Genomic DNA, 60,948 nt, shown 5'->3' with positions numbered 1-60,948 from the left:
GAGTGTTGATTGATCCCCGTTTTTCTTGTGTCCCGTAGGTCAAAAATTCAAATTTGCCGAAAGAAGAACTTTCATAACGTCGGGTTCTTCGACCCCGATATTATACACGAGAAATCGCTAGCGCTAAATCCTGGAGACATAGTCAATGTTATATACAGGGGGTTGCGTAAAAATAGCATGTGTCCCTTCATTCTCTTGCCATACAACCATCAGTGAGTCGTTCTTTGTTAGACTTTTTTTTCAATCCCTTCGTATTAATAATACCATTTAATAACTATTATAATCAACATTAATTGGTTATGCGTATGTATATGCACAGCTTTCATTGGATATTGCTTTGTATTCGGATTGAGGAGCACAAGGTCTTGGTGTACGACTCGTTAAGGCAAGATAAATCAAAGTACCAAGATATCATCGAGGTGGTAAATACTGCATGGAGTCGCCACCTCCACAAACACATAGGCTTGCCCATAGGTGAAATCGAGCCTCTTCATTGGGTGACTGATTTTCCGGTATGAATATACTCTCGCTACTAATGTCATTCGCAATAAACATCAAAAAAATTCTATATCGTAACCCACATTTGTCCATAGTGTTGGAGACAGGGCCAAGGAAACAACTTATGTGGATACTACGTATGCGAGTGGATCAACTCTTTTGCAAGTGAAAAAGGGCAAATGACAGTGGATGCATTCAATGTACGTGAGCACAATCACATCTACTCATTATTTTATTTCATTATTTTTTATTCTCATGTTTTTATCGAAAAATGTGACAGCGTTGGCGGATGAAAGAAGAACTCATTGAAATCGCTCGGATCAGGGCAATTCAAGAAGCTATATGCGGATTTCTACTCGATGAAGTCATAAATCCTAAGGGCGAATTTCATGGCGATCTCCGTCTAAGCGTCGCCCAAGAAGATCCGACGACGAGGAAGCTGATACGTTATTATAGTTGATGTAATATCTCATGTACTTTTGAACTCCTAAGTGTTCCATACATGACATATAATATATATATATAAATATATAATGTTAGTGTAATATGCTGTTCTAATAATACTGTGCAATGCAAAGAGTACGACTATGTAGTCACATACGCTAGAAATACGCATAGCCATACGTATAAAAACGAAAAGAAAAGAAACATAAAGAAGAAAAAACATTTAGTGCCGGCTAGTTATATCAGCCGGCACTAACCTTGCTGTCAGAACTCGGGCGGGGGCGGGCACGTTAGTGCCGGCTGGTATTACGGACCGGCACTAACATACGCACGTTAGTGCCGGTCAGAGTAGCCGGCACTAACGTCTGTCACGTTAGTGCCGGCCATTTAGTGCCGGCCACAGGGACCGGCACTAAGCCGTCCTGTGACCGGCACTAATGTGCCTTTCTCCAACAGTGATTGAAGGGACCAAATTTTGCTACTAGAAATCAAATATAATTAATAGAGAGTCCTGTGAATGAAAATGGGACCCCGCTCACCGTCTAAACGTGATTATTGGCGGTGGAAATTGATTAATTAATTAGTATCGAGAAATAAAGTATCCTCATGAACCTTTTTTTAAGAATATAAGCACGTGACTAATACAGAGACACAGAGTAGTACAAACCAACCAGCCAGCCTGCCTGCCTGTCACTTCCCTTGAAAAAATAGGGCCAGCCAGCCGCTCAGCCCCTGACACGTGGGAAGCTGCTTTAATTTGTGCTAAACCCAGCATACAGAGCAACACGCCACAACACTCTAGTCGTCTCCACTGGAAAAGGTGGCAAAAACACATGCTTATGCATGCCGACAGCGAAGAACAAAGTGAGAGGGATCCAAGAGAGACGAGCACGTTTTAGTTTGATCATATTAGTAGGTATGGTCAAGTCTTTGATTTTGATTAGTGTGTGTGGTTTAGACCAATGGTGCGAGGCTGCAAGCAAAACCAGCAGTTGGAAGCACGTTGAAACGGGCAAAGCACGTTGAAATGGAAGGACCAAAAGGCGCCGCACCCCACAACGTCCTAGTCGGCCAGCCAGATCGAGCAGCCACCGCCTCCGATCCGCCGCTAGCTTCTCTCTTCTTTCTCCACCACCGCGCGCGCCCTCCCACGACTCGCGCCGCGCGCATTCTCCACGTGCGCGGCCGGTGAGAGAGACCAGCCTGACCACGCCGCCGCGCGCACACATTTTTGCTGGAGGCGAGGTCGACGGGGAGGGGGGGTACATATAGAAACGCAGGCCAGGCCGCCACGGCCAGAGGAGGAGGAAGAAGACGAGTTGAGGAGAAGCGGCGGCGGATCGAGTCGAGAGCGACGGTCTGCTAGGTAGGCAGCTAGTAATTAATGGAGGGGAGGAGGGACGCCGGAGTGATGGCGGCGCGGTGGCGTCGTACTAGCGGCGGGGGAGGAGATGGCGCTGAGGAGAGCGACGGGAGCAGCGGCGACGGCGGCGGCGTCGAGCTCAGCCTACGCCTGAGGACGGGGGACAGTAGCGGCGCTCCGCCGGCGACGGAGGAACATCAGGCGGCGGCGGCGGCGAGGAGGAGGAGGAACATGACCATCTTCTACGACGGCCGGGTGTGCGCCGTCGACGTCACCGAGGTCCAGGTAATTCATCACCATGGTCCATGGCATGATTTGTTCCTGCTATGTGTTTCAATCCCCACACATACAGGCATCACGCATTGCATCCATCTAAAAAACTTGCACATGCTTGGAAGTTGAAACAACACAAGCTGATATCCATTCACCACTTATAGTTAGAGAGCCTCCCTGCCTCTATCTTCTCTCCCATGTTGTTCATCCATCCTTTTGCCCCGGCGCACCTCGCCGGCGATGCACATAGGTAATGGGCTATAGCAATAATGCTCTCTTCACAATCGCCGGCGATGCACATAGGTAATGGGCTTAAGCCCTAATGCTCTCTTCACAATTTTGCTTGGTTCTTAATTTTTTAGCTCAAAATTATACAAGATTAGAGCTCAATCTTTTTAGGACCCGACCTTTAGATTATCTAGGCAAAAAATTAAGGCTCTTTACCACCCCTACGTAAGGGAGCTCTATTGACAGTAAGGAGAGGCAAATTCAGCAACTAAAATGTAGGAGGCTTGCAAATTCAAAGACCATGTGCTAGTTCGTGAAAATAAAAGACGGTACGACACTTTGACGTGGAATTGAGCTAGCCAACTAGCAGGAATCAAATTATTGGTACACCTGGTCATATGGTACATGAATGATGTACAGTGTGCTGACAGGAAATTAGAGTTTAATTACACCCTTTCAATTTCTTTTTCGTCTATATACTGTACATATAAGTAGATTATTATTCCAAGTCCTATTTGGTTTCGTTAGGTTTTGCTAGAAGCCGATATTTGCTCAGCACTTAGTCTAATCAGCTGCTTTGGTTTGATTTTGTATCCACCAGTACTCTTATACCCATCTAAAAACTATAAGTGCATAAAGGAATTTGCTTTCAAGCACGCACTTGATTACTGCTTGGAATGCAGACGTACATTAAAAAAAAACTCTACTTGTTCAAAGGTGATCGACTTAAAGATCTCGCAAAACCAGTGTTTGAAGGACACGTGTGAGTTCGATTAAAACGAAATAGTACAAAGGTGACTCCGAGGCGGTCTGCGTCATGGCTGGGCCCGAATCTTCCTTACGGTTGAAATTCGCACGTGCTAGCTGCGCCAGATCGAGGGGACAGCGAAGAAGCATCGTCAGCTGGTAGATGCGGAGTTGACCTACTCACCTACACGCACGTCAATTCAGCACGTTGTGCTGTGATGAACAACTCATGTAAATGCCTAGACCTGGCCTCCCAAAATTTGGCTTCGTCTTCGTCGCCGTCTCCATCTTCACACACGCAACCAACACGCCAACGACGGCGAACTCGCACAGAACCAACGCGGGGAAAAAAGCAGAGTCTTTTTGACTCTGACGATCGCGAGCAGGGTTTGAAATTTCGGCGAAATTTCGCCGAAATTCGGCGAAAAATTTCGTTTTCGCTACTTACCGGGAAAAAAAATTTCGGTATTTTTCGAAAAATTTCGTTTGAAAATTCAAATTTCAAAAAATTTCGGCCAAAAGTCACCGAAATTCGCCGAAATTTACCGAAATTTCGGAACGAAATTTCGTTTCCGCTAATCACCGGGATTTGCAACGAAAACGAAATGGTTAACCCTGATCGCGAGTCAGCTATCGCGTAGCACGTTCTGCAGCATGCAGCACGCACGCACGTCTCGATCAACTCCAGTTTGTTACATGCATGTATAAAGTGATCTCAGATCTCTATTTTCTAATGCGCAGTTAATCACGTGTTATTACCAGTTACCACTGCTAATTACTGATATTTTTCCTGTTTAATTTGGCGCAGGCGAGGGCGATCATCTCCATGGCGAAAGAGGAGACGATCATGGCGGCGGCGGCGGACTCCCACCGGCAGCAGTGCCACCAACGCGACCGCCAGCTGCAGGACAGCAGCGGCAGCAGCAGCAGCGGCGCCGTGGCGCGATGCCCGCGCGATGGTCATGTGAGACCCTCGGCCGTGGCGTCGTCGCCGGCCGCGGGTCCTTCCAGGCAGGGCTTCGCCGCCGCCGTGGCCGCCGCGCCGGTGATCGACCACGCGGCCTCGGAGCTGTCCATGAAGCGCTCGCTTCAGCGGTTCCTGCAGAAGCGCAAGGCGAGGACGGCCGCCGCCGTCGCGCCGCCATACGCCGGCGGCTGGCATGCTCAGGCGATGAGACACTGACCAATATGCCGGTAGTCAGCTAGCTAGCTAGATAAATGGCTCTCTTTTTTTATTTACCTTTTCTCTTGACATGGGAGGCGGCATGCATCAATCACAGATCATTCACAGTACATGGTATATACTACTAGTTGGTTTATTTTCGACGGGATTGGAATGAATTTGATTTGGTTTTGTTGTTTTGTTCGTGTTGTTTCGTTTTCGATTGGAAATTGTTGTTTGTTCTTCACGTTCACAAAGCTAGAGGCACTCGCACACATGAATACATGATGATATGGCACAGAACATATATTTTGTGATCAAATACAGTGATCATCCATGTAATCTGTAAGATTTTACGGTACAGCTAGCGATCGATCACTTGGAACACAAACATATATGCGGTCCGAAATTATAGTGTATCATCGAGCGAGCGACCATGCATGCATGATCCCGGTTGCGGCCGGCGCGGCGCCGGCGGCGAGGACGAACGACGGCGATCCTCGCGAGGGCGGCGGCTATTTACAAGCGCGACGGCATGACGCGGAGCCTGTCGGACTCGGTGATGATGTGGTTGCGGGTGATGTCGGCGAGGCAGGTGCAGCCGCTGAGCGCCATGGTGAGCTCGAACTCGTCCCGGAGCATCTTCATCACGTTGGACACCCCGGCCTCGCCCGCCGCCGCCAGCGCGAACACCACCGGCCTGCCGACCTGCAGCGATGGAGTCCGCCGATCAGCGGCGAAACTCCGAGCAATGGAGAACAGACTACATGCGGATCGGATCGGGGTACGGTGCTTACGAAGACGCCGGCGGCGCCCAGGGCGAGCGCCTTGAAGACGTCGGTGCCGCGGCGGACGCCGCCGTCGAGGAACACGGGGAGCTGCCCGCGGGCCGCCTTGACGACCTCCTCCAGCGCGCTGATGGTCGCCGGGACGTAGTCCAGCTGGCGCGCGCCGTGGTTGGACACGATGATCCCCGCCGCGCCGTTCTCCACCGCCAGCCTCGCTGCAACACCAATCCACAACGCAAGCTCAGCTAGCTTCGATCAGTTTCTGTCTGAAATGTGCAGAGATGACTGATGAGAGAGAGCCTACTGTCTTCTGCAGTGATCACTCCCTTGACGAGGATCGGCAGCGTGGTGATGGTCTGCAGCCACTTGACGTCCTTCCAGCTCAGGGTGCGGTCGATTTGGCTGGCGACATACGAAGCCAGCCCTGAATCAGCAGCCTGCTCAGAACACACAAACTCCATGAGAGACTAGTCATACGGAAACTATTTGCAAGGTGTACACTGAAATATGAGCTCAGTTCACCTGGTCCATCTTGCCGAGGTCCAGGCCCTCGAAGTTCTTGAGCGTCAGATTGGGTGGCAGAACAAATCTGCAGCAACAGTAGCCACAATAAGCCTACTTGTCTGAAAAGAACTCTGACAAATGAATATTTTCATTCTGATCCTGCATCAGCGTATCTTTCTGATGTTTAGGAACATCAGCCCTGTGCAGCTGTTTCAAGGTGAATACTTATGTAGATCCAGCTCACCTGTTCTTGATGTCAGCTTCCCTGCGGCCAAGGCGCGGAGTGTCGACAGTGAGCGCGATGGCCTTGAACCCAGCCCTTTCAGCTCTCCTCACCAGCTGCTCCACCACCTTCCTGTCCTTGTAGACCTGCAAAGATTCATGGCCATTCATAAGTTCAGTGGTTACTCTGGTGAAGGAAGATCCTTATGCTAGTATCAGTGTACTCACATATAGCTGGAAGAAGCGGATCCCTGGTCCAGTTGAAGCAACCTCCTCGACGCTTGAAGTAGCCCAGGATGACAGTGTCTGAAAAAGGACAGGCCACGATGGCACGTTTCTTCAGTATCATGAGTTACATGACTTTGTTTGTTCAGTTTATAGTGAAAGTTCTATTGTCAGCCACAGGACATCTCACAGACCATTATAGTGTTTGCTGCAGATGCGGCGCGTGCAGTCGCGTACTCACCTGAAAGCAGGATGTCAACTTTATCTCAAAAAATGCAGGATGAGAGGCAATTATGTACAGGTTGATTGGAAAGTGAAGCTTTTCTGGTACTAAACGTGCTATGCTGTTGTGTGAAGCATTTAGCAGGATCAACCAAAACAAAATGAAGTGGTACGGTCAGGCAATCATTTACATGTTGTTTAGAAAGTAAAGCTTATCATTTACAAAACATGTTTTGCTGTTGTGTGGACTGTGGAATATATATATAGTTGAATCAACCAAAACAAATTGAAGTATTACTGTGACATACCATCTGGGTGAGCCATCTTCTGCATGGCAGTGGGAGCGATCATGATGGGCATCGAGATCTTGAATCCCAGCACAGTTGTGGTCATGTCAATCTTGGACACATCGATCAGTATGCGTGGGCGGAATCTGGCCAAAAAAAAAAACAGAGTTTGTAACAGATTCGTAATGGTGCTGCTCTGCAGCGAAATATTTGAATGCAGGAAGAACGACAGACCAGTACAATTCCCATGGGAATTTGGAACAATCCATGTTTGAAACAGCACATGAGCACTTGTTGAACAACCAGGTCCAAAAACCAACAGGAGGGCTAAAACTCCTTGGCTACTAAGTTTTGTAGCTTTAGGATGAACTAGATGCAGTTCATGAGTGAAACAGTGAAGTGGTGAATCACTGAAACACAAGCTGGTGTTGTTGTACAAAGATAACAATATGCATGAGAAGGAGCATGTTCACTAAACAAACCTGTACAGATTCACCCCAAAAATACATAGGTTAGATTTTACAGAAATTGAAGGACTAGTGGATCATGATGGCCACGAACATAACTTGTAACCTTTCCTCTTCATGTTTTTCCTAGCTAGAACTGGCCTAGACGTACTGAAGGTGAAGCACAGGATCGCGATTCGCAAGCTGAAACTGGGGCCCAAAGTCAGTGAAGGAGATGGAGCTCTTACAGGATCCTGGAGAAGGCCTCCCTATTCTCCTGGAGCGTCCACTCGTCCTCGGCGCCCGACGCGTAGTAGTCGTATGCCATCTTGGGGAGCTTCTGCTTGGCGATGGCCTGGTACTCCATGACATTGGTGATCTCCCCCATCTTCGCTGAGATCTCGCCAGGCCCAACCCTTCTTCCTCTGCGCGACACGGAATCGAGCTGGAACTGAGCCGAGAATTCACGGAGACGTATCAAGACGGTGATGGAGCAGCTCTCTTACCTTGCAGCACGCTGTGGCGAGACCAGTCACCAGTGGGAGCAACCGAGCAAGAGATGGAGGATGTGGTGAGGAAGAGAGTAATATAAGGGAAGATGAGGTACTCACTCTTGGAGCTTCTGCACGTACTGACATAGCAACCGGAATAGTTTCATTGGGGTGGAGAGAGAGAGAGAGAGAGAGAGAGAGAGAGAGAGAGAGAGAGAGAGAGAGAGAGAGAGAGAGAGAGAGAGACGTTCTCACTCTTGGAGCTTCTGCTCGTACTGACATAGCAATCAGAATACTTTCTGTGTAATTGTAGAGAGAGAGAGAGGGTGTTTATGGATGAGACACTGGGAGGTAGGACGAGAGAGTGGCTCTCCTACACTGCTTCCTCATCCGCTACAGCACCGCCTCTGCAGACCTTATTGTGAAACTAAAATTTTCGGCAGGTTTATCTCTTCTCTTTATCACAAAAGTTGCTCCCGGTTTTCAGGATTTCTTTCTGTTTTCAGAATGCCTTTTGTGTCTAATTGAAGATGGGACAACAGCAGGAGTTTGTTTCAGGGTTTATCAGAGGCGGTGCCTGCTTCCTACGTGGAAGTCTGTCCGCTTTTAGGTGCAGCATAGGCAAGGACGGCCAAGATGAGGCACAGCTTCGGCAGATGCATCTCCAGCTGGTGAAAAAGAGTACAGCATAGTGACATGACAGTTCATATATAATATAAAATATATATATACAAGAATTCTTCGTGTGTAACCTGACCGTTGCAAGTCGCAACAACCTTCCTTGTCTGGTGTTAGTTTTGTGCCGGGCAATGCAAATGATTTAGCAAAGAGTAGCCTGGAGGCAGGGCCGTGGGCAAATATCTACCAAATTCACGGAGAAGAATTGCATTTTTTTCATGCTATACTGTCACTGTTCAGTGACCAAGCGGACTCACAAAAGGTACCAACACAGCTGAAGGGTTTCTCGCCATGCCCATATTCAAATCCAAATTAGATAAGATGGTAAACCGTGCACATACATTGCTGTACTCTTTTCACGGAAACTATACCCAGAGATACAACCAATGCCCACATACATACCACAACAGCAGCTACATATCAGCGCACTGGCAAACGATCTTCATCGGTCTTACAGTTGCGATGAAACCCTGCCTGTGTGATGGACCACAGCAAGGCAAATTTGTGAAGGGTAGAAGAGACAGAAATTTCTTCACAGCTTTCCCTAGTTTCACCCTAACAGATATCTGAACTGGAACTCCATTTTCTGATCCAAAAGACAGGCAAGTCCTGTGCTTTGCTCCTTAAACTGTATGTGTTTCTATACCATAAATCTTACTGTGCACACAGGCATCTTAGTTTCCCCAGACATTATCCCAGTTCCCTGCTTTCGGTGCCTCCATAAACTGCTGGCTAGGTCCCTCGAACGCCGGGGCCTCCGGTCCCTGAAGGCTGCCCTTCTTTGGCTTTCTTTTGACTCCTAGCAGACGCAGCACAAAACGTGCAAGCTCGCCATATAGCATACCAGACCGATCAAAGAGCTGACACCATGATGATTGCGGCAATTTCAGTATAAAGATAGCCACTTATTTGAAACAAATGTGACGAGAAAAATTGTACAACAGACCTGCAACATGGCTGTCATGAAAAAATAGGATGCTTGAGTGTTCTGTTCAACAAGGAACGAGATTCGCCCAAAGAAATTGACGACACCATGCATCTGCAGTCATTGCAACCAGTTAAAAGCTGTCTTAACAGATTAAGTGTGATTTAGAGCATGAAAAAAAAGTGGTGGTTCTTCAACAAACACTTTGTAAGAAAGATATGTAACTCAATTACAATTGCATATTGCAGAGATGGAAAAATTACCCCTAAAAAATACTACTGAATATGGCCAAATATAATGTTTCGTAAGGCACATATATTACAACAGTGAACTACATGGGTGAACAGAGATGACAAATAGTGGTGTAGATAACTTAGGGACCCTTATGCAACTACAATTACAGAAGTAGGTTCAGCCCAGTCAAAAAAGTCTGGATGTCAGGGTACATGGAAGGGAGTGTTTTGGATTCACAAAGCGAACTGGAAATAATTAGTGGGCTGAATGTGACTCATTGGACATTTTGGGACCCTGGAAGCACTGCAATTGTTTATGATCAACACCTCAGATAACTTTACATTATTAATGGCTGTAAGACTTTAATATTCACTGGATCAATTCTAAGAATTCAGAATAACAATTAATGGCATGTATTAGTAAAAAGTATCTATTCTTACCACTCGTAGGAAGGACACCCAGAAACCTGGCGGTGATGCAGGAGGGCCCATTGAATTTGGATCCTGATTACCATAAGGACCCATGCCACCCATTCCCCCCATGCCGTAACCACCATAGCCTCCCATTCCGCCGTACATGCCTCCACCATACATCCCACCACCGTACATGCCTCCACCATAACCTCCGTAACTCGAGTACATGCTATTTCCATAGAGCCCACCACTACCGTAAGTGTTGCCTAATCCACCATATGAACTATACATGTTGGATCCACCATATCCTGCACCACAAAAAGGAAATGTCAGGGTCTCAGGACCGAAATTGCATTCCTAAGAGGACTACAAGACAACTGACTTTCAAAACGTGGATTACCTCCATAGGTATTTCCGTAGCCTGTTTGCTGCCAAGGCCGTTGTGGCATCGGCCTTGAGACGGTGCTGTTTACATTGTTGGCAGAGACATTCCTCTCCGTTGCAGTGACGTTTTCTCCAGGTTTAGCAGTGCCAGAGGCTTCAACGACGTCGCTGGTGCTGCCGCCAGATGGAGGCTTGAAAGGCGCCGGACCGGACGTGCCCTCACCACCAGAACGCTCCCACGGCTTTGGTGGTGATCCTGTAGAGTGCAAATAATTTACATGTGAACATCAGAATTCATCTCAACCGTTAAGATCCAAGGGTTATGTCAGGCAGAATTCCGATGAATATGTTAAGAGCATTGGCATTGCGGCGGCACTATGGAAACAACAGAGTGACAAGCAAGCTTACAGCTGTTGATCTAGCAGCAAGGTAAAGCGGGAATGGCAACTAAAATGTTCCCAACTGCTGTGCATGATGCAGCTGACAAGAGCATCACAGTGGCGCTCACTAGTAACGGAGTGGGGAGCAAGATTACATCCAGTCGCAGATTTTATGAGAAAAGTTAAAGCGCGTGCAGTGGCTAAAACGTTCCCCGACTGCCGTGCATGACACAAGAGCACAAGGCCTCTCAGAAGAGATGATGGCCATGCTCAGCTGGGAGCCTCATCCAATTGTCGTAAAGCACAGCATCACCACCACCATCATTGTTATTATCACATTGCGGAACAAACAGCGGTTCGGTTGACTACTGAACTGGAAAGTAGAAACCCAAAGGCCCAAGCCCCAGATCATGAGCCGTGGAAGACCGCAGGCTCGGGGCTGCCGAAATTTCCTACGAGCAGAACCTACTCCGCAGGTACCCAAACTGCGCGACCGCCTGGAGGCTAAATCCAACGCGGCTACCCAGCAGCTCTCAGGATGTTGGCAGCGGCGGCAGGACCCAGCCTCATCATGAACCAAGGAGAAAACCCGGGACTGCCCCCAAATCCATCCTCCTCTCCACGCGGTAAGCAAGTCAGGGGGGAAATATCCAGCGTCCCCCGGCAGATCGGGGGGCAGAAATCCGGCACCGAATCGAGCGACCGGCGGTACGATTCGGTCGGGCGCTCGAGGAGCGGCCGAATCAAGCAGTCGAATCGAGGGATCTAGGGTTGGAGGGTGGAGAGGGGGAAGCGAGGAACCCACCTGACATGGCGTGCCCGCGAGTTCCTCTCTCTCCTCCGCTATCCGCCTGACCGCCTATCCCTCCGCCAGGGCCGGGTCCGGGGCTTTGTGGTCTGGTCGACGCGCTCGCTCGGCTCGACTCGAGTCAATCGCGGATAAAAAAACCGGCCGGGGCGGAGGCGCACCGCGTCCGTGCACTCCTCGTGATAATAAGGCTGGGGGTATGGGCCGCCACGTAACATGAGGCCCGTGAAGCCTTCGGCCCACATGTTAAGGTGTCATGGCACAGGCAGGCAGGCAGGCGCCCGCCGCCCGGTCGCCGCCATGGATCCGGAGCTCCGGGATGAGTCGCCGCCGGGCTCTCCGTCTGCCACCCTTACGGAACCGAGCACCAGCGCGTCCACCTCCCAGGTACGTACTGCGCGCGCACCTTCTTCGTTCTCTGGATCCATCCACCCCGTGCTGTAGTGCATGCGATTCATCCACCGACTCGATCAATGGCCTCTGGCCAGCCTAGTTCTTGATTTCTCTACTACTCTGTCATCCGTTCAAATTATTAGTCTTTTTTTGTTACTAGCCAGATGAAGTACCTTATTAATTACATCGGCTATCACAAAACTAACTACTGATCTTGTAGGATTTAACTAGGTTGGTTAAACCGATTCTACATATAGGTTGATCCACAAGATGAAACTGATGCTAATTAGTTACTAAGAATCATTATTAAAATGATTTTATATTTTATTACAATTCTTCCTTTTTAACATTTCAGTGGCAATTGAGAAATTTGATAGGATCGATCGTCGTCCCGCCAGTAGTGCTTCAACACGATCGAGAGTCGTTTGATCATCGATAGCGTCTGTTGCAATTGCTACTTAGGAGTAGTTTTGGCCTCTCTGCTGCTACTCATGCATGCATGATGCATTGGAGTATTTCCCTATCTTAATTGTTACTCCCAGCAGGATATACAAGGCATTGACGCCCAGCTAGTCGAAGGTACTGGGAAGATGGACAAGGAGGTTGATCAATTGCTTGCGACTTTAAAGAGTGCAGGGAAGGAGATAGACGACGAGACGGTCAGAATCATAGAGGACCAGATAGCCAGAATTAAAGCCGAAGCAGCGAGGTAACTTATTATCAAGGCTTCATTTATCAGAATGATTCTGAAAATATTTGCTCATCGGTCCGCCGTGCCTTTTAACCTGACTAGTCTAATGCCCGTGCGTTGCTACGGACGAAACAAATTCTCTAAATAAGCATCAATCTTCATCATAGAACAAAATATAGAAACGAGAAATTTGTACCATAATAAACATCAACCTTCAAGTGTATATAACTAAGATACTGGGAAATGCGATGAAGAAAAGAACTGGGAAATATATATAACTAAGATACTGGGAAATCAACTGGTATGGCTACGGAGGTTGTATGTGTGACTGGTGGGAGGCCGTGGACTGGCTCCCGGCGGCGACGCCATCCTGGAAGCCGGCGTCGGCGAGAGCAGAGGCAAGCAACACAGGAAGACAAGTGAACTGCCACACACGACGCCCTGAGATCCAAATGATCTCAAAGCTTTGCTTTCCTTCACTTCTCAGTACGATGGATATACACAAGTCTTACAACTGATTACACATACACATGCTAATTGACACACACATGCTAATTTAAACGTAATGGCAACTACCCACGACGTGGGCGCGGCTTGCTGGTCGTGCTTAGGCTTCAGTCTTCCTTCTCCTTTCATATACTCTTCCGGTCATAACATCAACCCATACCATTAATTTCATATAACAAGCAGAAAAGAAAGAACTATCATTAGATACTGAAAAAAGAATTGAGAAGGATAGAAAAAGATAAAAGCTTCGCTTCAGAACCAATGAAGTGCTTACTTGATGGCATACATCAGGCATCATCAAGGCCAAAGACGATCAGGCATTCAGGCTTATTTGCTGTAGCCATGACTCATTACAATAATCTTTCAACTTCTTCCCCAGCTGCAAGCGTTGATGTCATTATCCCTTCAAAACAAGCAGCAATATTAGTAGCTTTTAATCTTAGGAGGTACTCTTCATTTCTCACACCAGCACTCCTAGTTTCAGTTAAGCATAGCCAAATCAAAGTGCAATACCTCGCATTATAACTTTCTTACCATCCAACTCGTAAGCAAGCTCTACTCAACTACTACACAAACCTTTTCAAACAGCACATGGATCAATTCTCTTAAGAGGGAACAAAAAAGAAGAGTTCTTTCTTCATTTATGTTCACAGCGAGTTCATTGAGATGTCCATGACAACAAATTAATACAGGACATGTTCGACCAAACATGTAGTGTGGGTCAGTTAATTTAGTCAAAGACTAAAAAACAACATGTGGGCTATTTTGATATATCTTTGGGTAAATATTTATCTCCCAAGCCCTATGTCTAAGTTTAGAAAAGGGAATCACTATTCTTCTAGTTTGATTCAGCTGCTGCACCCAAATATTGCATCCATGCAAGTGTATAGAAGAGCACTACCTAATGGTGAGTTCTGAGTTTTGACTTCAGCATGCAGGCTATTTTTCCACATTGAAAACCCCTTCTAACTTGCTACGGTTACACTTAATATACAATGCTCCGCATATAAAAAGTATTTACTCTTTCATCTTTAAAACTATTATTAGCTTCAATGCATAAGAAAGGTACCTCTGGTTAATGCTACAAAATCTCAGATTTATCTATGCAATCAAGTTAATTTTGTGGGATTTGACATTTTTCATGAGTTTGATATTTTTAAGCAAATGTATATTGACCAACTTAGTTACCCAGTTAGATTATATCAATTTCAGGCTGGTTAATTCATAATATGTATGGATGGTGTTAATCTATAGCATAAATTTCACTTCTAAAGCTTGTAGAAAATGGAAAAACTCTTAATTGGTTTGATCCCCTGCTCTAAACTAACAATCTCTACACCAAAAATTGTGATCATCGACCACTACTCAATGTATCTATGCTAAGCTCAAGGCACTTACACAGCAGGCAGGGGCGGATCCAGCGTGGGGGCAGGTGGGGCTGGAGCCCCCCTACCCCATACAGTCCATTGGAGCCCCCCTGAGCCCCCTACAATTTCTAGCCATGAATGAAGAGGAAGAAGAAGAAAAGGTGAAGAAAGAAGGAAAACAGAGGAAGAAGGAAGAAGATGGTAAACTCAGCCCCCCCCCCCCCCTTTACTTCAATTCTAGATCCGCCCCTGACAGCAGGACATATTTACCAACAGCATGAATGCAGATAACAGACAAGAACAATGTGTCATTAATTAATTGCGCTGAACAATCGCAGTTCCACTGAACTCATGTCAATCTATTAAAATCTGAACCTAAATGTCCAAGCACAACTGTAATAGATGGGGGCTACAAAATTAGCAAGCGAAACTACAAAGGAAAAAAAGGAAAAAAAATATACCTTGTGCCCATTTCATCCAACACATTGAGGGCATTTTCCATGAAAGAGCATGGAGATCGATGGTGACCGGCAGCAGGGAGCACATGGCAGCAGTCAGCAGGCGAGAGCGAGGAAACGGGAGCTGTCTTTAATAAACCCGGATAACATGCACCTAGCACTCCATTAATATCTAGCTAGACAAAGAAAAACAATCAGCAAGCCAAGAATTCTCGTCTCTCAAAGAGATTTTGTCAAGTCATAAGCAGTTACCAATTTATAGTTAAATGATAAAAAATGCAGTACTAAATCAAGGTGCAATTCTAGTACAAGTTGTTTATGATTCTACATTTAAACAATTAAACTTAAAATTCCTAATATCTGTAACATGAAACTCACTTCAACTTGCAATTCTGGCTGAAATCTGAAGCCCATTTCTAATATCTATCCAAAAATACAGTATAAGGCCATCAAAGAAACACAACCCGTCACGTCAGCAATCCAGGTCTTTCATACGAAGCATTTCTATTGGCTAAATTCCTTCCCCCGGATCCATCCCCACCAAGCACCTCTGTCCTCCTCTATCTCGCGCGGAAAAGGCCAGACGGCTCTCCTTCTTCTTCCCTCTCTCTCGCGCCTCTCTCCTCCTCTCTCTTCAGGGCAGCGCGCGCGGTCTGGAGCCGGCGGCCTATGATACGTGGATACTTTGCAAAACTCACGTACCGGTATCGGATACCGTATCGGATACCCGTACTCCACGGATACTCCCGGATATGTATCCCGTAAGTATCGGACTATTTAGGTATTTTCAAATAATAAAAATAAATCGGATACTCGTGGGATACCTGTGGATACTTGTCCGATACCTTCAAACCCTAACAACACCACTCAATCGCTTCGTATAAAGGTCCTCCGTTCAGCTGTGCCACCCTCTCATCCCCACTTGTGCAGCCGCCCCCACTCGCGCAGCCGCAGGCCCGCAGCAGCCTCGCACGGCTCCCTTGCTGTCACCGCCGCAGTGCCACCCGCCCACGCCTCCTCCTGCTCCTTTCCCGTTGCTCATCGCTCCCTTGCCGTCACCGCCGCCCGGCCACCCGCCCGTACCTCCTCCTGCTCCTTCCCCATCGCTCGTCGCTCCCTTGCCGTCACCTCCGCCCGCCCACCCGTCCGTGCCTCCTACTGCTCCAGTGGCTGCGCGGCCTGTCCAAACATAGGCCCGCACATCTGTTAAAGTACTATTTAGGGTGGTGCTGCGCTGCTGGAGCTCGCCGCTGGCGGGCTGCCACGGCCGCCGGAGCGCGCCTCTGGACGGCCCGCGCAGCCGCTAGAGAGGGAGAGGATGAGTCGCGGCCTTCGGAGAAGGAGAGGAGGAGCCGCGGCCGCCGGAGCTGGCCGCTACACAGAGAAAGAGAGAGAGAGAGAGAGTCGGAGGTTGGGGAAGAAGACGACCGACATCCATTCGTGGAACAGACGAACATGTAAGATAAGGTTGGTTCTTTTTTCATTTGCCCCTTCCCTTTTCTAATAATTATAGAACATATGAATATATGAGTTTATGACGCATTATAGTCCCTGGAACTTCTATTTTCTCACATTCTAGTTCCTGAAACTTTTATTTATTTTTATTTTTTATATATATTGGCGTATCCCCGTATCCTTGTTTTTGCAAAAATGGCATATCGGAGTATCCCCGTATCGCGTACCGGTATCCGTATCCGCGTATTCGGACAACATAGCCGGCGGCGGGCGACGTCGGGCGCGGCTGGCCGGCGGGAAGGTGGCGACCGAGGCGCAGGACGGCGGGCTCGGCTCCGGCCGGCGAGGGCCCGCCCTACAGCGGTGGCTGGTGCGCCCCCGGCATGCGCGCGCAAGCTCAACGGGCAGCGGCAGTGGCGGGCCGAACGGGGAGACGACGACGGGTGCGAGCTCGGCTCTGGCGACGACCGGCGCGCCACCGGCCGGCGCGCCCCAGGCATGTGCGCGCGTGTGGCAGTCGGCGCCGGCCGCCGGCCACCTCGGGCCCACTCCCCCAGCGGCGGCGGTGGCCACACCTCCGGCCGGCGCGCAAAGGCCGATGCTGGGTCTGCAGCCCGCGCATGGTGGGCCCAGGCTTGCGTGGTGGGGTCTGGCGTGGGGGCCCCAGCGGCGGGGCATGCTTTTTTTATGTTTTTCAAAAAAATTTGCCGAGTGTCAGACTTAACACACGGCGAAGACTTTGTCATGTGCCCGATAAAAGACACACGGTAAAGTCTCTTTGCCGATGTTTGGTTGTCGTGGGGCTTTTTGCCGTGTGTTACACACGGCAAAGGCCAGAAAGCTCATGGGAAAGTCTTTGTCGTGTGCCTCTGGCACACAGTAAACTGCCTGGATCCCGTAGTGTTTGGTGTAAGTTTTCGCTTGTGTATGCATTTTTTCAATGTTTCTCTATTTTTAATCTTTTGTACTCTTGTGTTGATCAAATTCTGTTCGGCCGCATCAAATTTGTGTCTCTAACTGATTTCCCCTTAATGAAAAACATAATAAAGCACGGTCACGAAATAAAAAAGTAGTTGGCCAAACCAAGGTTTGCAACCCAGCTCCTCCCGCTCTATCTTGAGCATCTTTGCTTCCTCGATGGACGACGCTTCGCGTCTGATCCTGATCGACTCCCGGAGCCTGCCCAGCCTCTCTCCAGATCTTCGTATATAATCACCCTTCTCCTAGCTTCCTGCAAACAAAAATTATTCAGGTGACAGATGCGGCTCTGGGTTGGTTATAACTAAATGTGTATAGTATGTGTTAGAATATTTAATAGATGAAACATAATGTGAGATAGATAATTTTTATTTTTATTATATTAATTTTAATTAGCCTGTGCAGTAGCACGGATAGCCTAGTTTAATTTAATTTAATATCACACAAATTTTTGTTTTCCTAAAACACCCGCGATCAAGCTCTCGAACGCCCATCGTACATGCATGTCAAAGCCACGCACGCGTCTCCTACCATCACGTACGTGTCTACAAGAGATTGGAACTGTACATTTCACATGTGCCTCGATGTCGACGCATTATTAATGTTCAGAGTATTAATAACTTGCTTAAAAGTACCCGAGCTAGTTGTCACACTATACATTTTTTTTATGAAACATGAGAGGTTTCCCCTACTGATTATAAATTAAAAAAGAGGAAAAAGTACAAACACAGCTGTCTCAAATCAGGAAACAAAAAAAGTTACAAAGAAGATCAGTAAAATTACACAATAGCATCTAGCCATTCTAACATGCGTTGTTTGTAGTGACTTTTTGCCCTGAGCGTAGCCAGGGTGAACTCTGTCTTGAAACTTTGAAGGCATCGATCATGTAGGTTGGATCCCTCTGAATATCAAATCATTTCGCTGCATCCATATTGTCACACTATACATTATTGTCATGTCCGTTCACTCACTCAATATTGTAAAACTCCATGTGTATCTCGTACATGTCGTGGCCCGAGGGGAGCACGCCGCGCACGCTCTCCCTCTCGGCGCACCTCGCCACCCACCGCACCAGCGCGGGGCACTCCGCCGCCATGTCCACCCCGCCGTGCCGCTCGTACCCGTGGAACATGGCCGAGAACGGCACCAGGGCGACGTCCAGGAACCCGAACCCGTCGCCGCCGAAGAAGGCCCGGTCCCCGAGCACCGCCTCCAGCCGCCGGAGGTGCCCCAGAAGATCCGCCATCGCCGCCGCCTTCGCCTCGCCGCGGCTCGTGAAGAACCTCGTCTGCGCGCCGTACACCTCCCGGTCCACGAAGTCGGCCCAGAACCTGGCGCGCGCGCGCTCGAGCGGGTCGGCGGGGAGCAGGCGGCGGGTGCCCTCTTGCTCTTGGCCGCCGCTCCAGACCTCGCCGACGTACTCGACGATGTTCAGGGAGCCGCAGACCGGGCGGCCGCCGTGGATGAGGATGGGGACGGAGCGGTGGACCGGGTTCATGCGGCGCACGAGGTCGCTCCGCCGCCGGACGCGGAGGTCCTCCTCGACGAAGGCGAAGGGGACCCCCTTCTCCCGCAGCGCGATCCGCGCCCGCATCCCGAATTCGTTGCACCAGAAGTCCACGCACGTCACCGCCTCCTCGTGCTCCTGGCTCCTCGCCGCCGCCGCCGCCGCCATGGCAGACGGCAGGTCAGCGATGACTGGCTACTCGCTAGCTTTGGTAAATGGGATTGTGGGTGATGGCGCTGCTGTTACTGAAGAGCATGCAAGGATAGGCTATATATATAGGCGAGTAAAGTTGGGTAGACCGGGGATCGAGTTGGCTGTGATGCGATCACTGCTTGCGTAGGGCTGCTACATCTCTCTGAAAAGTTGATGGTGGAATGACAATCGATCACGCGGTAGATCTTCATGTACTTTTAGTTGTTGACTTTTTGTTGATGTCAAAGACCATCTTTCAAAGTTTGGACACGCGATGTTGCTGTCAGAGTAGCAAAGTCATCAGTAACGACGACTGCTTCAATCAAACTGACTAGTAATAAGCTTCTTGTCAAAAGAAAAGAAAAGAAACTGACTAGTAAGTCACCACGGGCATTGGAAAGGGATGCTCTGTTGGAGGATCGATCATCGTATACAGAGGATGCTCTGACTCCCGAGATATTCCAAACTGAAAGCACAGCAGCTACGCGAATACAGGGGAGGAGGAGATGGTAGCTAGGTTGGTAGCAATGTTGAATCATTGGGTGCCTATCACCTCCTCTGTCTCTTGTTCGCTGTGCCATCATCAAGCATCACCTGCAGGAAAACAGAGGAAAGGTAAGAGCAGAGTAAGATGGCATGATGAGGCCTCGAGACTTGTTGAATGCCAAGTAGTGTACAACAGAGCATGCATCAAGTTGTGTTGGCGTACCATGCTCATGCATTGGGACACTCCACCGACCGACCCACCGTGATGCACAGCACAGCACGCAGCGCCCCTGCAGTGTTAGCCTTCAGTTTTATCATCCTCCTCTCGGGAGCAACAAGTAGCTTGGTGAGCTGTGCTGACCTTAAACAGCCAAGAATCGATCGAGAAACTCAAAACTGTATGGACAGCATAGAAAGGACTCTGTACTCCTCTTGAGACTTGGAGGATACAAGTTCAAACATTTCTCAATTTGAAGGCATTTTACAAACTTCCGAATTCGCTTGTCAGGGTATGAGTATCTGTCAAACACAGGCTGAATTACCTTACTAGAACATTTGGCGCGTCTTGCGCACCCTATCATGACCTCAACTATAAAAATGAGCTCTCAGCAATCTATAGTGGCATAAAATTTCTAGAATACAAAAGAGCACAAATTGATGCATAGGAAACATATAGATATAACCTTTACAAGCATACGCGTTCCAGCTAATACTTTGAAAAATTGATCCGACTGAACATGTTGATGCATGTTACTTAGTCGGTTCGTTGTGCTAGCACGAAGAACTCAGCAATAACTGGTTCAAAAGTATTCAGAACCCATAGAATATACATTTAATTTACATATGCTCCCATGTCCTTTCTTGAGAAAGTACCAATCAGAGGTCCTCCGTAGATTTGTACCAAAGTTGAAGCCTGGTATGCAAGGAAACCCATCATCCTTGGAAGAAGCTCCGTAAAGTAAGCCAATTATCCAGGGATTCAGGATGACAACTCTTACTATATAATTAGAATAGCATGGGTTAAAGATAAGTCTAACATGGTTTGCCAATAAAAAAATCTAGTACAATAGCATAGTAGTGTTCACCTAAAAACTAAAAGTGTTGTTTTGGAAATGAGCTGAGAAAGCCGATAATCCAAAAATCACAATAGGAATCACAAACCTTGGGGATGAAAGGACCACTCCAGCACCAACCAATGCCTTCTCTATTGAATTCTTCAAACCTTCACTTGCCAAGCCAATTCCAGCATTCGTATAAATAGGAATAATTGTTGAAAAATCATAACATGAGGAATAAAATAACAGGGTGCAACTGACAATAACTTATAATCCTGAAACCTACCTCTTAACTTCCTTCTTTAGAAAACATATCTGAAATGTCCTCCTTTGACAGGTTATCTGTATGCTGATAGAAGTTGAAGATATGGACAGCTGTCCAACATAGAAGTAGCTTATTTCAGAATAGTTGAAACCCTTGTCACAGCTTTTTCAGATACTATGAGACAACGGCAGCATCACTAACACCTATAAACTGTGAAGTATGAATAGATTCAGTCACATCAATTAGTCATATTTAACCATAGTTATTCTTCAACCATTAAGTTATCCCTTTACCTTAACAAGCTCATATACAGTTACAATGGCATTGACTTTATCAATCTAAATTTGGTGTTTCCATTCATTTTTATCATGAATCAGCATATACATGGATAAATCCGAACATACCTCCATTTTATGTACATATCAAGATGTTTCCTTTCACTTTCATGATGACCAAAATATCTAGATGAAGTCTTCTGAAACTTGCTTAGCATATGCAAAGAATTCATATAGCATATAGTGGAAGTTTTCTTAGCACAGACAAAGATTTAGAATAAAATTTTGATACAACTTTGTCTGCTAAAATTATGAAACTTTTCTCGGCACAGGCAAAGAACAACACATCACGAGAATGAATCTAAGAATAAACTTTACATTTTACACAACAGATGTCAGCATCTTCTTGGGTTGCATCGACTCTGCAAGTGTTGTTGTAGCTGTCTGATGGTACTATTGGGATAATGGGATTCTATTTGTAGATCAGATGAGATGACAAATTTACATTCTTAGGAAAATCAAATACTAATTTGCAGTCCAATCAGTGCATATAAGAAAGAAGAAAACAGTCCAATTTGAAAGGGCTCTACATCTTTTTTAAAGATGGAAGCTAACACCACAGACAAAAAACATATAAGTAAGAAGAAAACAGCCTCATACCACTTTTTTTACATAGGTGCTTAGTGCAGACTACAGATAGAGAATACTAGGAAGATTGGCGCGCTTCGCTGCGCCGGTGCTTCATGTGCGTGCTGGTGTGTGTCATACGGTGATAGATACGGAAGGCACAGGGCTGTGCTAGCAGTCATCCAAGCAACAAAAAGCAAGGCCCCTTTTTAAGAGCGGCAAACTAATGCACAATACAAATAGGTATCAACTATCAAATGACACGAAAGCATAGAACATTAGAAGTCAAAAACTGGTTAAGGCCATGATATTATTCATCACAAAGATAGGTCAATTACAATTGTAAATGATAAAGCACAAATGACTGCATATGTTGTGGCTCTGAGCAGCAAGTGCAAGATAGTGGCGATTTGTAGTGTCGGCCTGCTTCAAAACTGATACATGAAAGTGAATTAGAGCTGACATATTATAGCATGAGACGATATTGATGGTTTCGGCAAAGAAATAGCATGAGATGAAAAAATATGGCATCGTGCGAGAATATGTAACCATTCAAAATAGAACCCAGATTACTGCATCAATTCCTAGAACCCAAAGTACTTGCAAGAAAAGCCAGTAATGAGAAAAGAAAATGAACCTTTCACCCAAAGGGCCAAACATTTAGAATCAAAGACTAAACTGATATCGCATACCAATTTCATGATTGCACCTAAAATTTCCAAAAAGGATCTTGTTCATGGTTCTTGTTCTTTGGAATCACAATTCACAAGGTAAAGTCTAAAAAAAGATATATGTAAATGAAAATAGTATCCCCTTGATCTAATAATCAATAAGAATAAAGGTGTGTAGCTATATGTCGCTCATGCTTTGTAGGGTGCCTCGAGCAACATTACAAATTCAATGCTTTAAAGAAACAATCTGATACTGCCATGGGGCAACAGAATACTACGAAAAATAGAAGAGGAAATGAGAAAAGAATCAATCTGATTGTACCTTCCTATCTTATGAAATTCTAGTATACTAAAATACATATTAATTTGAGATAGAGCATTCAGAACATTCTCAGTATAGGCATGTAACTTAATTAGACATGTAATCTTGGCTATTTCAGAACATTGAATTACCACAAAGAGCTGCAAGATAGAATACTTCAGAACATTTAGTATGTTCTGAAATGTTCTTTATTTTTAATAAGGAAAAGACACAGTCTACTGAAATGTTCTGAAAAGTTATACCATTGCACGGTCTACTGAACTACACACTGCAACTTTGTCTTGTGGAAATTGGTTGTCCATGGTGCATCCTGGCCAAACAGAGGTAAATAAAGCTACAGGGATCAAAGCAACATGATGGGGAACAAAATTTACAAACCTAATAACAGTGAACTAAATAGCTTCTATAGCCAAACTATATACCCCGTTTAGCATTCAGATGTAGCCAAAACTATTCAGATGATTTTCCAATATTGAAAGCAAAGTCAAAGATGATTTATATGAGGTGATATGGAAAGTATAAGAGTTGAGGTGCGCAGGTGCTAGATTTATGGTAGGTTTCAGAGTAACAAAACTTGCCAAAAACCTCCTTAGTTAATTAAAAAAGAAACTGATTTCAGAACAATAGAAATTGGTAGATGAACATATTTAATCATGTTGATAATAAGATTTGCAACATTGGCAAAAAATGATGAAATACATGTAGGTTATCACCTTTCCTTTTGCTATTCAATCTATCAATCACCCACAGAGATGCCTCATTGGGAATCGCTGCATGTTCAAGCACATATGCTTGCTTGACAGACCTGTAGCAAATGATGAGCACACAAAATGCTGCAGGCAGAAATTGTAGATAAATTTGGGGAAATAAGTGTACCGAAAGGATTTCAATCAACCACACTACACCATTTGAGGAGAGAGAGGGCTAGTTGTACCTAGAATTGGCACTGGACTCGTGATGAGCAAATGTGATAAGATGGGTTAGGCCTAATTAGCTTAATTGAGGCAGACAACCTTCGCCGGCACAAGTGGATCGGAGACGCAGCTGCAGCAGGAGGTTGCTCCCATGAAGGACCTTGACGACGATACGTCAAGGCAAACGACTGATTCGGAGCTCATAGAATCGCACAGATCTGCAGACTACAACAGCTTTGGAGAGAGGGAAGCTTACTGCAGCCGTGGAGAGAGCAGAGGAAAATGCTGGGGTCGCGTGGGCTGCGGGAGGGCGCCTGGAGCAAGAACGCAAGCATCAGCAGCAAATGGCAAAACCACCATGCAATCCGACGGGCCTAGGTTTCATAGAATCGCACAGATCTGCAGACCACCTGAGGTGTGGAGGGAACGGAGCTTACCGCAGCCGTGGAGAGCTCAGAGGAAATGCTGCGGTCGCCTGGGCCGCCGGAGCGCACCTCGAGGACGGAGGCGCCGGCCGGGCCGGCGGGGCGTCGCACTGGGTGTGCGCTCGCCGCCGGCGGGATCCTCGACCGAAGCAGGCCTAGGCTCACGCTGGCATCGCCCCCTTCCGAAACCCTAGACCGCCGCCGCCAAATGAAGAGGAGGAAAGCGCAGCAAGAAGCCGCGGCGTCCCCTGGAGGCGGGGCACGGGTCCTGACCTGTGGGCCCACGAGGGAGAGGCGGTGGAGCATGGCGGGCCCGAGGCGCAGCGAGAGGCGGTGGAGCACGGTGGGTCGCGCCGCGGGCGCGGGGGCGGGCGGTGCCAGGGAAAACACAGGCCGCATCGGGCGTCCGCTCCAGTCACGGCACGTGGCGTCCCGAGGTAAAGGAGCGCTGAGGGAGCTCCCTCTCCACGGTGTATAGGAGTTAGAGTATTTAACTTAAATGGTAGATAAAAATCATATATCATAAAAAAATTAACACAGAAAGAGAAAGAGAATATTATTTAAGGTCCATTTTCAGAGGTATACATTAAGCTGCAATCTAGAGCAAGGAATGTTAAATCCGGTTAAAACATCAATAGACGATAAGCAATGTCATCCGGTTGACAAAAAGCAATTATATAGACAACACTATTCTTCAACTTTCAAAGAAGGCAATATATTAACAAATGGTATAGCTAAGAAGCCTACACAAGTGACACTTCAGTCTTCCTGGTGTTACAGGGCAAGGGTCCAATCAAATGCAGCAGTGGATGAAGCAAAGTGTCTTTAGCCGTATGACCTCAAGTAATGCTGCTACTCTACTTGATTTTGGAAGACCTTTAAGAAGCTGTAAAGCTAGAGGCCGGTAGCGCACCATTTTGTCCACAATGGCAAGGGTGCTAGATGTTCCATGTCAACAAAATCAAGACTGCAAAGTATATATATGCCCAGGAACACTAACCTGGAAAAAGAAATAAAACATATGGGAACGATCACTGGTAAACAAGAAAAGGGTAGAGTAACAAATCAGACCACTAGCATAACTATAATGTAGTCAATCATTTATGCTTGATATTTTGAGCATTTCCTTTATTCTCGGTACCAATACCAGGTGATGCAACGTCGAAACTGAAGCCTAGATAACATTCAGTGCATGGAGTTATTACACATCATCAAATAAATAAAACATCCAATCCATTCCAATGTTTGTAAATCTCACTTTCAATCGACACTACATCTTCCCGTCAATTAACACATCATCTTTCCTTCCACTCTCCCAAAAAGACACCCAGCACATCAGTGTAGGAGGTGCATGGCTACGATAGTGAAAAACCCCATGGTGGCAAGGATCCCACACGTCATCTCCACCATGTACCTCTTTGTCTCAATCATGTTGTCCCTGCCAGAAATGGATAGACCACCAATGATAATAATCAGTCTTACATCACCCAGTAGAAATTGGAAAATGGAGAGGGATTATGGCATGATCAAATTAAAAATAAATACTTGCAGGGTAACCCCATCAGCACTGTGAAGCACAGGCTAGTAATACACTTGCACATAAAAGAACTGGACCTGGCAACTGGTCTGTGTCTTAAGCTTATTATGCAACCATTTTTAAATTGACCACACAGAACCACATATGCACAAAAGGTAACTGAACTTGCCCTTGTCTTAAGTAAATTTTTCTTAAAAGATATGGTCTTAAGTAAATTTTTGTCTTCGAACACTAATTTTTCTTATCTAAAACTGGTGTATCAACAGTTCCAGATATTGACAGCACAATGCTTGCATCTCAAAACACAAAACCTGGACTCTAAACAAGCAAAACTATTGGACCATTGTATATATGAAACTAGCAACATTTAAGGAGAGAAATTTACTATATCAGTTTGGTCTCCATGCGGGGAGAGAATTTTTTCTTCTAAGCTGCAACTTGCATGCAGAGTGAGAGAAAGCGGTACAGAAAAGTAACAGGATATAAGTACTGAACAAGCTCATACTGGAAATTCTCGATGTACTGATTTAAAGACTCATGCTCCATTGTTTACTGCATAGACTTTGAATGACTTGGTGACTGCAATACTAACCATTTCTCTATCTCTACTACTTAAAAAGAACGAAATCTGTTTACCGCTACTGTGGGTCTGCCTCCCCTTGAGTCAGCCAGCGTCACATCTTAGCCATCAGATCACCATCGCATCGCATAGCATCTTAGCATGGCTAGGAACATGAAGCCTTGGTTTTTGACAATGCAGGTCTTAGAATTCAGAAGTTGACTTCCATCATTTGATTTGATGGTTTTTGACAATGCAGGTCTTAGAATTCAGAAGTTGACTTCCATCATTTGATTTGTCAGACTGCTTCTGGAATGCAAGTCCTACTCATAGTAAAGATAACTTGATCTCTTGATCTTTGTTGCATTCAGTCAGCAATCAATTAGCTTTGTATAGGCCTGTTATTATTTTTCTAAAAAATTGCTATAACACAGTTTTTTGAAATCTGAAGATATTTTTGTGCTACTCAGTTAAATTTTCAGCTCCTATTTATTTCATCGCAATTTTTTTGTGTTACAAGCTTTATAAAAAAAACTTCTGTGTTTCTATAAGTTAATAGCTGTATAGTTACTTGAATCATTGCCAGTGAACCCTGTCCTTGCCAAGATCATTTTTTTTTTGAACGAGACTGTGGGGGACTCCCCACAGTGAAAAAGGAACTTTTAAATTAAAAAGGCCGAGGCCAGGGTTCGGGTAGCCTTACAGAGTAGTTAACTGAACTGATGGAATGATGCCCTAATGGACATGACGATTCCATGAGATGCCCTAATGATTTGTTGCAAAATGGTTGTTTGCTTTTCTTGTCAAAAGATTGTCTACGAGAGAAAAAGGATGTGCTGTTGTCAGTTAATGTATAGTCCAGTGTTGATACTTCTGGTTCAAGTAATGTATAGTTCAGTGCTTTTGACTTTGTGTGGCCGTGTCACTACAATTGCATTTAGTGTTGTAGGTTTGAGATTAAACTCATTGTCTTCCTTTCAGAGATGTTTTTGGTTTTCAGACATCGTATGGCCATTACATGCTCTGAATTTTGGATAAGACTCTTGGCCTGTTTGTTTGAATAGTATGGCAATTATTAACCCTTATATTTTTGGTACGGAAAATGAGGTTATATAGTGCCACCCTCCATTTCACATGGCACTATTAGTTGCCTCAATGCCTCAGCAAACACAGAAGTTGGTCCAACATGTTATTATGTATCATGGTTCTTTGACATCAGTGCACACTCAGTTAACTGAATCAACTATAATGCAGTTCTATTTTTTTGTTTCTTGCTCTAAAATAAGCATCTGAAGTTTACTCAGTAAAGTTTACTGGATGAAGAATCACATGACACTGATGAAACTCTTAGTTGTTAAGGTACAACTCTAATCATAGATCTGATTTACTTTAGCCCTTTGTGCTTTGTGATTTGGTGGTCAGGTCCTTCCAGTTAGTCTTGTAACAGATTTACTTGGACATAAGGGTCTTCACGCTGGCTTAGCAAAGGCCCTAAGCGCGGTAATGGGGGGGGGTGATGGGCAGGGAGGGGAGCCGTGGATACCGCACCTGTACCTAGCACGTGCAGCGGAGAGTTGATACTCCATCCTCGCGACCTCGCCACGGAGGAAGTGAAGCTCCCTGGAGGTGGAGGAGGACACCTCGGTCGCCAGGCTCTTCAGAAGATCTGGTTCGCCGTCAGCTGCTCCTCCACCTTCTCCTCCGCCTTCGCGAGCCGGCGAGGGACCTCCGCCTTCGCGAGCCGGCGAGGGACGGCGTCCCCAGCGGTGGCGGCGAAGCCCCGACGCGCGGCGCCGATGCCACGGCGGCCCACGGCGCCGATGCGGCCGACGGACGACCCTGCGACCATGCTTGCGACGGCAGCGAAGCTGGGGAGGCCTAGGGGGCAGAGGCGGAGCTGGGGAGGCCCGGGCGGCGGCGCGGAGCGGGGAGGCTCGGTGGGGGCGGACGGAGGCGGCGGAACGGTGAGGTCGGGTGGCTAGAGTGGCGGCTCGCGTGTTGGGCCGGCTGGCAGGCCGGCGATGGGCTTGTTGAACCGGAAACAAAGCCTTGGGGGATTAGGGGGCCGTTACGAGAAATTTTTTAATTTTAATTCTTTTTAATCTAATATTTTAATAATGGGCTAATTGGAAGGTACCATTGTAACTTTTAAGAGTTGGAGATATACCACTACAACTTCTAATATTGGAGATATGCTACTCACATACGTCTTTCAACACTTTGGATCCACCCGTAGGGTACGTATCTCTATTGTTTTTCCGTATGGACCGTATTGCCCTTCTGCTCATCCCATCCTATACGTCGTAACGATTGTCCTAGGTGCTTGGCGCGATCAAAAAGGCTAATTCTTAAAAATTTAAATCTGCACGGGCTATTATTAAAATATTAGATTAAAAGGGATTAAAATAAAAAAATCCCCAGTTTCGAAGAGATGAATAATCCATGATGTGTGACAGTAGTAGTAGTCTGATGACTAGCTATGACGAGGTATGTCAACGTAAAACCAACCTAAACTGGGTGATGATTAGTGATCGGATCGATGTCAACATGAACGTGCACTGATGGGGTATATCGATGGACCTGTCTGTGGCTCTACCGTACCCTGTCACCGTTTTAGGCGAAAAGCCCGAAATTTGGAGTCTGTTCGGCTGGTAGAATAAATAGTTCTCGACTGGTAGATTGAATAGTATTGTGTGAGAAGAAATAAGTCATAATAAGCCAAATCAAGCCAAGCCTAGACCAGCCGAATAGGCTCTTGGTCTGAAGTGTCGTCTTCAGTCCGTGGCGATGGTGATGAGTAGTGAGGCTAGAGAGATGTAGCATCGCCTTTTGCTGCACAAAAAGGTTCAGCCTCAACAGTTAGGTGGGTGATCGATCTATATCGCGTACAGTTTTGTGATCCTCGACTTGTACGTTTAGTTGCTTGTAGGGTTTCTGCCTGCCTTAGTTCTGACCTAGCTAGTAAATTATATAGATCCTAAAACGTACGTGTCTATGGTTAACAAGTCAAATGTCAAATGTACAGTGCAATTTCAATCTAATTAACGTCAAAATTTAGAGAGAAAAAAATAAATATGAACTTTGTGGATTTGGAAAATGGATGCTTAGGTCGATGTCTCATTGACACGTGGGACCAGGACGCCACGCATGCATGCCAGTTTCATGGCCCAGTGGCATTTTGCAGATATGCAACAACCTTGCTTTTTGGAAAAGATCCGGCTCAAATGAGATGTGTGCGTTGACGTCCCCATATCTAAGGGGAGGCGAAACAAAAATTGAAATGAAAAGTCCCCTGATTCATCATTTCCGGTGCGATCGATGGACATGACGCTCGAGGCAGTGGAGCTCATAATTCTTGGCAATTGAGAAGGATGGATCACAGCCACAGGTGACTACTACTGCTACTGACTATAGTGCTGGAGCACTTGGGCGCCTAGCTGAGTGGACGCCCCCAATGAGAGGGTCAGTGGTTACAATCAACAGGCAAAGGATGAGGTCTCCCTTGCTGCTTCGTCCTTTGCTTGCCGGCCGGTCCTCTTGCATTGCATTTCTCGTTCGTTGGTGCGTCAGTGACAACAGTGTGCCACATCGATCTTGGTCAGCTAGCTAGTGTGTCTACGATGTTGATACTATGCATGCCAAGGCACACAAAGGCCAGTTGCACTAGTTCTGTTGGCCCAAATGAAATATGTTTCTCTCAACCAAGCCTAAAGGGTTACATATATAGGGGCAGGGGACTTGACTGCTAATATTCCCTAACAACATGGGCCAAGTCATCTCTTTAACCCAGATTTATCTAGGCAGCCACAAGAGACCAGAAAATCCTCCGTGTGATTCCATCAACGGCCGAGATCACCCGGTGGAGGAGGGCTATACCTAGCCCTATCTAGTAATCACTACCGGATTCTGGCCATTTGCCGTGTGCCCAAGGCACACGGCGAAGGCCCCAAAACACACGGCATACATGTTCGCCGTGCGTGGCCCACGGCGAATCCTCGACGGCGACCAACCACGACGGTAAAGCCGGCTTCGCTGTGTGCCTTTTATCGGGCACACGGCAAAGACCTTTGCCGTGTGTTTGGGCCGGTACATGGCAAACTAAAGCACATGACGGCGGGGGCGGCCACGGGAGATGGTAATGGCGCGAGGAGACGGCGCCGGATTCGAAGTTCGATGTGTACCATGGACCCTGGCACACGGCAAAGATTTGAACTTCACCGTGTGCCAGGGATCCTGGCACATGGCAAAGATTTAAAACAAAATACAAAAAAAAAATCTGCTACAGCTGCGTCGTGCGCCACGCGCCGCCGGCCGCCACGCGTCCCGCAGCCACCGCACGTGAGTCCAAGCCGCCGCCCGCCGCCCGCCGCGGGTCCAAGCCGTCGCCCGCCGCCGCGTCCCGCCTCGCGTCCAAGCCGCTGCCCGCCGCCGCGTCTCGCCGCCGCCGCACGCGCCAGCACACCGTCCGCTGCGAGTACAAGCCGCCGCCGCGCGCCGCCGCATCCCGCTGCCGCCTGTAAGCATCTAGGCCCTCAAGGTATGTTTCGGTGATTAATGACAACCATTATTGTGACTAATGAGTTTGTGCAGCTTAATAGATCATTATCGCTCATTTGGTCATATGTCAAAAGAGGCCCCTCAATTTCGGTTATTCTAAAAGGCGATCTCGGTTTTCAACTTATATATGTCAAGGCTAAGGATCTTTCTAGTCCTAAGTGTCACAAGGTTGAGAAGGACACTTAGGTTAGTATAGGTTTTATAGTTTTGTAGTGATCGCACTATTAAGAGGGGTTAAGGCTTAGTAACTTGAGCATGGACATGGTCATTTGAAAATGGATGCACACTATGGTCACTCAGGTTTCTAGAAGTTCAAATAAGTGGTTCTCAAACTATATCTCAAGAATATTTGGATTTCATTCAAGACTCAAATCAGAAAAGACAAAATCAGAAAAAGTCTATACACCGGTTTAACCGACGCTCTCAATTTTCTATACGTCGGTTAAACGAAGTCAGCAGAGTCTGGACAAATTCAATACACCGGTTAAACCGACGTGTTTGAATTTAACGTCGGTGCATTGGTCCAGAGTTGGTTTTTCCAGGGAAATTCAAGTTCTATTCACCGGATTAACCGACGCTGTTTGAATCAAGACGTCGGTGCAATTGACCAGTGAGATGGTTTTTCAGAGGAATTTAAAAGTTGTACTCACCGGTTAAACCGACGATAGGTTTGAGTTAACGTCGGTGCAGTTGTCCAGAGACTTGGTTTTTCAGTGGTTCAGTGGACAACTACACTCACCGGTTAAACCGATGCTACGTCGGTTAATCTGCCCCAGTTGTAACGGCTAGTTTTCAGAAGAGGCAGTTTACATTCACCGGTTAAACCGACGATGACAATGGGGGGTACGTCGGATTAACCGGCGCTACGCAGTTTTCTGGCAGCTTTTCTCCAACGGCTCTATTTGTGTGAGCTGCCTATATATACCCCTCCAATGGGTCATTTCGCCCACTCTTGACACCAGGCAACATCCAAACACTCATACCATAGTCAAGAGCCACCTTGAGCTTCATCATTCACATACTTGTGCATTCAATCAATCAAGAAGCAAGATTAAGGACTTGAGTAGAGAGAAGCTAGTGTGCATCCGTTCTTGGTGATCGGTTCTTGCTCAAGTGAAGGCCTTAGCTTGTTACTCTTGGTGATTGGCATCACCTAGGCGATCTTGGTGATCGAGGTGTTTCTCGCGGAGCTTGCCAAGGATTGTGGGAGCCCGGAGAAGAAGATTGTACGTGGCTTGATCTCCACCACGCCGGGATGGTGAACGGAGACTCTTAGTGAGCGCCCTCGTCTCGGTGACTTGGGAGGTGACAAGACTCTTTGAGAGTGTCACAACGTGGATTAGGGGTGTGTGCCAACACATCGATACCACGGGAAAAAATCCGGTTGTCTCTTGTCCATTCCTTTTATTCAAGCATTTTCCTTCATGCAATTTACTCATGTGCTTGACTTAGAGATCATAACTTAGCTCTACCTTGCTAGGCTTTACTTTATTTTTATCTCTCTTAGCTTGTGTAGGTAGCTTAGTTATCCGGTTGGTGAATTGGTGCCCTACTAGCTTTGCATAGGTTAAGGTTGCCTTACTTTGTTTTAGAAATTGAAAAAGGCCCAATTCACCCCCCCTCTTGGTCCATCGATCCTTACAATTGGTATCAGAGCCTCGTTGCTCATTTGGATCATTAGGCTTCACCGCCTAGAGCCATGGCCAAGATGGGTGGTTCGCCGCCTCACTTCGAGGGCAAGAACTTTGCCTATTGGAAAGTTCGCATGGCCGCATACCTTGATGCGATTGCCCCCGAAGTATGGTTGGCGACTAAGACCGGGTTCACCGGAACTCCCACCACCGAACAATTAAAATGGAATGCTAAGGCTAGAAATGCAATTTTCGAAGCCATTAGTGAGGAAGTCTTTGCTAGAGTTAATGGCATGGACTTAGCAAGTGATATATGGAAAGAACTAATTGAAATTCATGAAGGCTCCACAAAAGTCCGTGAACAAAAATATCACTTGTTTAGAGCTAAGTATGATTCTTTTAAAATGCTAGCTCATGAAAATTGCAATGATATGTACTCTCGCTTGAATGTCATTGTCAAGGACATTAATGCACTTGAAATATCCAAAATTGACAGTGCCTCCATCAATCGCAAGATTCTCATGCTCCTCCCGAAGCCCAAGTATAACATCATCAATGCTATGCTTCAAAAGGAGAATCTTGACACAATGGAAGTAGGAGAACTTGTGGGCGAAATTCGCGCTCATGAGATGAGTATCCTTGGTATGTCCGAAGAGCCAACTTCAAGCAAATCAATTGCTCTAAAGACCAAGGCAAACAAAGCCCGCAAGCTCAAGATGATCAAGCAAGATTCTAGCTCAAGCAATGAAGAAGATGATCATCATGAAAGCTCATCCGATGTTGAAGATGATGGAGAGCTTGCTCTTATGATGAGAAAGTTCACCCGCTTGAATGACAAGATCAACAAGAAGGGGTTCAACTTTGACTCTAAGAAGGGAATGTTCCGGCCAATGGATGTCAAGAACAAAATTTGCTACAATTGTGGAGAAAAAGGTCACATCCGTCCAAATTGCCCCAAGCCGGACAAAAGAAACAAGGATCACAAGAGCAAGCATCGCCATGATTCAAGCGATGATGAAGAAGAAGAAAGGAAGAACAAAAACAAGAGACTTGGGAAGAAAAAGAGCCATGACAAGAAGACCAAGCTCTTCCCAAAGAAGAAAGGGCACACCAAGAGAAGCTTCTTGGTGGAAAAACAAGAGTGGGTGACCGATGTCTCATCAAGCGAAGATTCAAGTGATGAAGAAGACATAGTCACCATCGCCCTCACAAATGAAGAACCATCACTACCTCCACCTCCAATGTGCCTCATGGCCAAAGGTAACTCTAAGGTATGTGAGAGTGAAGATGATAGTGATGATGAGCTTGACCCTAATGAGTTTGCTAACCTCATTAATGAGTATACATCCGTCATCAAGAGGGAAAAGGGCAAAGTCAAGATTCTTGAGAGCACTCGTGCAAAGTTAGAGCTTGCCCACTCCGATTTGCTTGGCAAGTACAATGACTTGCTCAAAAAGCACAATGAGTCACTTGTACTTGCTAAGCAAGTTGAAGAGAGCCACAAAAAGCTTAAACAAGAGCATAGGGAGTTGGCTCACAAGTATCAAGAACTTGAATTTGCCTATGAAGCAATTGACCCAAGTCTTGAGAACTTTGCTCATGAAACTATTGAGAAGGTCAATGCTTCTACTTCATGTGATGACCTACTCATTAATGCAAATGCTACTAATGCTTTGCCCGAGCTTGCACCTTCTAGGGAAAAGGAATTGATGGATCAAGTTGCAAGCCTCAAGAGTAGTGTGGAGAAGCTCTCAAGAGGAGAATACATCCATAAAGAGATTCTCTTCAACAATGCCCGTGACTATGGCAAGAGAGGTCTTGGTTCATTTCCGGAGCCAAACATAGCTACTACTCCTTCTCCGGAGATCAAGATTAGCTTCATCAAGGAAGTTGGATCATATTGCCAACATTGTCAAGTCACCGGGCACCACACTAGGGAGTGCACCTTACCATCACGTCCTCTTCCCACTTTACCTAAGAATTACTCATCAATGTTTGAAAATAACCATTTTCTCTTGAGTAAAGTGAAGGGCAAGGTGAAGGCCAAATTCATTGGCAAACTCACTAAGGAGTCAAAGAAGAAGCTCCCCAAGCAACTTTGGGTCCCAAAAGCTCTTGTCACACATGTGCAAGGCCCAAAGCTTGTTTGGGTTCCTAAAACTCAAAAGTGAATTCTCATGTGTGTAGGTGAACTACAAAGCCGGTGGAAAACATTGGGTACTTGATAGCGGTTGCTCTCAACACATGACCGGCAATGATAGCATGTTCACCTCCCTTGAAGACCCCGGCGATCATGAACACGTCACCTATGGTGATAACTCAAGAGGAAAAGTTTTAGGTTTGGGTAGAATAGCAATTTCTAAAGATTTATCTATTTCTAATGTTTTGTTTGTAGAAGCACTTAGTTTTAATCTTATTTCAATTGCTCAATTGTGTGATCTTGGACTAACGTGTGCCTTTGACAAGAATGGTGTTGTAGTAACTCATGAAAAAGACAAGTCATTGGTATTCACGGGGTTTAGGCATGGCAACATTTACTTGGTGGATTTCTCTTCAAAGCAAACAAGCACCATGACATGCCTCTTCACCAAGTCTTCTCTTGGGTGGCTTTGGCATAGAAGAATTGCTCATATTGGCATGAGCAATCTCAAGAAAGCCCACAAGAGAGGGATGATCACCGGCTTGAAGGACGTCACCTTTGACAAGAACAAGCTATGTAAAGCATGTCAAGCCGGGAAGCAAGTTGCAACACATCATCCCATCAAGACGATGTTGTCTACCTCCAAGCCGCTCGAGCTACTACACATGGACCTCTTTGGTCCAACTACATACAAGAGCATTGGTGGTAACCTCTATTGCCTAGTAATTGTTGATGATTTTTCACGTTACACTTGGGTTATGTTTCTAGGCGATAAGGGTGAAACTCCGGAACTCTTCAAGACATTTGCAAGAAGAGCTCAAAGGGAGTACAACTCCCCAATTGTGAAGATCCGGAGTGACAACGGCACCGAATTCAAGAACATGAAGATTGAAGAATGGTGCGATGAAGAGGGCATCAAGCATGAGTTTTCCGCCACCTACACGCCTCAACAAAATGGAGTGGTGGAAAGAAAGAACAAGACTCTCATCACCCTAGCTAGAGCAATGTTGGATGATTATGGCACGACCGAGAAGTTTTGGGCGGAAGCAATCAACACGGCGTGTCATGCATCCAACCGAGTATATCCTCACCGACTCCTCAAGAAAACTCCATATGAGCTCATCACCGGGAAGAAACCAAATATATCATACTTTCGAGTCTTTGGTTGCAAGTGCTTCATCTATAAGAAGAAAAGGCTCGGTAAGTTTGAAAGTAGATGTGATGAAGGTTTCTTTCTTGGTTATGCATCAAACTCCAAAGCATATAGAGTATTCAATCAAACCTCCGGGTTAGTTGAAGAAACATGTGATGTGGAGTTTGATGAATCTAATGGCTCCCAAGAGGAGGTTGTTGGCTATGAAAATATAGGTGATGAGGAGATCGATGTAGCTTTGAAGAAGATGTCCATTGGGGATATCAAGCCGGAAGAGGTGCATGAAGACAATGATCAAGGGGGAGGACCTTCCTCATCTACACCAAGCACCTCCACGGCGCCCCAAGTGGATAAAGATCAAGAAAAAGATGATACACAATCTCAAGAAGAAGTGCCAACACCAACAACCCAAGTTCAAGAACAAAAAGAGCAAAACGTTCCACCACAAGCACAAGTCACCCATGATCCACCCCAACAAGCATCCACGCAAGTACCGCTAGTGAAGCATGGTCGCATCTCCAAGGATCATCCAATTGGTCAAATCATTGGTAGTCCATCAAAGGGAGTAAGAACTCGCTCTAAGCATGCTTCATTTTGCGAACATCACTCGTTTGTTTCTTGTATTGAACCCACTAGCATAGAGGAAGCGCTTGAGGACTCGGATTGGGTGATGGCCATGCAAGATGAGTTGAACAACTTCACCCGCAATGAAGTTTGGGTCCTCGAAGCTCCTCCAAAAGACAAGAACATCATCGGCACCAAGTGGGTCTTTCGGAACAAGCAGGATGAACATGGGGTGGTGGTACGCAACAAAGCAAGACTTGTGGCAAAAGGGTTTTCTCAAGTCGAAGGTTTGGATTTTGGTGAAACTTTTGCTCCGGTCGCAAGACTTGAAGCTATCCGTATCCTTCTTGCTTACTCTTCACATCATAACATTAAGTTGTATCAAATGGATGTGAAAAGTGCATTCTTAAATGGCGTTATTAACGAACTTGTTTATGTTGAGCAACCTCCCGGGTTTGAAGATCCGAGGAATCCTAACCATGTTTATAGGTTGCACAAGGCACTCTATGGGCTCAAACAAGCTCCAAGGGCTTGGTATGAGAGGCTTCGTGACTTCCTAATCATGCAAGGCTTCAAGATCGGGAGGGTGGACACCACGTTGTTCACAAAAGACGTCAACGGGGATCTTTTCATTTGTCAAATTTATGTTGACGATATTATTTTTGGCTCAACTAATGATTTGCTAAGCCATGAGTTTGCTACCATGATGTCTAGGGAATTTGAGATGTCCATGATTGGCGAATTGACCTTCTTCCTTGGTTTTCAAGTCAAACAAATGAAGGAAGGGACATTCATCCATCAAGAAAAGTATACCAAAGATATCTTGAAGAAGTTCAAGATGGATGAGTGCAAGCCAATCAAGACACCCATGGCAACAAATGGGCATCTCGACTTGGATGTGGACGGTAAACCGATTGATCAATCCCTCTATCGTTCTATGATAGGGTCTTTGCTTTACCTTACCGCATCTAGGCCCGATATAATGTTTAGTGTGTGCTTGTGTGCCCGCTTTCAAGCTAACCCAAAGGAGTCACACCTTTCGGCTGTGAATAGGATCCTTCGGTATCTCAAGCACACTCCTAGCATAGGCTTGTGGTACCCCAAAGGCGCTAGTTTAGATCTCTTGGGATACTCGGATTCGGATTTTGCCGGAAGCCGTGTGGATCGCAAGAGTACCTCCGGGGGTTGCCACTTGCTTGGGCGTTCTCTAGTTTCTTGGTCGAGTAAGAAGCAAAATTCCGTGGCTTTGTCCACCGCGGAAGCGGAATATATAGCGGCCGGTGCATGTTGTGCCCAAATCCTATATATGAAGCAAACCCTTTTGGACTTTGGTGTGAAACTAGATAGGATCCCACTCCTTTGTGACAATGAAAGTGCCGTAAAAATTGCCAAGAATCCAGTTCAACACTCTCGCACAAAGCACATTGATATTCGCCATCACTTCTTGCGTGATCACGAAGCCAAGGGGGACATTTCCCTTCAAGGTGTGAGATCCGAGGAGCAATTGGCGGATATATTCACAAAACCTCTAGACGAGAGTACCTTTGTTAGGCTAAGAAATGAGCTCAATGTGTTAGATGCGGCAAACGTCATGTAAGTTGCCATGTCATATAGAAAAATGCATACATATAGGACACTTGTCTAACCATGGTAAGATAGTGATGAGCAAGGGTTTAGCTAGAGGTGGTGGTCCACTTGTTTTCCTCTAGGCTTGTAGAAAGGCTCATCATGAAGAAGCTTCCCGTGGGTTCAAACTTGACAAGTAGATCTTAATTTCTTGTTATGCATTTCTTGTCATATAGGTGTGCACTTCATGTTTATTATACTTTCGCATGTGGTTGTAGTTTGCATCATCATTGCATGCGTAAGGGTCACAAAGGAGATCACTTGATGAAAATGAGACTTGTTTTCATATACAAGATCTTAATTCATGAAAAGTGAAAAGAGCAAAGTGTTAGGTGCGTAATTGCCTAGTGAGCAATGTCATGATGAGTTTGAAGCTTTCTATCTTCAATATTCCTATGACATGGCTCATACATTTTATTTGGCGCTTTGTCTCTCTTGCGGCTTTTCCTTGTGTTTAAAAAGAAATTTATTTAAGCAAGTGTGCTATCCTATTTATTTTGAGGGGTAAAGTCGCCTATGCAAGTCCATTAACTTGAGTTTATTTGTTTTTTTTATAAGTTTATTGGACTTAGCATAGAAGAGTGAGCTGAGTGTGGGGTTTTTGGCTTCACCGGTTAAACCGACGTTCAATGGAGCATCATCATCGGTTTAACCGGCGTTACTAAGTTTGTCTCAGCTCAGTCAAGTTTTCAGGCGTTCAACCGGCGTATTCAAAAGTCAGTGCATCGGATCAACCGGTGATCATAAATGCAAATGAGACCTAGCAATCAACCGGTGTTTTGATCAATCAACCGACGAGTTCATTTTTGACAGCATCGGTTCAACCGGCGTTCAAAAACAGATCTGGTAGAATCTCGGGTGAACTACACCGACGCAATCAACCGGCGTTCAAACCCTACGCGTCGGATCAACCGGTGTAAAGGAAAATCGCGGGTCCCACCTGTCATTTATGAGTCGTGCTCGAGCCGCCGCCTCTCTTTCCTCTGTTTCGCCCGCATCCATCTTCGAGCCGCCGCCGCCTTCCCTTCGCGCCGCCGCCGTCTCTCCACCGCCGCCGTGCGCCCGCGCTGCCACCACCGTTCCACCTTGCCGCCGCCGTGCGCCGTCACTCCTAGCCGCCGCCGCGCACCCTCGCGCTCACCCAGCGCCGCCCGCGCGCACCTGCACAACCCACGCCGCTGCTCGCCGCCACGGTCGCCAACCGCCGTGAACTCACGCCGCCACCACCACTTTCGCAGCCACGCCGCCGCTCCCACACGCCTTGCCGCCCACGCAGCCGCACCTCCACGCCGCAGCCGCAGCCGATCTGCGCTCACCAGGTGCTCGACGATTTGCCTGGGCTGCTTCTTTCGCGCCGCGTTCGTGTTTCGCTCACCGTCAGTCGAGATGGGTCGCGAGAAGAGGAAAGGGAAGGAAGTTGTGGTCGAGAAGCCCGCTCGCAAGCGGACACGTGCAGAGAAGGAGGCCGAGAGGGCCGAGATGGTGGCCAAGGCCGCCGAGGAGCAGGCATCAGGCCGCGCTCGTCCGTTCCAGATCAGGGAGGACCCCAGAGGCAGAGGCAGAGGCAGAGGCAGGGGCATGGGTAGAGTCAGAGGTGCCAGGGCCACCAGAGCCGCGACAGCAGCAGCAGCAGAGTCAGATCAGTCAGATACAGCTGCAGATTCAGATACAGAGGCAGAGGAGTCTGAGCAGTCTCAGGGGCAGAGCACACAGGAGTCACCGACTCTACGACGGTCTGGCCGCACTCGGCAGACATCCCCAGCAGCAGAGACTTCACCAGCGACCGAGCGTCGCACTGGACCGAGGACGCGAGGAGGTCACCAGCCACAGGAGCCTCGCAGGTCCACAGCTGCAGCAGCAGCAGCTCGTAGAGCCGAGGCCCTAGAGGCCGAGCGCGCAGTGTTCCGTATGGACACTGTTGTGCGTCTGGAGCCAGGTGTGCTGCTCCAGAACTTGACCCGAGCCAATGCGGCCAAGGTCAAGAGGCTCAGGTGGAGTGTTGACGAGGAGGTCTGGTTCCCGGTGACCCGAGACAGCAGAGTCGACAGGAGGTTCTGGACTTTGCTACAGGCCAGTTTCTACGAGACCTACCAGAGGCGGGGCCACCGGATCTTTCAGCACAGGGTTCTTGACTGGGTCTCACTGAGGACAGCCGCAGGGGGAGCAGATGTGAGAGCACACTTTGCTCACTTCAGAGGTCTGCCTAGACTGCTAGAGATGGAGCAGAACCGTTATATCGAGGACTGGGTCAGAGTGTTCTACGCTACAGCTTGGATAGCCCCCGAGCGCAGAGCTGTACACTTCATGTTTGGAGGGCAGGACTTTGGTTTGTCGAGGGCGACCATTGCTGGTATTCTTGGAGTTGACCTGGTCGACGTCTCGCTGCACGAGAGGGTTTACGGGGACTCAGATCCACCCCGCAGGGCGATGGTTGGCGGGATTGCTCCTTCTCACGAGGCGATCACTCAGTGCTTCCGCCAGCCGTTCCCAGCCTCTTACGCCAGAGTGCCGAGCTTGCTGACCCCAGAGGCTTACGCAGTACACATGGCCCTCCGGAGGACTTTGCTACCGAGGAGTGGCTACCCAGAGGGGTTTACGGGACTGCAGCAGCTCCTGCTTCTACACATCCTCACTCACGAGCCCTTTGACATAGTTGACTTTATTTTGGCTGAGATCGAGGATGTGATCACTGATGGGATGGGTGTGGTGCGACAGTTTCCCTATGCGCACTGGATCAGTTACATATGCTCTATGATAGTGCCAGCAGAGTCACCCATCAGTGCCCCTTACCGTCACGACGAGGCTCCCAGGTTCCCTGTCTACCGACCCACAGCTCCACAGGACAGGAGGAGGGGCAGACACGCAGATAGAGCAGCGATGGCTCGACTGTCACCGGAGGTTCAGGCACGAGTGGCAGAGGAGGATGAGGCACTCCTAGCAGCAGAGGCACAGCTTCCCGGGGGAGATGATGAGATTCACTGGTCTGAGCTTGAGTCAGACTCCTCCGACGACGTTGAGTACTTTCCTTCAGCTGCCCCAGCCAGTCACGATCACGAGGCAGGAGGTTCAGGACAGCCAGCACCTCCGACTTCAGCAGCTGCTACAGTCTCTGAGTCTCAGGTGACTCAGCCGTCCGAGCTCACTTCACTACTACAGCAGCTCGTGACCCAGCAGAGAGAGGACAGGCTTGCTCAGGAGGAGGCCAGGAGAGCCCATGAGGCTCAGATTGCTGCTATTCAGAGAGAGGCAGCCCGAGAGCGTGCAGCGACAGAGGAGCGTTTTGTCGGCCTCATTGACAGAGTTTCACAGAGGACAGACGCTCAGTTCCAGCAGATGCAGCAGGGCATGATGGCGATGTTCGGGATGATCTCCCAGCTTTACTCTCACACCGGACTCGCCCCACAGCAGCAGCAGCCCGGACTTCAGGGTGTAGGAGCACCTCAGCTTGCCGTCACACCAGCTCCTCCTCCTCCAGCTCCTACTGCAGCTCCAGCTACCTCAGCGACACCGGAGACCACGTTCTCGATGTCAGCACTCTTTGGGTCTGCCGGTCGTCCGCTCTTTTCACCACTGCCGGCGACCACACTCTTTCAGGACTCACCGCCAGCGGTTCAGTCGGTCGCCCTCCCCTCCTCACTTCAGGCAGCACCTTCAGGGGGAGGAGCAGTAGAGGAGTCCCTGCTTCCACAGTCGACGCAGCCGGCAGCCTCAGCAGTCACCTCTTCAGAGATTGATACTTCTTCTGCTGACCCGGTTACGACTTCTACGGATCCTCTACCAGGCAGTGCCAGCACGAGAGCCTCCACGACAGTTACTCCCCCAGTGAGCTCAGACCCAGACCAGCAGCTTCCGTCTGTCACCGAGGGTGAGAGTTCTCCGTCCGACGACGACGACCCGGACCGCTTCGTCGCCGTACCACGACAGCACGACCCGTAGCTCGCCTTTTTGGTGTTTTGATGCCAAAGGGGGAGAGGTGTTAGGGGGAGCACCAGAGTTAGCGGGAGGGTAGAGCTAGAGAGAGCTCGTAGTTATCAGGACTTTGTTTCTTTGTATCACATTTGGTGTTAATTCATGGATATGTACATTTGTCGCTTGAGTATGCCGTTCTTTGAGACATATCTATGGATTTCGTTTGAGCCTTTGAGCTCTTTGGTCCTGCTTTCGAGTTTGCTTGTGTTTATCCTGTTTTATCTTTCTCGCTCTCTCGTTATTTATGTTTGTGTTGTCATCAATCACCAAAAAGGGGGAGATTGTAAGCATCTAGGCCCTCAAGGTATGTTTCGGTGATTAATGACAACCATTATTGTGACTAATGAGTTTGTGCAGCTTAATAGATCATTATCGCTCATTTGGTCATATGTCAAAAGAGGCCCCTCAATTTCGGTTATTCTAAAAGGCGATCTCGGTTTTCAACTTATATATGTCAAGGCTAAGGATCTTTCTAGTCCTAAGTGTCACAAGGTTGAGAAGGACACTTAGGTTAGTATAGGTTTTATAGTTTTGTAGTGATCGCACTATTAAGAGGGGTTAAGGCTTAGTAACTTGAGCATGGACATGGTCATTTGAAAATGGATGCACACTATGGTCACTCAGGTTTCTAGAAGTTCAAATAAGTGGTTCTCAAACTATATCTCAAGAATATTTGGATTTCATTCAAGACTCAAATCAGAAAAGACAAAATCAGAAAAAGTCTATACACCGGTTTAACCGACGCTCTCAATTTTCTATACGTCGGTTAAACGAAGTCAGCAGAGTCTGGACAAATTCAATACACCGGTTAAACCGACGTGTTTGAATTTAACGTCGGTGCATTGGTCCAGAGTTGGTTTTTCCAGGGAAATTCAAGTTCTATTCACCGGATTAACCGACGCTGTTTGAATCAAGACGTCGGTGCAATTGACCAGTGAGATGGTTTTTCAGAGGAATTTAAAAGTTGTACTCACCGGTTAAACCGACGATAGGTTTGAGTTAACGTCGGTGCAGTTGTCCAGAGACTTGGTTTTTCAGTGGTTCAGTGGACAACTACACTCACCGGTTAAACCGATGCTACGTCGGTTAATCTGCCCCAGTTGTAACGGCTAGTTTTCAGAAGAGGCAGTTTACATTCACCGGTTAAACCGACGATGACAATGGGGGGTACGTCGGATTAACCGGCGCTACGCAGTTTTCTGGCAGCTTTTCTCCAACGGCTCTATTTGTGTGAGCTGCCTATATATACCCCTCCAATGGGTCATTTCGCCCACTCTTGACACCAGGCAACATCCAAACACTCATACCATAGTCAAGAGCCACCTTGAGCTTCATCATTCACATACTTGTGCATTCAATCAATCAAGAAGCAAGATTAAGGACTTGAGTAGAGAGAAGCTAGTGTGCATCCGTTCTTGGTGATCGGTTCTTGCTCAAGTGAAGGCCTTAGCTTGTTACTCTTGGTGATTGGCATCACCTAGGCGATCTTGGTGATCGAGGTGTTTCTTGCGGAGCTTGCCAAGGATTGTGGGAGCCCGGAGAAGAAGATTGTACGTGGCTTGATCTCCACCACGCCGGGATGGTGAACGGAGACTCTTAGTGAGCGCCCTCGTCTCGGTGACTTGGGAGGTGACAAGACTCTTTGAGAGTGTCACAACGTGGATTAGGGGTGTGTGCCAACACATCGATACCACGGGAAAAAATCCGGTTGTCTCTTGTCCATTCCTTTTATTCAAGCATTTTCCTTCATGCAATTTACTCATGTGCTTGACTTAGAGATCATAACTTAGCTCTACCTTGCTAGGCTTTACTTTGTTTTTATCTCTCTTAGCTTGTGTAGGTAGCTTAGTTATCCGGTTGGTGAATTGGTGCCCTACTAGCTTTGCATAGGTTAAGGTTGCCTTACTTTGTTTTAGAAATTGAAAAAGGCCCAATTCACCCCCCCTCTTGGTCCATCGATCCTTACACCGCCGCCCGCGGCCGCCCGCCACGAGTCCACGCCGCCGTGCCCGCTGCTCCAGCCGGCGGCCACATGCGCCCGTGGCCGCAGCGTCGGGGTCGCGCTCGCCGCTCCCGTCGGCTCCCTCCGGCCGTGGCCCTTCGGCCGGGCCCTCCAGGAGGCTTGTGGCCCTCCGGCCGCCGCGTTCGCCATGGGCCTCGCTGCATCGGGGCAGCACGGAGGGAGCAAGAGATCAGAGAGAGAGATGAGAGGGAGAGTGTGTGGTGGAAGATGAGGGAGAGAGAGGAGAGGTAGCGTGTGCGGTGGAGTTAAGTCATGAGCCGTAGTTCGCTGTGTGCCAAGATCCAAGACACATGGCGAAGTCTTGACTTTACCGTGTGTCAGATTCAGGACACACGGCAAAGCCTCGACTTCGTCGTGTGTCAGACTCTAGACACACGGCAAAGTTAATTTCTATTATTTCATGTCCACTAGTTTGATAATGAAATATTCAAAAATTAACTAAACCTAAACACTCATATTTTTTATACAGCCTCAATGACATGATAAATATTTTTTGACTAACTCAAATTTCATTGTTTCATGTCATTATTGATTATATTTTAATTATGTCAATTAAAATAGTTTACTTGCAATTAATACATTAAAAATACCAAATGGACCCAGAAAAATACGAAAAATCAACATGAAGCAATCATTAACGCATATTGTCTATAGAAAAAGTTTAAAAGTCAAACTCAATTTTTTCTATCATGACACGTACAAATCTAAACACATCCTCTTCTTCTCTCTGAAACTTCTTCGGGAAACTCTCAATTTGTAAGCATCATCATGACAAAATATTCGAATCGTGCTCAAATTTTTACCATACATTCCACGTATGATAGCATGAAGTTGCGACAAATCTCATAATTTTCTGACGTCGTTCTAATTTTATAGAATTTAAACACTATTTGCCACCACGATCGTCGTAATGTTTCATTACCAGAAACTTTGAAATTTCATTTGAACTACTAGTTAAAGTTTCACACTACAGTCAATATCATGAAAGTCATTTTTACAAATTTTCCCCTATTATTTCATGCACTTTTCATTAAATAATGATTTATCAGGCAAAAATCATCTAAATGAAATAAATTAGTTAAATAGAACTAACATTTCTATAAAAATCTCATATTCAAACATTTAGTACCAAACAATATATGGACAATGTAGAAAAATTTTGGGAGGAAAAATTAAAACATTTTAATTAAATTTGCCGTGTGCTCAAGGTGGCACACGGCAAAGGTTGCTTTTTGCCGTGTGCCAGAGATGGGGCACATGGCAAAGGGTGATGTTCGCCGTGTGCCTCTCTGGGCACACGGCAAACGCTGACGTTCGTCAGCCTGAGCGACGGGGCCTGACGGCGGGAAGCGCGTGTTTCAGCTTCGCCGTGTGCCGGAGCCTCGGCACACGGTGAAAATGGTTGTTTGCCGTGTGCCTTTGGTCGGCACACGGCGAAAATGGCTGTTTGCCGAGTGTGTTTTATTTGCCGTGTGTTTTCTACAATGCACACGGCAAATAGTGCCTTTGCCGTGTGTCCGAAAAAAAAACACACGGCAAAAGTTCAGGCACAAGGCGAACAACCGTTTTCTGGTAGTGAATATAGATAGATACATAGACACACGTATGTGAGATTTATCTAACAAGTTCATCACCACTGTTCATACGTTTCCATATCTATCATTGAGTTAGGCATGGACTCGATCCACATACACAAACCCAGACCTAATTTGTTTCTTCATCTGTAGATGATCGATATAGGATATGCTCTAGCTAGCTTCACTTTGTTGCTGAGGGCCTAACTTTGTGTGTCACAAAACATCCAAAGGATCCCGGCCAAACACAAGGACTCTTGCCTCCAAGGGTTCTTTGTTTACAAAAAAGAAACTGTTTCATTTAAAAAGATCATGGATTGACCACACTAAACAAATTAATCCAAGATACTCCAGCTGATCAAGCTCACACCTGGACAAACGGCCCTGCCTGCATTCAGGCACTGACTCTCATGGATAATCATCAGTCAACTGTTAAATCGTCTGCCGCATGATCCAAGAATTCTTGCCCTACCATGCATGCATCATTGACATGTGCTCATATGTCATCGCTACTTTTTTTATGTTCCCAGCAGAGCAAGTCAAGAGTCATGACCCTTGTTTTATGATTTTATTATCTTACTACTGACAACTGGAGTATCTTGACCAGTTGTGAGCTTGTTTTATGGTCCAAGATATCTCTCTCCCTTTTTTCAAAAAAAAAACATATACTACAGATATTATGATACTTTGTAATAACCTAAAGAAGAATATAAATTATGCACGTACATAAAGTTAGACAAGGCCCTTTTTTCAAAAAAAAACTTATGCTACAGATATTATGATATACTTTTTGTAATAACCTGAAGAAGAGTATAAATTATACACGCACATAAAGTTAGACAAGGCCAAGTGGGGTGTACAGGAACCATCCATGTGATGAGGTGACCAACCTTGGAAGGATATCCTGACCTCTGCATGTGAATTTAGACGGTGGTTAGTTGTGTCCTTGTGCAACTACAATAAGGACAAAAATGGGTACAATTTCCAAACTGTGTTGAAGATTTCAACATTGGAGGAGAGCTAGCTAGAGTACGACGATCACAAGGGATCTTAATCATATTTACGATCTCTCTCTCTCTCTCATGTTTAATTATTGGAGGCGATCAGTCAGCTGAGTTGTTCTCAGCGGTTTATACAGGCTACAACATGTACACACGCATGTGAGTTGGACTCGGTGGGTGGGTGGATGGATGGATGTGATGTAAATTTTGACTGTTTCTGCGTACGTGTAGCTAATAATAGCTCTGTGGCTCAACCCGACACGACATGAAACCTAGCTAGAGGGATTGAAATGACATGCTATAACCTATGTAATCAGCCAAAGTTAAATTGACAGGTTGCACTTTAAATTATTCAGGGCCACAAGCAAATTGTACAAGGCTGATGACGTACTGTAGTGACCAATCTCTGTGGTGGCCAACTTCTGCTGTCTAGTAGTAGTTTTCAATGGTAGAAACGAACAATCAATAAGCGTAACGGTACCGGAAATTTGGCTTAAGCCTGCATAAAGTTTTGGATGTTGTAGTACTTTCGTTTGTATTTGATAATTATTGTTCTACCATAAATTAACTAGACTCAAAAGATTCGTCTCGCAAATTATAGACAAACTGTGTAATTAGATATTTTATTTAGCTACATTTAATATTTCATATATGGGTTCAAAGATTCAATAATGTGATGAGAAATCTTATAAAGTTTTGGAATTTTGAAAGCATCTAAACAAGAGGTAAATATCATCCCGTGGAAAAAATATTATATTGTATGGGACTGGGCCTATAAGATACAGCAGTGTATTACTCGCTCTTCATGTGAAACGCTAGGGTCAATTGTGGAGAATTCAAATAACCTCGCTCATCTCCTAGTAGGCTGTAGGACTCAAAACTTCTTGGAAATGTTCTACTGTAAAAAAAACAAGTGATTATTCCTATATGTTAGTGATGCGATAAAAGATGAAACAAGATGAGCCAGTTTTTTTCGTGACGGTAAGATTTAGGGGCAAATTTGCAGCTAGGAGGTGTTCTACTGAAGTATTTATCTTTGCAAGGACATGTGTGTTTTGTACAGTTCAAATTAACATTTACCCACAGAGGATACGGGGGCCCATTTCACTATTTTGAGGATTTCCTCGTTTTTTTTGGGGGGAAAAAAGTATATATTTATTTACTATGGCCCTCCTAGCAGTGGTTGGAAGCAAAGGGTAAACATTTCAAAAATTAGGTGTAAAATCGAGCAGCTGAAAGAGTAATAGACAATCACAATTACTGATGGTAAAGAACTCAGTCGCCAGTTACTCCTAAGATTTTTGCTAACTCCACGAACATACTAGCCGAGATACAGTGCAAGGTCCGAAACGGCACCAGAAAGCGCTGCCGCGAAGCCGCTTTTTTCCTACCTCGATCACGGAAAAAAATGTGGCTTTCGGCGACGAGTCGTAACCCACACGTATACGCGCCCCCGAATACGGAACGAGATTCGCTGCAGTTGAGTGCCTTGGTGTCCCTGACACGTGGGCCCCACACATACAGATCCACCTGTCAGTGGTCCCACACGTGGGACTGCAGCGGATCCCTTTCCCCCGAATACCCCCTCTCTCTCTCTACGCGTCGGCGCGTACGGCCAGAGCCCACCACCTGTCTCTGCTCGTGGGCCCGTCGACCCCTCCCGCCCGCCACCCGCTCGACGAAATGCCTGCCAGCGGTCAATGCCGTTGACCCCTCCCCGGCGCCTGTGCGCCACAGTGCTCGCCCCCCTTAAAGCTTTCCCCCCTCCTCGATGGCTCGATCCCTTCTCCTCGCCGCCCCCCACAGTCCCACTCACTCACCCGCGGCCACCCCACCACCGCCCTGTTGCGCCACCAGTGCCACCCACCTCGCCCCGCCCGCGCATGGCGCGCTGCTGGCCCGTCGATTCGGTGGTGTCTTCCTAGTGGCGAGTGGGCGTGGGGGGACGGGATTCCTCTGCTGCGGCCTGCCGCTCTGTCCATGCCGCGCTGCTCCTGTCCCTTCCTAGACTCCTAGTGCGCGCCTCGCTGTGCCGCGCGAGGCTCGGGCTGCTGGGGCAATGGCGTCGCCCGTTCCGCGGTTCTTGCTCCCGGCGGCGGTCCTCTTCCTCGCCGTCCTTGGATCGGCGGAGGCGGGGGCCGAGGAGGAGGCGGCGGCGCTGCTGGAGTTCAAGCGCGCGCTGCTCGATGTGGACGGGCGGCTCTCCGGCTGGGGCGGCACGGGCGCGGACCCCTGCGGGTGGGCCGGCATTGCCTGCTCCGCCGCCGGCGAGGTCACCGGCGTCACGCTCCACGGCCTCAACCTCCACGGCGGGCTCTCCGCCGCCGTCTGCGCGCTCCCGCGCCTCGCCGTCCTCAACGTCTCCAAGAACGCGCTCGCGGGCGCCGTCCCGCCCGGCCTCGCCGCCTGCGCCGCGCTCGAGGTCCTCGACCTCAGCACCAACGCGCTCCATGGCGCCGTCCCGCAGGAGCTCTGCGCGCTGCGGGCCCTCCGCCGCCTCTTCCTCAGCGAGAACCTGCTCGCCGGCGAGATCCCCGCCGCCATCGGCAACCTCACCGCGCTCGAGGAGCTCGAAATCTACAGCAACAACCTCACCGGGAAGATCCCCACATCCATCCGCGCGCTGCGCCGGCTCCGCGTCATCCGCGCCGGGCTCAACGACATCTCCGGCCCCATCCCCGTCGAGCTCACCGAGTGCGCCAGCCTCGAGGTGCTCGGGCTCGCGCAGAACAACCTCGCCGGGGAGCTGCCCAGGGAGCTCTCCCGCCTCAAGAACCTCACCTCATTGATCCTCTGGCAGAACGCCCTCTCCGGGGAGGTCCCGCCGGAGCTCGGGAGCTGCACCAACCTCCAGATGCTCGCCCTCAACGACAACGCCTTCACCGGCGGCGTGCCAAGGGAGCTCGCGGCGCTGCCGTCGCTCTTAAAGCTGTACATTTACCGGAACCAGCTCGACGGCACCATCCCATCGGAGCTGGGTAACCTGCAGAGTGTACTGGAGATTGACCTCTCAGAGAACAAGCTCACCGGCATCATCCCCGGCGAACTTGGCCGGATGCCCACGCTCCGGCTGCTCTATCTCTTCGAGAACTGCCTGCAAGGTAGCATCCCGCCGGAGCTCAGCCAGTTGAGCAGCATAAGAAAGATTGACTTGTCCATCAACAACCTCACCGGCACAATTCCGATGGCGTTTCAGAACCTGAGCAACTTGGAGTACTTGGAACTCTTCGATAACCAGCTCCAAGGCACCATCCCTCCATTATTGGGAGCCAACAGTAACCTCTCAGTGCTCGATTTGTCCGACAATCAGCTGACCGGTAGCATCCCTCCTCACCTCTGCAAGTACCAGAAGCTCATGTTCTTGAGCCTTGGATCGAACCGCCTCATCGGCAACATCCCTCCAGGATTGAAGGCTTGCAGAACTCTGACACAGCTCCGGTTGGGGGGCAACATGCTGACAGGGAGCCTCCCGGTCGAGCTGTGGCAACTGCAGAACCTGACCTCGCTTGAAATGAACCAGAACCAGTTCTCTGGGCCAATACCGCCTGAGATTGGCAAATTCAGGAGCATAGAGAGGCTCATTTTGTCCAACAATTACTTTGTTGGACAGATCCCTGCTGCCATTGGCAACCTGATGGAGCTTGTCGCCTTCGACATTTCATCAAACCAGCTCAGCGGACCAATTCCCAGAGAGCTAGCGCAGTGTAAAAAGCTTCAAAGGCTTGATCTCAGTAGAAACTCCCTCACTGGAGTGATTCCTCAGGAGATTGGTGGGCTGGTGAAGCTGGAGCTGCTCAAGCTGTCTGACAACAGTCTGAATGGAACCATTCCGAGCAGTTTCGGAGGCCTTTCACGGCTCATAGATCTGGAGATGGGAGGCAACCATCTGTCTGGTCAGGTCCCAGTTGAGCTTGGTGAGCTCACTGCCCTTCAGATCGCCCTAAATGTCAGTCACAACATGTTGTCGGGTGAGATCCCCACGCAGCTAGGTAACTTGCACATGCTGCAGTACCTGTACTTGGACAACAATGAGCTTGAAGGTCAAGTTCCTTCCTCATTCAGTGAGCTTTCAAGCCTGTTGGAGTGCAACCTGTCTTACAACAATCTTGTTGGACCGCTTCCCAGCACTCCACTGTTCGAGCACTTGGACAGCAGCAACTTCCTTGGGAACAATGGCCTTTGTGGCATCAAAGGGAAAGCATGTCCAGATTCATCAGTGTCATCCTATTCAAGCCAGGAAGCAGCAGCACAGAAGAAGCGCTTTCTCAGGGAGAAGATTATCAGCATTGCCTCCATTGTCATTGCTTTGGTTTCGTTGGTGCTGATTGCAGTTGTTTGCTGGGCCTTAAGAGCCAGGATACCGGAGCTTGTATCAAGTGATGATCGCAAGACTGGGTTCTCCGGCCCTCACTACTGCATGAAGGAACGGGTGACCTATCAAGAGCTTATGAAAGCAACCGAGGACTTTTCAGAGAGTGCTGTGATTGGAAGGGGTGCCTGTGGCACAGTCTACAAGGCTGTCATGCCTGATGGCCGGAAAATTGCTGTGAAGAAGCTGAAGTCTCAAGGAGAAGGTTCAAACATCGACAGAAGCTTCAGAGCTGAGATAACCACACTTGGAAATGTCAGGCACCGCAACATTGTCAAGCTGTACGGCTTCTGCTCTCATCAGGACTCAAATCTTATCCTGTATGAGTACATGGCAAACGGTAGCCTTGGGGAGTTGCTTCATGGAAGCAAGGATGCCTATCTTCTAGACTGGGACACCCGATACCGGATCGCTCTTGGGGCTGCTGAAGGCCTGCGGTATCTTCACAGCGATTGCAAGCCACAGGTGATTCACCGTGATATCAAATCTAATAATATTCTGCTCGATGAGATGATGGAGGCTCATGTGGGGGACTTCGGCCTGGCCAAGCTTATTGACATTTCCAACTCCAGAACAATGTCTGCTGTTGCTGGTTCATATGGGTACATTGCACCAGGTTAGAACTGTTACTGAATCGCTGCATGTTAGGAATTGTATTTGTAGCATGCACATATGTATGGCAGTTTACTAAGATATTCTTTCTAGCAATAAACTATCAAGCTCATAAGCAATGTGTATGACTTCTGATGAATTGCCTTTATCGTTTGCAGAGTATGCCTTCACCATGAAGGTCACCGAGAAGTGTGATGTTTATAGTTTCGGGGTAGTCTTGTTGGAACTACTAACCGGACAATCTCCAATTCAGCCTCTTGAGAAAGGAGGAGATCTTGTGAATTTGGTGAGGCGGATGATGAACAAAATGACACCAAATACGGAAGTGTTTGACAGCAGATTGGACCTGAGCTCAAGGAGAGTTGTGGAAGAAATGTCTCTGGTGCTAAAAATTGCAATGTTCTGCACCAACGAGTCACCATTTGATAGGCCCAGCATGAGAGAAGTCATATCCATGCTAATCGATGCTAGAGCATCCTCATATGACTCATTTTCCTCGCCAGCATCAGAGGCACCTATAGAAGAGGACTCCCCAAAAGTGTAGAGGTGAGATCAAGTCACATTTTTGCTGTTGTCAAAGAGTTATGATTTCTGAACAAGCTTCTGTCATTTCCTTGCCCATACTTAGTTTCATATTTGGAATTAGACTATCTTATAGTTACTACATAGTTTAAAAAAACATTGTGCTATCAATTTGTCTCTACTGGATAGTTCAACCTGTTTTCGTGTTGACCGGTTGCTAATTTGAGATAGGATCATAGGATAGTTAATTAAAACTACAAAATATTATGAACTATCGCCCATTTTTAAGCCAGTAAATCAGAAGAAAAGGGTAATGTTATTTTGATTCCCTATTACCTTATAAAATCCATGCACTCGAGTTAATTTCTTTTTCTTGTTTTCTGGCAGGAGTATCATCGATCTATGTTAGCAGGCATGCATCAAGGGGCTATCCACAAATTAACTGAATTCATAGCTGAAGACCATCTAGTCTGTGAACTATTGAGCTCCAAGAAGTTGCTGGGTATAACCTGACTTCTAATGGAAAAAGAGATTTGTCTTTCTGACCAAGACTAACCACCAGTTGAAGGCTAGAAGCATTTGAAGTGAAGTTGTTCACTCCTACCTCAGCTAGTGCTCTTTCAATAGAAGCAGACACCTTGAGTGTTCCTTTTCTGAAACGCTCGAGTAGGCAGATAGGTTCATTTCAGCAGAACATACAGATTTAATTATCACGAGCTTGACATTGTACATACTACATAGACCATAGTGTGGCTACAATAAATAATTACAGATTAATCTCTGGATTAGCTTTTGTTTCTTTTCGACTTATTCCTAACTGTAACATGGTAAAAGTGAATCACCATGTATGGACAAGCCTGCAGCTGCAGCCTTCTCAGTGCCAAAATATGGATGCCTTGATCATCCTTTTCAGCTCCTGTTGGGTTTGCCTTGGTGCCCTGCAACCTGCAAGCATGTCATCAAAGGCACACAGAATTAGGTACCCCTGCAGGGTCTTGAGCTCTTAATAAAAAGTGTGAAGAATAGTGACCCGTGCTGCCACGGCTTTGATGGCAGGTTGGAATGCACCACCTGCTTTATCTGACTGCGAGCAATAGCAAACCACACCTAACAAAGTAGTGTTCACTGAAAATTTCATGACTTCCATAGCTTTGAGGCTGACATGTCTATACTTCACCCATCAAATTCTGATGACAAAGAACTAATTAATTCATAATTTGCACCTGTGTTTCACAAGCTGCTCAAACTGAATTGCAAGGCAGGCTGCACTCTGCAGTGCTGGCCTGCTGGTACATCACAATATTCAGAATTCGGTCAGTTCAGCACGTGGCCACCTGCAGCATGTAATCATCATCTATCTACCACACACACATTAATCAGCAATACAAAATAATCACTGCAAGAGAAGAAAATAAAATTTACATCTCAGACTCTCGTTAGAGCAGCGTATTCAGCACACAACAGGGGAATTGACTTCACCACAGATGCTTCATCTGATGGATCTGATCATTAGTCCTCTCACTTCTCGCACAACACACAACCGAGAACCATAAAATTGGGGGAGATAACTGATCCTGGAACTCGAAAGAGCCGATCAAGAGCCGGATCCATCCATTGGCATTTGGCAATGTCTAGAATGGAAAGGATTACAATGGCTTTCTGACAGGGCACTCCAGCAAGTCATGCTCCAAAAAATCTCCCTCCACGAAATGAATACAACAGCAGGCGGATAAAGAAATGCAGATGGTTGTCAGAGTAACAACGATGAGGTTCTTCAGTGGTGACCAGGGTAGACGTCTGAAGGACGATCTGCTTCCAAGAATGCGGCGAATCATCCCCAGCACACTTATGGCCGCTTCACGCAATGATTGGTGCTTGCAGGGATAGGTTGCAATTATTTGATGTCTTCACATCCTGTAAAGTGTGAACAATGATTGTTCGGTCAGATAAATGAGGAATCATGTATACTGTGCATTGCTTCGCTTCATATGATGAGATTGCCAAGACTAAACAAATATAATTATTACCATCATCAACAAACAATACATTATGCTGTGTTCTTCCTCATCAGCCACTCAAATAGTTTGCAAGGCTGACAAAAAGAATAGGTTGAGCTATTGTACTTCATTTATACGACTTTCATTTTTAACTGAAAACTAATACTATGGTCAGATCTTTAGAACTAATTTTAGCATAACGCTTTTTGCTCATTCCAGTTTATTTTGGAAAAAAGAGCATTAAAGCCCTTACTGAAGATTAATCACAATAGCAGGTCAAATAGCCCAATATATTGGTCGACTAACCAGTCCTCCCAATATTGAGGTGACAACCTCAAGCTTCATTTCTAAACGGAGACAATATTGAGCATATGAATTGTTTTTCTTACTGTTGGTCACAATAACAGGTAACAGGTATAATAACCTTTTCAGAGAGATTCTTTCTCCAAAAAGATACCATTGTGACCAACACTTTGCCTTTTCCGCTTGATTATAAAAATAATGATATTGGTGACTTCACTGACATCAGGTTAAAAAATCAAACTTGTTGGCTTTCTTGTTGTCCAGTCTTGAACACCGCTGCGCCGGTAGTTCAGACTGCGGGGGGGTGTTGGAGTATATTGAGCCCATGTGTATAGAGGCCCACCTAGAGGCCCATGTAAGGCGCCTGGAGCAGAGGACCGGGCCCGCGCGGCACCTGGAGCAGAGGATCGGGCCCGCGCGCGGCCCAGGCGGCGCCCAGAGCAGCGCCGGCCGGCGGCGGCCCCGCGGCGCGCGGGCCAGCCACCGGCCCCCAGCGCGACGCGCGGAGTCCCAGCGCCCACGGCCCCGACGGCCCCCGCAGGGGAGATACAGGCGCGTGGAGCCCAGGCGCCTGAAGCAGAGGAGCCGGCGGCGGCGCCTGATGCAGAGGAAGAGAGGGTAGGGAAAGGGGAGAGGGAAGAGAGGGGAGGAAGGGGTGGCTCCGGCGGCTGGCGGCGGCAGCAGTAGAGGGTGGGGAGGGAGAGGCCATGGCGCCCGCAGGGGAGGGCGGCGGCGCCTGTGAGGAGGAGGGCGGCGGCGGCGCCCGTGCGCCTGCAGCAAGTAGGGCGCGGCGCGGAGCAGAGCAAGGGAGAGCAGAGCAGCGGAGGGCGCAGCGCGGAGCAGATCAGCGGGCGCCGCCGGGAGAGGGAGGGGCGGCGGCCGCCGGGAGAGGGAGGGGCGGCGCTACCGCCAGGAGCAGAGCAGAGGACCCTGAACTTGGCTGTGATGCCATGTTGAAGGATAATAATTGTTGTATCTCTCCAACCCTAGATGGGTGGGTATATATAGAACATATACATGGGCCTCTATACACATGGGCTCAATATACTCCAACAAAACTCAAGCTTCATTTCACTAGTCAGGATCGATTGAGCATAATGAGGGGCATAATTCTCAATGGCTTCATTTTTTTTTTGCGAAAACTCAATGGCTTCATTTGTATCATTATGTAAACAAATTGCAGGATTCCAGAGGAGTATAGGAAACCATGAGACCTTAAAACACAGATACCAGCAAGTATATCACTATATCACACGTTATACTATGTAAGTTTACGAAGACAGTCTTAAATTAAAAGAAACATTGAAAGGCGAAATGCTAGGCACTGCATTGTGTTCAATATAATATGCATCATAGGGATTCCCTACTATTTTTGCCCCCAAAAAAAAAATCCAGACTCTGCAATGTGTAATGTTCAACTTTATTGGCAAGACTTGAATCTGATCACCATGAGAATCTTGGAAGAAGATAAATGCAGAGTCATTCACGCTTAACAGACTAGGAGCTTGTTCCATTTAGATTAGGCTAATCCTAGTTTTCTTACTGTGCACAAAGCCACAAAGCCCCAAAACTAGGTTTGTTATTTTAGCAACACAACCGATAAAGGCTATTCAATTTAGAAGCACTCCAATATATTTAGTTTCTGTTGAAGAAGGAATGCAGGATACCATGTCACCTTTAAGTGGGAAAAGGGGAAAAAACTATTTAGTAGGTTAGCTAATATAACTAATTCAATCATAAGCCAAAACTGACAGTAAACAAGGCTATATATGTATGATAATTAAATTATTTAAAGTGCTTAGCTTTGCGTCATAAAGTCTCCACTTTGAGAGCTTTCCAGAAATAAGATGGACAACTACATTCAACAATACCTAAGGGTTAGCTGATAGGAACTAGGGTTCCTCTATTGCGAACGTATGCAGCGAAGGAGAAGATCATAGCACGAGAGCAGGGAGAGGCGGCTAGGGCTTCCAAGAAGCCAGCAACAGAATGTTTGTTGCAGCTTGATCTCACCACGATTAATGTTTACAATATATAGTCCTCTAGGATTTATCCACTGATCAATAAAAGGCTTAAATCTATGGGCCCTGGGCCCTTGCTTGGCGCGGCCTGTTAGCCACTTGGCCGGCGTCTCGTATACACGATGCCGGTCATAACATTAGCATACTTTAGAATCTACAGTTTCATTAAAGAAAAGCATAAGATATAAAGGTTCTGCTATTATCAAGATTAATTCAACCTACTCGATTCCTCAAAAAAAAAATTGCTCAAATTCAACCTACTCGTGATAGAATAGCTAATAGCAATGCCCTTCATTTAAAATCTCTTTTAAACATCTTAACAGGTGGAGTAAATGGTCAGCACATAATGAAATACAATAACTATCAAAGTTGATCCATAAATAAAAAAAAGTATAGTATTGATAATGACATCCTCTATTGTATCACAAATATAAGAGCTGCTGATCTTATATGACTATTGACTATATTTTACCAATGCAAACCCTATAGATAATAGGACACAGGAACTGTATTATTAATTATTCAGATTTTATAATTCCTTTCCTTCCTAAAAGAGAACTTATTATCATTTTAATGCAATTATAATACTAACTACTATTAACTGCTAAGAGTGTTAGGTATAACTGCATCAACAGCACTTTCCCATTGCTGGTATATGATATGTTCTTTTCATCTCAGACAGAAGGAGCTATCTATTTTAGCAAAACTAGAGGCATTTTGAAACATTCATTTTACAGCTATTATTATGTTCTTTATGCAGATGCTAACTAAGAAAAATAATAAAGATGAGTGCATGTGTAATCAATGCTAGAAGTCATGGTTAGTGTGAAAAAAATGGCATTACATCTTTTGAAATATTTCCCGATATGCAATATAATAAAATTTGTTTATTCACAATTTGTGGAGTTTTATAACGAAATACTAGCACTTGTAGTTCCTGAATGTACTTTATGGTAATCAAGTCTTGACAACATGATCAAGGTGAACAGTTCATCCTCCAAGAGATACAGATGTCTTGTTTTATTAGAACAATGTTACAAAATGCTGTATGCTTAGGCTTAAAATGCCACCCTCTGACTATCCAATCACTACCTAGCCTGTTTACTTGATGATTAGGTGTTAGGACACATGGAATCACCCCACAGACTACCTAGTACCTAGCACTTTCCAAACACTGATTAGAACTCAGGTTTATGAACTTTGTCGATCCATGAATCACAGTTGACATTTTCTTGAGTAAATACATCGTAGTTAGATATCCTGAGACAAGACTAAGGTTGTAAGGCAATAACATCTTATTATTCAGGACATCAACAAACGAATAATGATAGTCTGCCTATAATGTATGTCTTATTTATGCAGTTATATACTACTCTTGATTTCTTTTTTTTTAAGAACTTGACGTCCTTACTTCCATCAGTTGTTTCAACAGTCAATCAGAAATTCAGGCTCTCCTGCCAATTTGAGAAACCAGAAATTCAGATCATAAATTGTGCTTGCCTGATGTCCCACTATCAGTGACTTAGCCAACAACTTCTAAACCTTCTATTATATGAAGCTCCAATAACCATGTACCAAAAAGGATCAAATGAGAAACAAAACACTTCACTCAGGGTAGCAATTGCTGAATTCGTGACCAAGTCTATGTGCTTTGACTCTGTAATTTTAGCATGGTCACGTACTCAAATTATGTCTTTCAAGCATATGTTTTGAAGGTAAATATAAACCTTTTTTTTTGAAATACTTCTGCCCACAAGCAAATGTAACATACCTATTTGAACTACGTTGACGTTTATCTTCTGTATGAAGCAATATTACAATAAAGAGTATGAGATGGAGCCAAACTTCAAATCCTTCAATAAAACATAAAACAGATGTAAAAATGTTAATGGCTAGGGGAATAATTGCATTGTACAAGCTAGGCATAGGTTGACAATATCGGAACCTAAGCTCTCAGGTATAGTTGATGGCATCAGTAGTTAAGATATATTGCATCTAGGAGATTTTGATGTCGACACTTGCAATCACACCGGTAAATGGGTAGTTTAAACAAAAACAAGCAGCTTAACTGAGTGAAATGCTTGGCTTTTTTTTTTGTTCTAAGAAGTACAGCCCAAACACCAAACACATTATCAGAATTTGCACAAATCTTCTAGTTTACCTGAAGAATAACTGCCTGGGAAGGACCAGGTCAAATATGCCCACATCTATCTGAACCTTGCAAAAGTCCTTATGAAAATGATTTTAGCCTATATGACAATGATTAGTGGCTGTTTATATTGGTTTCAAAGAGACTTCAGGATATGATTATGCAATTGCAGGGGTAGCAATTGAACAACTTAGGATTTTCGGAATGCACAGCTTGAAGAGAAATACAGACAGAACACAAAGCACAATATCAGGATTACATTCCGGAACATTACAGATTTTCAATCATAAAGTTTGTTTTGGTTAAGCATACATGTGTATTCAGCTCTTGTTATAATTTATAGTATGTACTGACAAACAAGAAAAACGCTCAACATGCTGCTAACTGTATTTGAACCAAGCAAAAGTCCATATGGAAATTTGTTTAGACAATACGACAATGCTAGGTTGGTATTTTTGTTTAGACGGTGCTGCATTTGATCCTAGTGCAGCGGATCCTTTTCATGCAATACTACTGCAACGTAGCCTGGGCTTACTACAAATTAAGGCATTAAAAATCCAGTGCCGGGCAAGCAGAAACCATGTGATTGGCCTGTCTCCTACGAAATAGCTGATGGGTGGAACAGAACACCAAACCAGATCCCTCTCCAGTGAGTAGTGAGTCGACACCTGTTCTAATTTGTAAAGTTGAGCGCAATGCTCCCTCTAAAGCCTTGACACTCGTCGATTGCCAAGAACCACCCGAGGGTTTTCTGGGATTTGGGGACACAAGGCCACCTCGAGAGCCACCAAAAGGGAGAGGTAATCATATCAAATTGGCAAATGGCAGGCATCGCAGCCTTAAATTAAGGACCCCAAACACAAGCATCCAAAAAGCAAGAAGCTCGAGAGTTCATGAGCTTACCATCAGGAAAGCACTGCGCTGCATTGGGCAGCTGTCGTTCAGTTCTTGCCCTTCTCCTTCATGTCTGCGTGCTGGAACCCGTTCCAGAGCTGGAACGCGGCGAACTGGTTGTCCGCCGTGGTGGGTGTGGTCACCGCGGCGGCGGGGCTGAACAGGAAGGGTATGTTGGGAGCGTCCAGTGGAGTAGACAGCCTCTGGAGCTGGTGGTGGTGGTGGCCGGAGATGTGCGGCTGCGAATTGGACTGAAGGGTCCCCCTACTGTTGACACCCACAAGACCCGAGGACATGGAGAAGTTGAGGTCGTAGTCTCCGGCGGGACCCGAAGCCGGCGCCGCGTGGACGGGCATGAAGTGGTCCTGCAAGAACGAGAAGTGCGTCATCTCCGCGTGCGGCTCGGCGCCGCCAGAGGCGATGGTTACGGCGCCGCTCGCCAAGCCGAAGTGCTGCGCCGGGGCCATGGCGACGGACGCAATGTTGCCGAGATGGGGAGCCGGGGAGGCGAAGGAGTGCGCCATCGCGTGGCCGGCCGCCTTCCGGGGCTGCGCGAACCCGATGTAGTTAGCGGTCGCGGGGACAGCCGTTGCCTGCCAGGGGGCAGACGACTGCGGCTGCGGCTGCTGCTTGTGCTCGGCGGCGGCCATCCCCGTGAGCAGCTCGGTGAAGGACGCGGCCTGCGCGGAGGCGGTGGGCGCGGCGCGGCGCCCCGTGGCGGCGTCGTCGGCGGCGGGTTCCTTGTCCTTGTCCTGGGCGGCGGCGCTCCGCTCCCTGGCGCGCTCCCTGGCCTTGACCCGGCTCTCGGAGCGGGAGAGCGAGAGGACGGAGCCCTTGCTGGTCTCGGACATGCTGCTGCAGCCCGACCTCGTGAGCTGCTGCTGCTGGTGGTGGTGGTCGTCGTCGGGCGGCGCATCCGGCAGGGCCGCCGGCAGGTCCTTGGCGGAGGCCGGGTGGGCGGGGAAGCCCGCGGCGGCGTCGAGCGAGGGCAGCTTGTCGATGGCGGCGGCGGCGGCCTTGATGAGCCACTCGATGGCCTTGCTGGGCTGGTCGTAGCCGAGGCGGTCCTGCAGGTCGTAGAACTGGATGGCGGTGGCGACGGAGAGGCGGACGCGGCGGTCCCGGATGCCCTTGGCGGTGTAGACCTTGCTGTGGCGGTCCTTGCCGCCGGAGGCCCGCGAGACGCGGTAGATCCGCGAGGCCGGGTGCGGCGGCCACGGCGCGGGCGCGGGCGCCGGCCGGCCGCGCTTGGGCTCGGGCTCGGGGTCCGGGTCCGGGCCCCCGGCCTTCACCCGGGCCCGCTTGCCCCGGCCGTCCCCGCCGCCCAGCACGGCCTCCATCCCGGCGCTGCAACCCCCGCGGCGTCGGCCCCTAGTAGCATGCCCCGGGCGCCGCGGCCCGCATTGGCGGCGGACTGGAGCGGCCGAGCGCGCGTAG

At 47.2% G+C, this 60,948-nt stretch overlaps 6 protein-coding genes across 27 annotated transcripts in view; 2 read left to right on the top strand and 4 right to left on the bottom strand.

Annotated features, from left to right (window-relative positions):
- Positions 1-2,022: 2,022 nt before the first annotated feature.
- LOC120659347 (protein TIFY 5-like) lies at positions 2,023-5,124 on the top strand. The gene is made up of 2 exons (XM_039937463.1): positions 2,023-2,590; positions 4,362-5,124. Exons 1-2 carry the CDS (start codon positions 2,327-2,329, stop codon positions 4,734-4,736), a joined length of 639 nt encoding a protein of 212 aa, XP_039793397.1. The 5' UTR covers positions 2,023-2,326; the 3' UTR covers positions 4,737-5,124.
- Positions 5,001-8,059, bottom strand: LOC120659345 (peroxisomal (S)-2-hydroxy-acid oxidase GLO5-like). The gene is made up of 10 exons (XM_039937461.1): positions 7,916-8,059; positions 7,658-7,834; positions 6,985-7,109; positions 6,649-6,695; positions 6,458-6,535; positions 6,252-6,376; positions 6,026-6,092; positions 5,808-5,940; positions 5,513-5,718; positions 5,001-5,423 (listed from the first exon to the last, which is right to left on the bottom strand). Exons 2-10 carry the CDS (start codon positions 7,795-7,797, stop codon positions 5,235-5,237), a joined length of 1,110 nt encoding a protein of 369 aa, XP_039793395.1. The 5' UTR covers positions 7,798-7,834; positions 7,916-8,059; the 3' UTR covers positions 5,001-5,234.
- A 794-nt stretch (positions 8,060-8,853) lies between these two features.
- On the bottom strand, positions 8,854-11,873 carry LOC120659346 (peroxisomal membrane protein 13-like). The gene is made up of 5 exons (XM_039937462.1): positions 11,720-11,873; positions 10,551-10,790; positions 10,178-10,458; positions 9,525-9,617; positions 8,854-9,438 (listed from the first exon to the last, which is right to left on the bottom strand). Exons 1-5 carry the CDS (start codon positions 11,724-11,726, stop codon positions 9,253-9,255), a joined length of 807 nt encoding a protein of 268 aa, XP_039793396.1. The 5' UTR covers positions 11,727-11,873; the 3' UTR covers positions 8,854-9,252.
- Positions 11,874-18,458: 6,585 nt separating this feature from the next.
- Positions 18,459-28,378, bottom strand: LOC120659343 (probable glutathione S-transferase). Of its 21 annotated transcripts, XM_039937458.1 has the most exons (8): positions 24,323-24,637; positions 23,906-24,199; positions 23,685-23,804; positions 23,214-23,281; positions 21,098-22,412; positions 20,918-20,978; positions 19,980-20,669; positions 18,459-19,864 (listed from the first exon to the last, which is right to left on the bottom strand). In XM_039937458.1, the coding sequence occupies exon 8, from the start codon at positions 19,244-19,246 to the stop codon at positions 18,539-18,541; it is 708 nt and encodes a 235-aa protein (XP_039793392.1). In that variant the 5' UTR covers positions 19,247-19,864; positions 19,980-20,669; positions 20,918-20,978; positions 21,098-22,412; positions 23,214-23,281; positions 23,685-23,804; positions 23,906-24,199; positions 24,323-24,637; the 3' UTR covers positions 18,459-18,538. The 21 variants fall into 21 exon arrangements, 19 of the variants coding, with proteins under 19 accessions (XP_039793392.1, XP_039793393.1, XP_039793394.1 ...); XM_039937459.1 differs by lacking the exon at positions 23,214-23,281; XM_039937460.1 differs by lacking the exon at positions 23,214-23,281 and having other exon boundaries at positions 23,685-23,776; positions 24,323-24,636.
- Positions 28,379-48,419: 20,041 nt separating this feature from the next.
- LOC120659341 (leucine-rich repeat receptor-like serine/threonine-protein kinase At1g17230) lies at positions 48,420-53,062 on the top strand. The gene is made up of 3 exons (XM_039937438.1): positions 48,420-51,629; positions 51,784-52,171; positions 52,535-53,062. The coding sequence occupies exons 1-2, from the start codon at positions 48,704-48,706 to the stop codon at positions 52,167-52,169; spliced, it is 3,312 nt and encodes a 1,103-aa protein (XP_039793372.1). The 5' UTR covers positions 48,420-48,703; the 3' UTR covers positions 52,170-52,171; positions 52,535-53,062.
- A 457-nt stretch (positions 53,063-53,519) lies between these two features.
- Positions 53,520-60,948, bottom strand: part of LOC120659342 (transcription factor PCF6-like) — a 7,660-nt gene continuing 231 nt past the window's right edge. Inside the window, exons 1-3 of one of the 2 annotated variants that reach the window (XR_005668986.1) lie at positions 59,521-60,948; positions 58,240-58,321; positions 53,520-54,061 (exon numbers count right to left, since the gene is read on the bottom strand). The exon at positions 59,521-60,948 is cut by the window's right edge and continues 231 nt beyond it. Coding sequence is in view for 1 of the 2 variants with exons in the window: in XM_039937439.1 (XP_039793373.1) it covers positions 59,559-60,851 (1,293 nt within the window). In the remaining variant the exon portion in view is untranslated. The remainder of the gene's footprint in view (positions 54,062-58,239; positions 58,322-59,520) is intronic. The other variant, XM_039937439.1, reaches the window with a different exon arrangement.

The sequence above is a fragment of the Panicum virgatum genome, chromosome 2N (genome assembly GCF_016808335.1).
Source record: "Panicum virgatum strain AP13 chromosome 2N, P.virgatum_v5, whole genome shotgun sequence".
NCBI lineage: Eukaryota > Viridiplantae > Streptophyta > Magnoliopsida > Poales > Poaceae > Panicum > Panicum virgatum.
The sequence above is the reverse complement of the archived record's forward strand: the minus strand, read 5'-3'. Positions and strand labels throughout refer to the sequence as shown.

Bases quoted from the DNA above. Each gene is read 5' to 3' on its own strand.
- LOC120659347 (XM_039937463.1), top strand. From the start codon at position 2,327: ATGGAGGGGAGGAGGGACGCCGGAGTGATGGCGGCGCGGTGGCGTCGT. The intron at 2,591-4,361 runs GTAATTCATCAC...AATTTGGCGCAG, and splicing joins TCGACGTCACCGAGGTCCAG to GCGAGGGCGATCATCTCCAT.
- LOC120659341 (XM_039937438.1), top strand. From the start codon at position 48,704: ATGGCGTCGCCCGTTCCGCGGTTCTTGCTCCCGGCGGCGGTCCTCTTC. The intron at 51,630-51,783 runs GTTAGAACTGTT...TATCGTTTGCAG, and splicing joins ATATGGGTACATTGCACCAG to AGTATGCCTTCACCATGAAG.
- LOC120659346 (XM_039937462.1), bottom strand. The intron at 10,459-10,550 runs GTAATCCACGTT...TTTGTGGTGCAG, and splicing joins CTACGGAAATACCTATGGAG to GATATGGTGGATCCAACATG. The intron at 9,618-10,177 runs GTAAGAATAGAT...CAATGACTGCAG, and splicing joins GGGTGTCCTTCCTACGAGTG to ATGCATGGTGTCGTCAATTT.
- LOC120659343 (XM_039937458.1), bottom strand. From the start codon at position 19,246: ATGGCGGCGGCGGCGGCGGCGAGGAGCCAGGAGCACGAGGAGGCGGTG.
- LOC120659345 (XM_039937461.1), bottom strand. From the start codon at position 7,797: ATGGGGGAGATCACCAATGTCATGGAGTACCAGGCCATCGCCAAGCAG. The intron at 6,093-6,251 runs GTGAGCTGGATC...CTGTTGCTGCAG, and splicing joins GAAGCTGACATCAAGAACAG to ATTTGTTCTGCCACCCAATC. The intron at 5,941-6,025 runs GTGAACTGAGCT...TGTTCTGAGCAG, and splicing joins ACCTCGGCAAGATGGACCAG to GCTGCTGATTCAGGGCTGGC.